Consider the following 71,340-nt stretch of genomic DNA (forward strand, 5'->3'; position numbering starts at 1 on the left):
AAGGCAGGCAGGACATCAAGGACACGGTGAATCTGGTGCGGGGGCCAAGTAGCAGAGGGCCAGGTTGTAAGACCCAGAGATGCAGAAGAGGCTGGGTCAGGAGGGAGGAAGAAGGACTTAGGAGGCAGAGGGAGGCCACGTGCCCCCTTCCTGTGCTCGCTGTCCTGAGTTCACGGCGACGTCGACAGGCTGACCCCCAGGTCGCCGCCTGCCTCACCCTGGCCCCGCTGATTCATCCCGGAAGGTTCTTTTCCCATATCTCTTTTTGGTCTCAGTGCTGGGCTTGTGGGGAAAGAAAGAGTCAGGGGCGTTCGCTCTGTCTGCGACCTCAGCATCTCAGAGAGGGGCTATCAGCTCCTGGCAGGGGGCGAGGCGGGGGGGCGGCGAGGACCCGTGGGGACAGTCTTGGGACTCCGGGTGGGACAGAATGAAAACGCAGGGGACACCGAGAAAGAGCGCACGATTCAACATTACGTCAGTTCCTTTAAGGACTCAGATTAAAACAAAATCTCCTGAACAGAACAGCTGTGGGTGGAAGGGTACGGTCCGCGGAGCAGAGACACGTGGATGCCGGTCTCGTCCTCTGATCCATGGGCACCGGAAGAGTCTCGGTGGAGATGCTTTTCCCCCAGAAATGCGGCGCCTGGCCTGGGCCACATTCCAGACCAGGTGCACAGACGCCCCAGCGTCCCATGCGGCGATGGCCTTTGGCAAAAGCCCCTCAGCGTGATGCTGGCATGTTCCCTGGTCCACGCCCATGTGCGGGGATCCCAGTGGTGATGAGTGATGCTCCGGGGATGTTTCCTCATTATTCTTGCTGAGATGCTAGCTTAAGGGGCAGGGCGCGTGGGCAAGCATTGCTGGAAACTTCCAGGTGAGTCCAGACCTTGGATACTTCCTGGAGTCATGGCTGCCCCCAGACTCCCAGCAAGACACACACAAGAGTAGCCTCCGCATGGGCCTCTCTACCACAGCTGCGCCCAGACCACGAGCTTTGGGGTGGACGTAGGGAGACACAGGGAGTGTGGATTCCCAGTGAGCGAGCTGAGAGCCCGTCCTGTTTACTCTCACGTAAGAAAGCATCAGGGGAGGCGAGAGTGATAGTATAGGGCCGCTGCAGAATCTGCATTCATGCCAGAGAAAGGCGGGGAGATGGTCTGTAAGCCCTGTCACTCGAGGCACTAGAACGACAGTTAAGGACAAAGCACTTGCAATGCACCCCAGACGGGACTTGACCGCCTTATGCAGGGGACAGTTCAGCTAGAGGACCTGGCTACGCTGTCCGAATGAGACACACGGTCGTTTTGGGTGAAGCCCCAAAGGCCACAGGCCCCCCCAAGTTCTGGCTTCTCAGGTGGGTGGGGCAGGGGTGGCCCCCTGGGACGGGTACCTGCCTCCGTGGAGTTTCCCATGTAGCAGAAGGAACTAGGTGAGGTTCTGACTCTGCATCTGGAACTACCACAGAGGATGGAAATACTGGAGGCTTGCTGGGGGGGGGGGGTTGCCACGGTGACAGGGGAGCAGGGCCCAGAAACCCCAGAGAGGCTGCCCTCCCTTCACACCTCGTTATCTGTGCTCTCCACTGGACCTCTGGCCCGGCCCAGGGCAGCCTCCTGGTCTGTCACCTAAGAGCCTCTGCTCGCCCTAAGCCCCAGATTTAGGGAGCGCTTACCTCGCGGTGCTCTCTGCTTGGTGGGCCCCCTGGAAACCCCCTTCCAGTCTGTGGCCTCATCGTGGCCCCTGGAGAGGCTGCACTAAGGCAGATGGGAAGCAGGTGGGAAGCAGGCCAAGAGGCAGGAAGTTGCCGTGCAGTTGCCTAATTTCATTAATCTCCCTCCCCTCCCCCTTCCCCCACCTGGACTTTTGCCCCCCAAATTGCCTCCCCTCCACCCCCTGCCCCCTTTGCTAGCTCTTATCTTTCCTGTTGTCCTCCATTCCAATGGCACAGTCCCGCAATCCCTCCGTCCTCTCCCCTGTCTGGGTGAGATGCCCCCTCTGTGTTCCTGCACCTGCCAAGTTTCCCCCATAGCGCGCCCAGCACGGGTGTTGCGGCTGCACCTCGGCCTGGCCATATGTCTCGCTTTGGAACGAAGTTGTCTGGCCGGTTCCCATCCCAGGGCCTGGCACCGGAGAAGGGCGCCCAGTAAATGTTCGCTCCTTCGGTGGCTATAGGCAGGGAGACCAGACATTGGGATTTTTCTAAAGCAAATCCTCTCTCTCTGGAAACCCACAGACCGTTCAGGTGCGGTGCATGGTCTTTGGTCCTTGATGGAGCTGAAGGACAGAACAATCTTACAGAATCCCTCTGCGGTCTCTGTCTTGCTGTTCTAGAATTGGGGGTGGGGCCGGGTAGACAGACAGGGGGAAAGGGGGAGTCAGGGCAACATGCACTTGTGCTTGGCCAATTGTCAAGTTCACAGGGGAGCTAGAAGGTCAAACTGTGGCACCCCCAGTCCAGCCCACACGGCCTCTGATGTAAAAACTCTATAACCCAGAGTTAAATTTCCTCAGCTGGCTGACTCCCAGCGCCTTTTCTGGGGTCGGGGGAGGGGGGACGCGCCTTCTTCCAAAGTGTTTCTCCCTGGCCACCCTTACTGTTCACTCTGCCGTGTTTTATACATGTGACTCGTCTCGTCTCTTGAAATGCCAATCAGTATCTTGCCCACAGAGAGAGCTGGGGCCGGTGAACACAGGGAGCCAGACCAGTCTTCTGGCTCTTCTGTGAGGGACCTCTACCAGTCAGTTCGGGTGCAAATGGGCGAATCCAGCTCAGGCACTCAGAGGGACCTCCACCGGTCAGTTTGGGTCCCAGAAGGGTGCAAATGGGCGAATCCAGCTCAGGCACTCAGATGCAGAAACAGGAGGCTCTCTTTGGGGCACGGCCTGGCCGGAGGAATTTCCCAACATGCATAGCGCTCTGCGGAGAGAGTTAGATGGCTGGTACCTGGATGCAGGAGCAGGGAGTGAGCCTTGAAAGGGGATGCCTGCGGCCAGCGTCTACGGGAGGCAGGGCAGTTACAGAGAGCCTAAACAGAGAGCCTAAATGAGACACAGCCAGCAGCCCCCTCCAGCTGCACCCGGAGCCCTGAGCTCTTCCCCGCAGGGCCAGGAAGAGGCTTCGCTGGTCTGCTTTATGGCTAGCCCCACCCCCAAGAAGATGGGGATGTTGATGTCCTTGTCAGATCTCCTCCCGGTGGAGGGGGCGGGGCGACAGGGAGAACAGAGCTGTTGGCCGCCATCAGCGATTCAGGAAGAAGGACTTGAGGCTCTGGAAGAAAACGGACTTCTGCCTCTGCTTCTGTTTCTTTTTGATGATGGGCACCCACACCAGCCCGCACACCAGCATCATGAGTCCCAGCGACAGGAAGGCGGGCCCTATCATCTTAAGGACCTTAAGGCTGTTGTTGCCCAGGTGCAGGGTGTAGGCCAGGCAGGTGATGACCACGCCGAAGAGCAGGATGGCGCCCCCCACCGACATGATGACGATGGGTTTACGGTAGATTTCCCAGTTACTCCTGGGGGTGGCGGTCCAGACAGACTCACTTCTGGAGCTGATGCACAGGGAGCTGGCGGTCTGGCTGGGCAGCAGGTCCTTGGATTCCGGAGACTTCTCCTCGACCTCCAGGGCCCTGGGGAGAGCCTCCATTGTCACGGCTCCTCAGGACTGGGCACCCGGTACCCGCAACAGTTAGACGCAGGGGTGAAGCCAAAGCGGTCCTCACACGCCCTTCCTGTTCTCAGCATCCGTCTGCAGCCTGGCTCTCAGCGGAGGGCGATGCCTGGCTTTGTGCTAAAGCCAAAAAGAAAGTCAGACGAGATCCACATAAATAAGAAACCACTCCCTGGCGTGCTTTTTGTCTTACTCTTTTTTTTCCCTTTTTTTTTTTTTTAAAGAATTTTTTAATGTTTATCTGTTTTTGAGAGAGAGAGAGAGAGACAAAGCACAAATGGTGGGTGGGGCAGAGAGAGGGAGACACAGAATCCGAAGTAGGCTCCAGGCTCTGAGCTGTCAGCACAGAGCCTGACGCGGGGCTCGAACCCACGAACTGCGAGATCGTGACCTGAGCCGAAGTCGGACGCTTAACCGACTGAGCCTCGCAGGCACCCCTCTCATGCTCTTAAAACACCAGACTGTGTATGGACTGGAGAACAGCACAGCCCAGGATTTTATGTGCTTTTTCAGCACTGGACAGTCATGCCCCGGGCTCAGAGCGTGACCTTTTTGATATCTAAATGCCCCCTTTCCCCACCCTCCTCATGAGTGACATCAAATCAGATTCCTACCTTCCCATTCTTTAGCGGGTAAAGGAGTGGAGTCGATCCCACCACCTGTTTGGATTTCGCATCCGGAACCCGTGTGTGTACCTCTCGGTCACCAGAGCCCTCTCCTCCCCTGGCTGGTCACCTGTGCAGAGCAGTTCTGGAGCTTCCGAGAGGCACCACTTACCTGGAAAGCCAAAGCTGGCTAAAGCTAAAGCTGGAGGAAAGCCAGAGCTGTGCTAGCTCAGGGGCCTTGAACGCAGCATTAAAACCTTTCGTTCAAAAAAAAAAAAAAAAAAAAAAGCCTTTATCAAGTTCGAGTGCCAATGCCTATGTATTTGCAATAAGGCACTAAGATATGAATGGCTGGATTTAGATGCTTTTCCTGGTATTTTAGGTACTTTTTGTGTGTGGGAGGAAGGGGAGGCTGGGAGAACCGGGGGGCGGGGAGGGGAGGTCTCCACCGAGTCACCGTCACCGCCCGGATTCCTGTCCTTGACTTGCCTCCAGAGGGTCTGGTGCAGGGTTCGTGCCCTAGAGATGCGACATCCCCACCGGGGAGCGAGCAAGTCAGAGGACAACTTCCTTTCTGCTTCCTCCCTCCCTCCCGATGATCCTGAGCATAAATCCACCACTTTTTTGTAATGTTTATTTATTTTGAGAGAGAGAGAGGGAGAGAGAGAGAGAATCCCAAGCAGGCTCTGCCCTGTCAGTGCAGGGGTGGGGCTGGATCTCATGACCCGTGAGATCATGACCTGAGCCAAAACCAAGAGTCAGATGCTTAACCGACTGAGCCACCCAGGCGCCCCTAAATCCGCGTTTCTTTATGACACTGCTCGTCTCCGTTCTTCCTGGCAGAGCCCGGAGCCTCCCCGCATGAAGTCCAGGCAGAGCTGAGCTCTAGGACCGTGCTGGCCACTCTGTCCTCCCGGGTCCCCAGAGCCACAGACTCTCCGTCTGTTCTCTGCAGGGCCCCTGCCCGCCTGGGGTGACTTTCTCCAAGCAGCGCTCTCTCCAGCCCCTGCTCTCCTCCCTCCTTGGATCCACTGTCTTTGGTCCTCAGCTCCCTCCCTTTCCCTCCTCCAGGTGGCCCGAGACTCTTCCTCCGACCTCTTCTTCTGTGTCCTGTTGGATCAGGCCCCACTCAAATCAGGTTTACTCTGTGTGAGTGGGGCACCAGAGAGCAATTTCCAACAGCAAAAGGTGTGTTGGCGAAGGTGGGCAGTTCATCCCAGTCACAGTGGGCTCCCCCCACCAAATAGGGTGAGTCAGACCCAAATACGGAGAGGGGTGCGTGTCTGGAAATCATGGTATTGGCCCCTGGGTGAAAGGTAGCTTGGGATAGGGGCCCCTGGTTGGCTCAGTCGGTTGGTTAAGCATCCGACTCTTGATTTTGGTTCGGGTCACGATCTCACGGTTCATGGGTTCAAGTCCTGCATCGGACTCTGTGCTGGCAGTGCAGAGCCTGCTTGGGATTCTCCCTCCCTCTCTCTCTCTCTCTCTCTCTCTGTCTCTCTGTCCTTCCCCCCGATTGCTCTCCATCTCTTTCTCAAAATAAATAAATATAAACTTAAAAAAAAAAGAGAGAAAGAAAAGGCAACTTGGGATAAAGGAGATGGTGTCCAGAGCTTGGAACACTCTGGAACTTCTGCTTCCTCTTTATCAAGGCTCTTCCACGAACAGCAGCGTCACTGAGCGAATGATTTCTCCTCCAACGCTTCCCTCCCGGTGCTCATCTCAAACTTAATCCCTCACCTCCCATCCTCCCTCACCCCCTGCAGCAGCTCAGGCCTGAACCACTGGACCTGGTGTTGTCCCCCACGTCCCCGTCCCCGAACCATAATGCTCCCCCTTCCTACCACAAGCAGTCATAGACCCCTCCCCTTTGCCACGGAGGAAATAAGAGCTGTAAAATTGCCTTGCCTTCAGAATATAGATATTCACGTTCATGTACGCTCATCTAGAGAGAGGCTATTTGGATCTCTGTGTCCAACGACTTTGAAGAATATGGCGGATGTGCTTTTGTAAGTAAAGGCGCCCAGGTGTTCCCTTCCCCTTGGGTCCTGTGGTCTCTTTGCATAAGCCACGCAGCTGTTTGTAAAGTGATCTTTTCCCCTACGGGCTGGGGGTAAGGAGGGGCATCACAGAGCGTGTTATGAGGTCCTAGCGAGGGGACTTTGTGCCGGTTAGTGCAGCCTGGTTTCTTATGTGGATGTATTGACGTCCCCAGTAGGATTTTCTCTCTGGGTAGTCATTTCCACCACTTGGCGGTGAAGATCCAGCCCAAAGGGTGCTGCCTTTGGATGCTGGGGGTCCCTTCCTCCCTGCAGTGGGTTGAATTGTCCACCCAGAACCTCAGAATGTGACCTTATTTGGATAAAAGGTCTTTGCAGGTGTAATTAAGGCAAGGGTCTGCAGAGGAGATCATTCTCAAAGAGACCAGTCCAATGACCACGTCCTTCTAAGAGGAAGGAGAGGAAAATTTGACATACAGAGGGAAGCCTTCTTGAAGACGGAGGGAGAGGTCGAAGTGATGCTTCCACAGGCCAAGGACAGCCAAGGATTGCAACAGTGGCCAGAAGCGAGGAGAGAGGCATGGCATGGCTTCTCCCTCAGAACCTCTGGAAGGAACCAGCTGCGACGTCACCTTGATTTTGTACTCTGACCTCCCGAACCATGAGAGAATAAACTTTCGTTGTTTTAAGTGACTGAGTCTGTGGTAATTTAGTACAGCAACCCCCCACCCAAAACGAACACACCCACCCTTAATGTCCTTGACATCTCAGAGGTGGACAAGGACTGAGGCCCCAAAGTTGGGCTGGCAGAGGAGACAGTGGAAGGAAGGCCGGAGATGCCGGGGCTTCTGGACTCACCAGAGATTTGAATGTGGGGCTCAGCCCTCAGAGCAGCCATCTGAGAAGGGAGGATGGGTCCCTCTAACCTGGAGACCATGTTTGGAGCATCAGGAGGCAGACTTAGTCACACAATTGGGGTTGGGCAGGCTGCAGGCTGGCCCAAGATGGCTCCCTGGATTGGGACCACACAGCCGCGAGAAGGAAAGAATCACGAGCTGACAAGCCCAAGCACGAACGAACATACACTTATCTCCAAACACAACACTGACCGAGAGAAGCCAGACACACCTCCGTTTACATAAAACCCCATTTACATAACATGAGATTTCATTTACATAAAATTCAAAATCTGTGCTATTTGCAGTTAGGGATAGTGTTTCCCTTTGGTGGGGGTAGCGGGTGGGGGACACAATGGAAACTTCTGGGGTGCTGTAATGTTCTGATTCTTGGCCTGGCTACCGCGGGTTACATGGGTGTGTCTGTGCTGTATATTCATGATGTGACTAGTTTTCTGTGTGCACATTAAATAGCAATAAAATGTTTAAACAGAGATAATTAAAAGGCGTAACTAAGGGCAACATGTTCCCCTTTTTGGATTCTGACTAGAACAGACCCATTATATAAAGACATTTGGGGATAATTTTAAGGAAGTTTGAATTTGGATTGGGTTAGATGACACTAAGAATTAAAAATTCGTATTTGCAGGGCGCCTGGGTGGCTCAGTTGCTTGAGTATCTGACTTCTGTTCAGGTCATGATCTTGCAGTTCGTGAGTTCGAGCCCCGCATCGGGCTTGCTGCTGTCAGTACAGAACCCGCTTCGGATCCTCTGTCCCCCTCTCTCTGTCCCTCCCCCACTTGCACTCTCTCTGTCGCAAAAATAATAAACATAAAAATGAAAACAATTAAAAAATAAAAATTTGTATTTGGTAACGCTATTGTGGACACAAAAGCAAATGTCTTAAATTTTTTTTTAATGTTTATTTCTGAGAAAAAGAGAGAGAGACAGCATGAGTGGGTGAGGGGCAGAGAGAGAGAGAGAGAGAGAGAGAGAGAGAGAATCCAAAGCAGTATCTAGGCTCCGAGTTGTCCTCACAGAGCCTGACACGGGGCTCGAACTTGTGAACTGCGAGAACATGACCTGAACCAAAGTTGGACACTCAACCCACTGAGCCACCCAGGGCGCCCCCAAAAGCAAATGTCTTAAAGATACGGAGATGCATCTTGAAACATCATACAGGGGAGAAATGCTATGATGCTGTAATTCACACAAAAACATTAAACTCTGGATGCAATATGACAAAATGCTTAATATTATTAAATCTGGGTGGTGGCTATCTAGAAGTTCATTATAATACTACCTCTCTACTTTTGTGTATGTTTGCAAAAGCTTATGATAATGGGAGTCTGAATATACATATAGACAATGACCAGACCACATATAAAGTCAGAACTCTGACCCACAGTCTGCAGAAAATCAGCCCAGGAAGCCAACCTGGTATCTGTAAGTCTGACTTTTAGGAAGTCAGGCCACGGTCTCTAGCAACTGACCCAGCAAGCTAGACGATAACCAAGGACAAATGCCTTTTGACAACAGGAGCAATTCGACTGGGAAAAGAAAGTCCTTTGGACAAACAGTGTGGACCAACTGATGTCCCAAAGGAAAAAAAATGAAACTCGACCCCACCCCACCGCATCAACAAAAAAATTAATCTGAGACAGATCACGGGCAGAACCTGAACATAAAAGCTAAAACTGTAAAGATTCTAGGAGGAAACAGAGGAGAATACCGTTGTGATCTGGAGGCAGGCGAGCGTCCTCAGGGCAGAGCAGGCCATAACCAAGAACGAAATCTTAACCAAGTAAGACCTCATCGTGACTGAAAACTCCTGTTCATTAAAAGCCACTGAGAAGAGGGGCCCCTGGGTGGCTCAGTCGGTTAAGCGTCCGAGTTCAGCTCTGGTCTTGACCTCATGGTTCGAGTTCGATCCCCGTGTCCGGCTCTGTGCTGACAGCTCAGAGCCTGGAGCCTGCTTCCGATTCTGTGTCTCCCTCGCTCTGCCCCTCCCCCGCTCAAGCTCTGTCTCTCTCTCAAAAATGAATAAACATTAAAAAATATTTTTGAAAAATAAATAAAATGGGCAAAATATTTAGACATACCATTACAAAGGGAGGTAAACAGATGGACAAGAACCCCATGAAAAAGTGCTCGATGCTGATACTCAACAGGGACATGCAAATTAAAACCACCAGGAGATACAGCCACATGCTCACTAGAATGGTTAGTATTTAAAACTGAACCGGGAAGCAATCAGAGCTCTCTCGTATGCTGATGGCGGGGACATAACATGGCAGGTGCACTTTGGAAAACAGGCTTGGGAGTTTCTTATGAAGTTAAACGCACACCTACCTTATTCCTCCTAGAAGTTCCACCCCCAGCTAATTATTTGTCCAAAAGACACGAAAGCCTATGCCTACAAATGACTTGTGTAAGAATATTCATACAGGACCTTCGCCCACAGCACCCCAACCAGAGACAACCCAACAGCAAAGTGCAGATCCATACAGAGGAATGCCAGGCAATAAAAAGGAACGAACAAGGAAAAGGAACAAAACTTTTGAGACACATGCGGCATGGATGAGTCTCATAGACATGCCGGGTGAAAGAAATCAGATTTATGAAAGAGGACATATGTTGTATATTTCCATTTATAGGACATTCTGGAAGCTTCTAAGAACGAATTGAAGGCGACAAACTCAAAACAGTCATTGTAGGGAAGGGAATTAATTGCAGGAAGGAACTAATAGATTTCCCTGGAGCGAACGGAAATGTTCTGTGCATGGTATTGGTGTGAGTTTCGTGGCGGGGGGAGCCCATTTGCCCATGTAGCACGCTAAGACCTGTGCGTTTCCGTGTGTGTAAATTGCACCCCACAGATAAAAGGACCATTAAAACCCTAAAAATAATTGATGGGTCATGGTAGGGAGTAGTTGGAAATACAGCTGAACCGAGAATGGCAGAATGTCGATAAGGGTTGAGGCCGAATGATGGAATGTGGGAATCCAGCAAATGGGGGTGAGCAAGAAAGAAGCGGGTGCCTGGTTGGCTCCGTTGGTTGAGCGGCCGACTCTTGATTTCGGCTCAGGTCATGATCTCGGAGTTGTGACTTGGAGCCCCATGTCTGGCTCTGTGCTGGGCTGGATGTGGAGCCTACTTGGGATTCTCTCTCTGTCTCTCTTTCTCTGTCTCTCTACCCCACCCCCACTCGTGTGCTCTCTAAATAGAAAGATGGATGGATGGATGGATAGATAGATAGATAGATAGATAAAATGGATGGATGGATGGATGGATAGATAAGGTGGATGGATGGATAGATGGATGGATGGATGGATAGATAGATAAGATGGATGGATGGATGGATAGATAGATAGATAGATAGATAGATAGATAGATAGATAAGGTGGATGGATGGATGGATGGATGGATGGATGGATAGATAAAGAGATAGATAGATAGGGTGAAACATGTTACCCAGGAAAATGAGAGGTGTGGGCAGAGGCAAAATGACCCCAGAATAGGGTGGAGATGTTATAGGGAGATCTGAAAGGTGAGGGAGTCACTTGGCTCTTACGGGAAAGACTGTATAATTGATATTGATGAAGAGGAAATCCAGAAAGGTAGAGAAGGTGCTTCTTGGAGAAATTAGGAATTGGGACAGAAAATGCAGATGAGAGAGAGAGAGAGCTAAGAGTTTGTCCACCTTGTTTCTGGAGAGACACCATCCCTTGAGGGGAAACAGAGACTTGCAGTGAGCCAGGGGGCCCTGGATGGAGCAAAGACTGGGTCCAGTGGCCTCAATGATCTTCTCCAGGAGGGAGGGACCCACAGGACCATCCCTTAATCTTGTTAGAGCTGGTCTACTCATCTACCATGTGCTCGTGATGGTGCACTTATTCGGAGATCCCGTCTACATGTGTCATTTCCGCGTGGGGCTGTTGACCTCGTATCCCCCAGGTTGCTATGCAGTGCTCCGCAAACAGTGCTCACCAACACCACAATGCTTTGCGACAACTCCCATGTGCTATCCTCTGCTAGATACTAGGAAGCCAGTCTCCCTCCCTGCAGAGGAGCTCAGGGTGTGCGCATTCCTTCACTCTTCTGCGCATAGTTGCTCGCTCAGTGGTGTCTCTGACAAATGAGGTGAAGAGATGTCTCCAGCGAGAGGGGAGAGAACTGGCTGGAAGATTTGGGCTTTTTCTCACGAGGTCACCTATTCATCCGCCAACGTGCAAATGGTCTGGTGCCGTGTGTGTGTGTGTGTGTGTGTGTGTGTGTGTGTGTGTGTATTATGCGAGCTGGTGAGCGGCAGCGAGTGTCCCGGATAATAAGGACCAAATACTTGTCCTCCAGCAGATTTCCTGAGCGTCTGAAATGTAGGGAATGGAGGTTGGAAGGGAAGTGAGTGAATTAGTGCCCTGGAGGTGAGCAGACAGTGTCTGTACCTTCTTTGGGACTGAGAGCGTTCTGTCCCCTCCCAGATCCCTTGAGGGGCTGGGGCTGGGGCTTTCTCAACTCCCTACGCTCTCTAGCAGGTTCGCTCAGTGCTCGGTGCTTTGCTGAGTCTGGGGACACAGCAGACGCTTGTTAAGTTAAATGATTCAAAAAGCAGGGGAGCTTTGGCAGGAGAAGGAGGAGAGGGTTTTGCGGGCAAGTGGAGCTCACCCTGCGAATTTGCTTGCTTTCCCGTCTCCGGTTGGGACCGTGGGGGCGGGGAAGGTGAGAACTGGCCAGCATCAAGTGCCCAGTCCTGTTTCTTCCACCGATTGTTGTCAACAACACCCCCTGACCTGAGCGGGGCTGGTAGGGTGGGATTGGCAAAGCTGGGCGGGGGGCGCTGAGGCAGCTGTGAGGGGCCAGGCGGGCATGCTGCCCACGCCCCCACCCCCGGCCTCTAATGGACTGGCATCTGTCAATGGTGAGGAAGCTAAGCATCAGAGAGGTTAAGTGGCTTGCCCGAAGTTACTCAGTGGTGAGTAGTGAGCCAGGGTCAGAAGGGGAGTTTGGGAGTCTGGGTGGCTCCAGAGCCTGAGTTCAAGCCTATCCTGCTCCGCCTGGGGACAGTTTCAATGTTCTTTCCAAACCGAGGGAACGGTGAGTGGGGAGGACACTGGGAATGGGGCCCAGGCAGCACACTGAAGTCCAGTGGTGGCTGCTCTGGGTGCCGGGTAAGGCCTGGCGGTGCTGGGTAGCGCCATCGAGGAGGCCAGGGGCTGGAGCCGGGGCCCCTGAGCAGGGGCCGGAGCGGCCGGAGAGGACACAGAGTCCCCACCACTGTCACTCAGATGGAGCTAAAACGCCTGGTCCCTTTGCCTCCTGGCTCTTGGGGGGGGGGGCAGCACTATCCCAATCCCTCCCATTTTACAGATAGGGAAACTAAGGTCCAGAACCGCCTGGCCCCACACCCTGGACCATGCTTTCTCAGAGATGGGAGCCCTGTCTTTCCCCGTCTCCCGTCTTCGCTGCCCCCATTCCTGGCTCCCCACCAGCGCCTTCCCGCACATCCTCGCCTCGGCCCTTCGCTGGCCGCGCCCTTCTCTGAATGTGCCAGAACTCGGTCCATAGTATCACGTTGCTAGATTTCGCCAATAAAATGACAGGGTGCCAGTAAATCTGAATTTCAGATAAAAAAAACAAGTGCTTTTTTTGGGGGGGGGTATAAGAATGTGCGCTATCCCACGTGAGACAGACACCAAAAGTTTCTTTTGTTGTTTATGAGAAATTGGATCTGGGCTGGGCATCCCGCTAAGCGGTCTCGGAACCCTCCTAAGGGACCCCGCTGTGCTTGGGCCTGGAGTTGTCTGTCCCTCCCCTGGTAGGAGCTGGGGCTATTCTGGGAAGCGTAAGGACGGAAAGCAGAGCTCGGAGAGAGGGCCCCCCCCCACCTTGATGGACGCTGGGGCCAGAGAGCAGGGTCACCTGGTGGGAGAAGAGGGGGAGAGCAGGCCACAAAATACAAGTGGCAGAAATAACACGATTGGTTATTCCTGAGAAAGACCCAAGCGTGGGTCTGTCTGTGACATTCCTGAGACACGGAGGGTCGTGCTCTCTCTCTCCGCCGGAGTCCCCACCAGTGACCCCCTTCTGATGAGATGAGTGGGGCCCGGCTCCTGGGCTGATAACGTAGAGGCTACAGCAAACGTTTCTGAACGCACTGCCGCTGTCCCCACGGCTCGGCCACCCATCTGTCACCTGCTCACAGCACTTCTGGGAAGGGAAGTTCCCCAAAGGCCATACTCCACCCAGACAGTGCCATTCACCTCCCTCTTCATGTCGCCGGGCCAGCGTCCAGACCCTGCCCAGTAACGAGGTGGAAAAAAATAGCTCAGGTGATAACGTCTCCTTTCACGGGGAGGATTGGTCCCCGTGGCACACGTTCACCCTGCACGTTCCTGTCCGGGTTTCGCCTTTTGAGACGAAGCCCGTCCCGGCCAGCTTGCTGCACCTTGTCTCCCTGGCACCCGCCCTCGGCGCCTGCCGCACCTGCGGCTGGGAGGGACGGGCAGACGCCGAGGTCTGATATCTGGGATGCACAGGAGGACATTCTGGGCCTGAGGTCCCGCCCGTGCACTCTGGGAGCTGAGGGCAGCCTGGCGCTTGGCCGTCTGGCGATTTTGTTCCCGCCTCTGCCCAGGTTTGAGACTGAGGTCCCTGCCCGGCCCTCCCCGCCCCTCCCAGCTGCCAGGGGTAAAGGCTGGATGCTGTACATCTAGCTGTCTGCACACAGCTTCTGCTCTCCCAGGTGCATAGCAGGGCGCCCCCTCCTCTCCTGCCACCACTCTCCCTGGGCGGTCCCCCCAGCCTGCCCGTGGCCGCTTCCCCCCCACCCCCGTCCCCAGGCACGGCCCCCATCTCCTTTACCCCTCATTCACATCGGCCTTCCCAATTCCAGTTCCAAGACTGAACACGCTCTAAAGCACAGTGAAAAATCATCTCGTTTCTCCGGGGAAACGGAAGGGCAGAGGGGACCAGTCCCCTCCTTACTTACTGTCCTCAGGGTCCCAGGAGGGGACGGTGAACCTGGGAATCAGAGGCAGCTTGCACGGTGGGGGAGGCACCCGGCAATGAGTTTCTGTTCAAGTTGTTCATCCCAGCCCTGGAGAAAGCCTCCCCGGCCCCCTCCAGGAGCTGGTGAGCAGTGAATCCCAGCCACTGAGCAGGCTCCAGTGGGGATGAGCTCACCAGGATATGGGCTAATGGGTTAACCCTTGGCGGGCTGCTGGCAGAGACAACGTCCGGTGGCTTTGTCTCCTCTCTGCTCAGCCACTATTAGACGAATCTTGTGCAAAATTAATGAAGCTTCTGTGCGGTCTGTCTTCAAGTTTTGGAGGAGATGTGCCTTCGGTTGGTCTCTGGGCAGGGCTGCTTCTCGGGAATCGGGAGAGCTGGAGTTTCTGGGTCGGTGGACTGCGTGATGGTGGTGGAGGAGATGGCAATGGGGCTACCAGAGGGTGGGCTCAGAGGCTCTGCACGCGCTCTACGGGGCAGGCCGTGACAATGAGATCTGGGAGCTCTGTTTGTTCTGGAAGTCAGAGAGGGCAGGTGTATGCTTATTTAACGTCCTCGGTTCCAAGGTGGCAGGGACGCCTCTGGGAACCAACCCACCCCCCCGCCCAGTGCCTGTGGGTGGGTGCCATATGTTGACGACATATGGGACCCACCCCAGGCCCAGGCATCTCTGAACTGGTTATGCCCCTGTGGCTTTTCGTGTTAGTGATGGAAAGAAGATGATGGCAGCCTTTGCAATGGTGGGGCGGTGTTCCTACCTTTGCAGTTGGGCTTATAGAAGCTGCTTACGAAGGGTTGGCTTGGCCACCCTCAAGGTGCTGAAGGGCACCCAGAAGTTGACAAAATTGCCCGAGACCCTGAGCGCCAGACTGGCCCTGCCCTTCTCCACTAACTGGAGGATGGGAGCAGCCATTGCTCTGCACTGGCTGTGCGGCTCAGGGTAGGGGAGGGTCCTTGCCACTGGCCCCAGTACACTGGGGGGCTTCCCCCATGCTCCCCCGTAGAGGCTCCCCCAGGAGTGAGCTGGCAAACGCAAGACCGAGGGAGGCGTGGGAATCTTCCATGACTGCCATGTTGATTTCTGTACACCTGACATGAACAGGAAATTTCCAGACTGGAAAGACCCCAGACAGATGGGCGGGTGGGCCGTGTAATACACGGCAAGAGACCGTGAGAGCCGCGTGGGGTCTTCTCAGGGGGTGAGTGTCCATGGGAACTTGACCGGAAGGCTTTGGGGGATGCCCTTCTGTCGCTGCCTCTCGCCTCTACGCTCAAATCTATGTAAGATCCGTTTCTCCTATGAAGACACACGGGGGTGAATTATTCCGCAACGCAAATAATCATTCATTTTCTTCCCCCGAGTCCAGACTCCTATGCTTCCTCCACTGTCCACAGGGTGTGGGAATGTGGTGTCACATGGTCATGGGCGAGATCGGCCCTTACTGAGCACTTTTGTCTACGTCAGATGCCAGGATACATGCTTTGTATGTGTAATAATTCACCGCTTGCCCCACAGAGCCCTCTGACGTAGGCATATGAGGTATGTTGCTGTCCTTATATTTGACTTTGGATGAGTCACTCAACTTCTCTGAGCCTTGATTCCTTCACTCATTGAGTAGATGTGCTCATGACTACCCCAGGGGGTTTATGTGAGGATTGAATAAGCAAATGCACATAGCAAGTGCTTAATGAACAAAGCTATGTAATGTCGTCTGTGCACGTATACGACATACACGTAGGTCTGTGCGCTCGTGTGTATGTATGTGCACATATAAGTACGTATGCAGGTTAAGGGGGGTTGGGGTCCAGGAGACAGTGTCCAGGGTTGAAGTCGTGCTGTCTGCAGCCTCATCGCCGGAGGGACAGTCGAGGAGGCGTGAGAAGCCGGCTTGGTCCCCGGGCAGTGGACTCCAGCCATCCCCGCAGAAAGGGATGCTGTAACTTTGTGCTACGCAAGGGGCAGAAAGCTGGCCTGGCGTTGCCTGGGTGATGGCCCTCAGCCCTCTTATCCTGCATCTCGAAGCTCCCAGCCACTCCAGCTCAGCTCTGCTCTCTCTTGCCCGGCTAGCCCAATGCTCCAGGGTGGGGTTGGTGGGGCGACCAGCCACCCAGGTCTCTGGGACACAGCACGGGGACTTCCAGTGCTAAACCAGGCCAGTTCCAAGCAAAGCAGGATCATCCAGTTACCTTAATAGAAGCATCCAGAGCCTCTGTGCCCATACACATGGGCTCTCCTTGCCTGGAATGTCCCTTCTGCCCACTTGGACCCGATCTGGTCTCACCTCTTCTCTAACTTCCCCAAGCCCCCCTCCTTGGGCCCACATCTCCTCCTCTGGGCATCCACAGCCTTTCTTCTGTTCTTGATGATCATCTGTCCTGCCACAGTCCTCCAAAACTTGTTGGCACACGTTTTTAAATAAAAAAACTGTGGAGGGGGGGCGCCTGGGTGGCTTGGTCAGTTAAGCGTCTGACTTCGGCTCAGGTCATGATCTCACGGTCCGTGAGTTCGAGCCCCGCATCGGGCTCTGTGCTGACAGCTCAGAGCCTGGAGCCTGTTTCAGATTCTGTGTCTCCCTCTCTCTCTGCTCCTCCCCTGTTCATGCTCTGTCTCTCTCTGTCTCAAAAATAAATAAACGTTAAAAAAAAACAACTGTGGAGGGGCGCCCGGGTGGCTCAGTCGGTTGAGTGTCTGACTCTTGGCTTCAGCTCAGGTCATGATCTCGTGGTTCGTACATTCAAGCCCTGTGTCGGGCTCTGGACGGATGGTGCGGAGCCTGCTTGAGATTCTCTGTCTCCCTGTCTCTCTGTCCCTCCCCTGCTCTCTCTCTCTCTCTCAAAATAAATAAATAAAGATTTTAAAAATAAGGAAGTTTAGCATACCCCAAAATGGAGAAAACAGTTCTCTAACGAGCCCTCATATATCCACTGTCCAGCCTCAATTATCAACGCTTTTTCCGTTCCGCTTAACTCCCTCCTACATTTTTTTTAGTGTTATAAGCAAATCCAGACCTTTGTCCTGTAGTTAATCCCTGCAAGGAGAGATGTGTATCTCTTAACAGATGAGGACTTCCTTCCTCCCTTCCTTGATCTTTTTACAGCTGACAGCTGCCATCATAATCACGTGTGAAACGTAAGCACTCTACTTAATGGTAACACTCAATCCACATTCACACGCCCCTGGTTGTCTCCAAACCACCTTTTGATGGTCAGGTGTCCAGAAAGCGGGATCCTGGCCAGTGCCAGCCCTTCTGGCGATGCCTCCCGAGTTTCGTTTCCTCTGTGGCAGCCACCCCCTGTTCTTGCCCACGCCGTTCGGTTCCCGAAGATGCCAGGCTGTCTGACTTAGCCAACTCCCCGCCTTCTGGATTCGGCTGGCTGCCTCCTCCGTGATGCCGCGACGCATTTCCCTGCATTCTGCAAGGGCTTTATCTCCAGTTCACTGTGGCCTGGGGTCTCAGGACGGTGCCTTGGCCTGGAAGAGGCACCCGGTCAGTGTGGGACAGATGGCCGAGGGAACACTGACAACGTATGGAGGCCTTTTGCCTACGTGCCACGGGGTCCTCATGGCAGCCCTGTGACACAGGCAGGTCCGCGTTGGGTATGTGCTTCTCAGTCCTCGGTCGTGCCGATAGGATGGGTCACTGCGACTGGCGACCCCGGGTGCAGCGATCATTTCCATCCTCCGCTCCCTGCGTCCCCCATTGTGTCATGGGGATTCCCTAAAAGGGACTCTCAGGCGGGCCGCAGGCCTCTGAGCCCTTAGGAGCTGCCGTGGGGCCCTGAGTGGCTCCTGCCAGGGCCCCTCCAGATGGGGAGCTGGATCCTCATGTGGGGAGGGAAGCAGGGAGGGGCGTATCATTGGCTGCGGGGCTGCAAGACTAATGAGGGGGTGTCTGTGTTGACACCCTGTCTTTTACACTATTTGCTTCCATGTCTTTTTTAAAAAATTTTTTTAATGTTTATTTATTTTTTGAGAGAGAGAGAGACAGAGTGTGAGCGGGGGAGGGGCAGGGAGAGAGGGAGACACAGAATCCGAAGCAGGATCCAGGCTCTGAGCGGTCAACACAGAGCCCGACGCGGGGCTCGAACCCGTGAACCGTGAGATCATGACCTGAGCGAAGTCGGATGCTTAACCGACTAAGCCACCAAGGCGCCCCGCTTCCATGTCTTTTTATTATGATTTCATAACCATCATGGCAGCTCGCTATCTTAAAAAAAAAAAAAAAAGAAAAAACCCAAACACCATCGCTTTTGGAGAATATGCTAGTAGGATATTAGCACCCCAGTGATGCTTCTGACCCAGACTGTACCCGAGGGAAGAGCAAAGAAGACAGATACGGACGTAGAGGACGTAAAAGGGAAGGCAGTTCCGTGGGTGTGGGAGAGAGGAACCCCCTGTGCTCCATGGGGGCACCATAGCCAACGAGATGGGGTTCCATGGCCCCACATCTCTCCCGGTCCGGCGCCTTGGTCCTCTTGAAGGCGTCTCCCTCCCGGTCCCTCCGGCTGGCTCAGGCATCTGCACAGAGCCTAGGGCTGTGACTAAGGCCTTTTCCTCCAGCCACTGTCATCTCAGCTCCTCTCTTTCTTCTTGTCTCTTCCGGCCCTCTTTTTCCTTGTCTATACCTATCCGTCTTTCTTCTTGTCTGTGACACTTCTCAAGATGTCCTCCTTTCCTTGGGTGGCGGCGGAGGGGGGGCAGCCAAGGAGCTATTACACCCCCTTTCTTGGTCCCTTACAAATTAATGGAGCAGCCAGGCCAGGTCCTGTGAGGGGGGGATTCAGGAGCGCCTGCTGCAAAGGGAATTTTATAATGTGGGGTGGGGGCTGGAGGGGTGGGGGCCTGAAGAGCCCCCTGAAGGGGCTTGTAGAGTTTACAGGAGCCAGGAGGAAGGGACATTTTCTGGGGGGTGACTCAGGGACATCGGACCCTCCAGGAAGCCTGAGTCCCTGGGGAGGAGCTGTGCAGGTGCTGGGAGGGGGACCACGGCCGCCGCAGGCCAAAGACCCGACCTCCTGGGTGAGGGCACGGTCAGAGGCCAGAAGCCGCCTGCTCCTGGGCTGCGGCTGCCATCTCGTGGCGCATGTGAGGTAGTGTTACCATTTGAAGTTCACTTCCATTGTTCCGTGGCCCTCCTTGGCCGGCAGCAATCTTCGGGTGGTGTGTAAATTACACTGGATCTGCAGGTGGAGAAGTCGACTTCACGAGGTTTGCTGATAAATGCAATGTCACAAAAAATAGTCACCACAATTGCAAAATGTCAAAGGATTAAGACTTGTTAGTTTTTGAATGATTAAAAAGATTCATGCATTCATCGCTTCATCAAATATTTATTGTGTGCCTGTTACACGCCGGGCATATTTCAAGTGAGGCACTATAAATAAAGAGATGACCTCAACGAACTGTACAATTTTTGTGGCAAAAGAAAAGCAAGTAAACTAACACTAGCAATCCAGAAGGAAAAACTCTTCGAGAATTCAAAGGACGATCGTCTTAAACACAGATTGGCCTAGAGTGGCAACTGAGATGGGAGGGAGAGGCTTCTCGAAGGAGGCGATGGCCAGGATGAGTCTTGAAGGACACGTAGGAATCAGGAAAAAGAATGATGGAGGGGAGGTAGGTTTTGGCAAAGAGGTGGAGGGGCTAGAGGGGGAGGTGGGGTGGGAGTGGGGGCGGTGGGGGAGGCTGGAGGGGATCCTGGTTCAAGAGGCAAAGTCTGCGATGGTGGCCTTGATCAGGAGACGGAAGGAAAAGACCGTAGGAAAGCATAAACCCTTCCCTTCCTCCTTTATGAAGCACTCAGTTGTGAATATAAGGAATCCGACAGAAATATTGTAGTATGTTATTTAACCAAGTCTTCTATTAATAATACTAGTATTATGGAATTTGGGAGCTAGCAGTGATCCCAAAGAAATTCTATTTAATATGTTTAAGCAATTCTTCTGTTAATATTTATACCGTGTCCCAGTGTCTCGCTAAAATAGCAGCACCTTCCTGTGCCTTGGGTGATTGGGATGGGGCCGTGATCAAGTCCGTGAGGGGTGCGTGTAAATGCTGCTCAAGGCTCTCCCTGCCTGAGCTGGAGCCTCTTCTGACCTCCTCACAGGAAGAATCGGATGTGTTTGTTCTTTTCCTTTCTTCCTTCCTCCCTTTTGTCTCTCCCTCCCTCCTTCCCTCCTCCCACTCTTCCCTCCTTCCTTCCTCCCTTCCTCCCTCCCCTCCCTGCCTCCCCTCCCTTCCTTCCTTCCTTTCTTTCCCCTTCCTTCTTTCCTTCCTTCCTTCCTTCCTTCCTCACACTGGACATTTTGGTGATTCAAAGATACATAACATTCCAGCCCTGCCCTCAGGGGAGGAGACAGACAGGTAAATAGGTGCCAACAACCATCAACAGGTCACCCTACCGAGGCTACAGAAGGATCTGTTCCGTGCCCTCCTCTTTTGGGAGTCACCCCGCTCTAGGATATTTGGAGAGAGGGTCTCCTGAGCTGGCCAGTCCTCTGTGTACCTTCCCCCTTGGCTGCTGTCTGGCTCCACCTACCTTTGTCCCCGTCCATCTCAGGCCTCCGGGTGCTGCCAGCCGCCCCCAAAGCTCCACCCCGACAGGACACATGCGTGTTACTGATACCTACCCCACATTCGAGAGAGAGCACAGGATTTCTAGGCAGGAACCACTTAATTGTTTTTTTTTTCTGATTTCGAACCCTTTTACTGAACACAGCTGGGCTGACGTAGAAGGTTAAACCCTTCCCAGGATACCTGCATTAAAGACGGATTATATGATGAAATTGAATTTCTTTCCTTCTGATGTAGTTCTATGACTTTTAACGGACGTATAGATTTGTGTAACCACTACGTAATCAGGATAAAGAACGATCCCTTCACCCCACGGTGTTCCCTCAAGCCATCCCTTTATAGAACCTCTCTGTCCTCTGGCCATCCCTGAAATGTTTCTCGTCTCTGTAGTTCTGTCTTTTCAAGAGTGTCATATAAGTGGCATCGCACGGTAGGGGAACTTCTGAGACCGGCGTCTTTCACCCAGCACGATGACCTCAGGATTCATCTGAGTTGTTGTAGGTAACAGTACTTTGTCCCTTTTAGTGCTGAGTAGTGTCACTTTCGATAGAGACATCAGTGTCTTCACCCATTCACCTGTTGAAGGGCATTTGAGTTGTGTCCAGTGTGTGACAGTTTCTGGTAGAGCTTCTAGAAACGTTAGCTTCTAGGATTTGGGGGTTCACATACGTTTTCCTTTCTCCAGGGGCCAGCCTTCTGGGTCATACGGTACATGTAAAATTAACATCATAAATGTTAAGCTGTTTTCCAGGGTAGTTATGCCATTTGGATTCCCAGTGTATGAGAGCTCCATTGCGTGCTCATTGGCCTTGGTATTAGGTGTTTGTTTTTTTTTCTTTTATTTTGGCCAAACAGGGGTGTAGTCTTATCTCTTCCCTGTTTCACACCCCCTCCTACCTCACGATGTTGAATGTCTTTTCACGGGTTTACTTGACATCCTTACGCCCTCTTGGGTGAAGTTGGCTGTGGCTGTCTTTGCCCAGTTTTACACTGGATAGTGTGGCTTCTCATTGTCGAGTTTGGAGATTTCTTTATACGTTCTGGATACAAGTCTTTGGTTGGATATGTGACTTGCTAAGATTTTTCTTCCAGTGTGTAGCAGGTCTTCTCCTTCTTTCGAGGAAGTGTGTGTTCTTAAGTGATGGACAACGGTCCCCCGTGATTTTCCACTGCCCCCCTGGCTAACGTGCACCTTCCCTGGCAGGGTATGGAGGGCTGTCTGTGCCCTGCACCTGACCCACTGGTGTGGGCTTAGATCTCAGTCCACTCACGGAAGCCAGAACTGTCATCATCCTTTCATTTATTTTTTTTTAATAACAATTTGACTTCTCTCTTGAGCCACCAGTGTGCTTGAGTGACAGAAACTTAATATCAGTCGATCCGGTTTTCCTCTCCACTTTTGGGGGAGGGTTGTTCTGAGTTTGGGGGATGCCGGAGCTTGGAGAAGGAGCATCTGATCTTCAAGCCATCCACAGATGCTTCTTCTAAGCAGGTCACTGCTAAGCGTCTACTGGTTTTACCTTCATGGCCTTCTACTTCTGTGTCACTCTTGGATCCTCAGAAACCCTCTTGCTTCCTCATTACCCAGGGGTGGGGGCAAAAAAATTGCCCAGCAGCCATACAAGGTGATATTTCTCTGGATATACAAACGGCCACCTCTCGTCACCATCTGGTCACCTCCTACCCCTTTTCTGGAGCTCCATGTGGAGAAAGGACTTCAGTCTCGCCTGCTGTATTTCCTCCCAAATATAGCTGAGGTTTTCATCAGTATGGTTCTCAGGCCAGGCAGTGGGGTGCAGGCTCCCTGTCTCTGGAAATCGTGTCTATGTTTTCTTCCCTTGTCCCATGTTACGGACTAAATTGCGTCTCCCCCCCCCCCCCCCCCCCCCGCCCAACCCCACCGCCAAACCCCAAGTTCTTATGTTGAAGCCCTAACCTCCGATGTGATTGTATTGGAGATAGGGATAAATGCAGTCATAAGCGTGGGGCCCTAACCCAGTAGAAGAAGAGGAGGAGACACCAGGAACACGTGTACACAGACGAAAGACCATGTGAGGACACAGACAGAAGGCAGTCATATGCAAGGCAGGGAGAGACGCTTCCAGAAGAAACCATTCCTGCCAACACCTTAACCTTAGACTTCCAGGCTCCAGAACTGTGAGAAAGTAAATTTCTGTTGTTCGAGCCCCCCAGTCATGGTACTTTGTTACAGTAGCCTGAGCAGACGAATACACTTTCTGCTTCTCTTCCTTCCTCTCAACTCAGAAAATCCTCTTCCACTGTTGGGTGTGGGACGGTGGGATAATGCTGTTGTTGGTGGGAGAAGCTTCTCTCTTCTTAAGGCTTGTTTTCTTGACTGTGTCATTCGTGTGGCATGCCCTTTTCTTCTCATCTGTGCACCAGTCCGGCCTGGCTTTTCCATAGGCAGGGCCCAAGAACCTCAGCCAAGATGGGTTCTAGCCAAGAACGACAGCGAACACATCACATGGAGAGTGGGCCACATCAGTAGAGGGGAATATTACAGTGACTCTCGATTCCTGCTACTCTGAGATTAACACAGCATTATATTTGCAAAAGGAACAGTGTTAAGCTCTTTCAAAAAAAAGCTGTGGACTGGGATCTTAGCCACGGAAAGATCTTAGACCTTGGTGAGTCTCCGAAGTGCCATGGGGGTAAGGCTCGGGCAGGGACCACAGAAGGAGTTTGGCCAAGGAAGAAGTGACACCTGGTGTTGGGCAGAGCCCAGAGACTTGCAGAGAAGTGGAGTGGAGGCCAGATCCTCCACTGAAATTGGCCTGAAGCCAATTTACCTCTGGACTTCTTGTGTGAGATTATCTATGTCCTTGTTTAATCCACTGAAAAGGGCATTTCTGTAATTTGCAGTGGAAAGAAATGAGTTCCGGAGTCCTGCAGTGCAGTGGCAGGGACAGGCTTCACCAAGCCACCAGACGACACAACCAAAACATTCTATTAACTCATTCCCTCAGGAAAATGATGTTCTTTCTAAATACCGTGTAGAGGTCTCTCTTTGCTGATTCTTTCCCCAAATAAGGATCTGCACCATGATTTCTTACGGATTCCACCACCAGGAACAAACAGGGCTGGTAAATTGTACAAGCAGGTTCTATCACTAAAAATTAATAAAGCACCTTCATTAGACCCCTGCGATTATCTCTAAGTATATTTTGGGATGGGGAAGGGGGAAATGTATAATTATAATGAACAAGGGCATTTCTCTTCCCTTTTAGTGGCATATGAGAAAGGCTTCCTGAAGACGGCATTGTTGAATTACTTTAGTTATAATACAATTTTCTTTTTAAGCCCAGTCTAGGGATGAAAAGTTCATCCAATGTCACACTTTATTGCACTAATTTGTCCACAAGTGTTCTTTTTCCCCTAGTCGGTTTAACTCCTCAAGGGCACAGGTGGTGAAAGATTCCACCCCCACTTCCCCTACCTGTAGCACATGAATTCATTCAAAGAGTGCTTCCTCACTACCTGCTCTTCTCCAGGCTCCAAGATGCTCTGTTCCATGGTAGACCAGAAACATGTGTAGCCCCTGCTCCCTGCAAGCATTTAGAAGAATGGCATTGAGTAGGTTACTTCATTGTAATAAAGACTAGAAAGGAGAAGTACAAGAGCCATGAGGCTATGCCATGGAGGAGGCTGACATATTAGGGGGGATCAAGGAAGCTCTCCTAATAATGAAACATTTCAGTACAGACCTGCAGGCTGAGAGGACACCATATGCCAAAATCCAGAGCCTGGAGGAGCCTGACTCCTTTGAGGGGTAGGTAGTAGGAGAGCAGAGGGTGTGGGGGGGGGGGGGGTGACTCAAGAGTGACTCATGATGAGACTGCAATTGCAAGCAGGGTCAGACCTGGCTGGACCTTGTAAGCTGGGATAAAGCCATAACAGAGTCTTAACAAATGCTAGCTTCCATGTATGAATGAAGGAACTATCAGAAAGATGGCCTTCCTTAGGCAGCCCTGTGTGGGTTTCAGGATAACAATACAGTGGTGGCAATGTTCTAGTGAGGGAAAGGCAGGATATATTCCTAGGTACGCTTGAGGAAGAGGTAAGTTCAGGCAAAGGCAGATCGTAGGATTCTTGGAAGGCCGGGGACACGCCGGGGTAGAGATAGGCTGAGTTAACTACAGTGTTTGGTGCCTCTGGGAGTGGTAATGAGGTAAGTGTGGTCCCCTAAAGCTCCAGTCCCCCCTCTTTCCTTTTCTGGGACATTGACCTCAAAGCCAGGGTTCCAACCCAGTGGAAACTCTCAAACTGGTGAGAGGGGACTCCAAGTCCAGTGAGGCCAAGAGTTGCCCCACAATATTTTTGACATGTCTGGTTCCAGATGGCTTGTTGAAGGACACAGGATGCCCTCTGTTTCCATCAAGGAGTTCCTAATAATGGGGGCGAGGGTGTAGGGACTCTGGGATCAGGCAATCATGCCGCCCCCCTCCCCCACCTCTGTGTAGCTTAAACGGCCTCAGAGACAGACCTCCTTCAGCACACAGGCCAGTGGACATTGCATATATTCATCCATTAGGGGAGCTGTTTATAGACTATTCCTGTGCCAAAGACTTCTAGGGTCTACCCACTAGCCCCTCTTCTTTTGTAACAATTGCAGTTGCGTTTGGGCAGAAATATTTCTGTATTTGGTAGAATACAGTCTCGACTTGGAAAAAAACAAGATTTTAAAATTTCAGTGGCTAAGCATAATAGAAGTTTATTTCATGCTCTGAAAATAATAATTGGCAGGTACTTAGCTTGTCGTGGCAGTTTTTTTCTCCATGGGTACTCGGGGCCCCAGGCTCCTCCCGTCTTGTGGCTGTGCTGTCTCTCAGGGCTGTGTCATTATTGTCTGCAATGAGCCGTTAGAAGGAAAATAGTTAGTTTGGAAGAAGAAAATGTAGGAAGAGCAAATGTAGGTTTGTTGGCCAACCTAAGAAGTGGTATATATCACCTCCTTTTATATTCCATTGGATGGCACTTATCACATGGCCACATTTAAGTGCAAGAAAGGATGAGACACGTAGTCTAGCCATGTGTTCAAAGAGGTGGTAAGTAGACTTTGGTGGAAAAATAGCAGCCTCTGCCAGGGCTGACCAAAGTCTATGTTTCATAGGCTCCCTCTGTATTAGTTATCTATTGCTGTGTAACAAAGCATCCCCAAACTTAGCAGAGTAGCACAATAAAAAGTTATTATCACCCAAGGTTTCTGTGAGTCAAGAATTTGGGAATAGCTTCGCTGGGCATTTATGGCTCAGGGCTACTCCTGAAGTTGTGGTCAACAGGTTGGCCAGGGCAAAGTTAAGTTGTGGCAAGGTGTCCACAAGTCATGTGCAGGCTTGCCTGAGGCTAGAGGGTATGCTTCCAAAGTGGCTCCACTCCTAGTTCCAAAGGACCAGTGGGGGTGAATGCTGGTGGTTGGCAGGGAGCCTCAGTTCCTCTCCATGTGAGCCTCTCCTTAGGGCCCCCTGCCTGTCCTCACAACATGGCAAGACCCAACACAACACCCAAGAATGAGTGATCCCAGAGAGAAGCCATGATACCACTTATGACCTACTCTCACAAATCGCACACCATCATTTCTGCCACTTTCTATTTATTAGAAACAAGTCCTTAAGTATAGCACACGTGCAAAGAGAGAGAAACTAGGCTTCGCTTCTCAAAAGGTGGTTTATTCAAGAAGTCATGGACATATTTTAAAATTACCACACGCTTAAAGCAAGGGGTCTCCCTGAGACATAGTTCGGGGTAATGGGATGTGGTAAAGACACAGCACAGGCCTTCCAGGAGATCTTCTTCAAGGATGGGCACGCTTGGTTCCTCTGCCCTTCACCTTCCTCTTTCCGACTGTCTGGACCATGAGCGAGACTGTCATTGCTGCAGTGGCCATCTGGGGGCAGCAAGGAAGTCTTGAGGATGGCAAGAAAGAGCTCTTGGAACAGCGAAGGGATTGGAACAGGTACAAAAGGAGCTTAGACATTGATGTCATTGTGGAATCTCTACGACAGCCTGGCACTTCCTACTTGTGGACTAAATTATGGGAAAAAAAAGAATCATCATCTGATCTAAACCAGGGTGTTGGGGAGTGGAGGGGAGAGGTCCTTGTTACTTATACTCCGCTTCACTTCCTGACTGATGCAACTTCTATGCACCGGTTATTGTCCTGGGCATCAGAAAAATAAATTTGAATGAGAAAAAGGTCCCTGTCCTCAGGCTCACTGGGCAGCATATGACAGAAAAGGGACCCCTTTCTCATACAAACAAACAACACTCAATCAAGATTGTAGAAGAAACTCACCAAATGCAATATAAGCCCCACGGGGCCATGATCTTGGACTGTTCTGTTTACTGCTTCATCTCTTGTGCTTTCAACAGAATCAAAGGTATTGAAATAATATGTGCTCCATGAATAAAATGGAAACAGAGCATGTCTTCAAGTTAGAAGAAAATGTCTTCTGTAGGGAGAAAATGATGATGAAGGGATTTCTTGGCTTTCTGGCTGGGCTGGAAGACAAAGCCAGTTGGGTGGGGCCCTTAGGAATTGGGTTCCCACACGGACCCTTAGGAGGTGGGGGCACGCGCATCCTACAGTTACCTTGGTAATGGCTTGCAAAGCATACAGGGCTTATTGTGATGACATTGGCTCCAGGGGACTGTGGGTGCTCAATTTGCCTTGAAAATGCTTCTCCTGAAAGTCAGAATAGCAATTAAGGAAAGCATGGGGAGAGTATTAACCCATTTAATTAATGAGGTCATTTGTTTTGCTGAGAATCCTCTCACCAAGGTCTTTGAGGGGACTGTTGCAATGGATTACGCCCCCAAAGGATGGACGTTTCCTGTTTAGTCCATAAAGCCCCCATCCTGTCCTGCAAAAGCCAGTTGCTGGCTTTCATTGACATTCAGGTGTCCTTTTGCACTAATTTCTCGGTGGGCCTGTTGGACTCAAGCTGTCCTCCCTGGTGAGATTCTCAAAACGGATGACACAGTTTCAGCCAGTGTTTGTAGCATCCCGGACCCCTGTCCTAAGAATAAGGATGAAATCACACAGCTATGATGTGCTATTTTCCCCGACCCTAACATTACAGAGGATGCAACCTTGGCGTCTGACCCCTGCATTTACCAAGCTGTCAACTTTTGCACACTGTCTCTTCCCATCCAGGTGGACGGGTGGATTCAGCATTTTAGACACATGTCTGGGGCCTCCCCCCTCCCACCGCCCCGACCCCGTGTCAGGACCCCGCGAGGTTCACAGAAATTGTTGGGGTTTAAAACAGCGTCTCCCAAACATAGAAAGAAAAGATTAATTAAGTCTTTGCCAAGGTAGCATTAAATCATTGAGTGTACTAAAACACAACTCGACACTTACATCATTATATATGAATTATGTTCCATATGGGCATAGTTTAATACGATGTAAGATCAGAAGTGTCCAAACATCAAGATGGCTAGTGCCTTTCAAAGTCCTAACATGTCCTTGGGTCTCCTTGCTTCTTGAAATCCAGGTAAGCTTATTCTAGAATGCTGTGGAAATTCAAAGCCCTCCTTACGATTTCTGCTATTAGCTGTGTTTCTGCTGTAGGTGTGATTTATAATCTCGTGGTCCAAACTCTCAAAGCTGCCCCCCTCCCCGCCCCTCCCCTGCCCCACCTGCCCCAGGCTCCAGGAGATGCTTCAGCAGAATTAATGCAGCTTAGTGATCGGCTTGTAGGTGCTTTGTCTTATCCTCCCTGTACCAACTCGGCTGTGAAATTCAGCTCACCCGTCAGTTTCCACAAATTCCCCCACCTAAAGAATAACCTTAGAGAAGCAGAAGAAAGATATTACATAACAACACTGCCGACAACTTCAGCCCATGCTAGCAAGTTCCTTAGCTATCACTATAGTGCCTGGTAACTTAGCTCAAAATACTTCTGAATTAACCGTGGGATTCAGGGCAAGTGTATAAATTACCCCTGGGATCGTGCAGATTAAACTTAACTTTTGAACTACCCCTGAGCTGATTTCCAACACCAATAACCAATCTACCCAACTGGGTGTCTAGCAATTCAATTCAATCCTGACCCTGAGGACTAACCTGAAGTTAGTGTCAGATTCCATAGATTTAAGAGTTGGGTCCCACTAGACGGTCCCCACTTTAGATGCCAGTCGTAGGCATCTGAGCCTCTCATACCTCTGCCCAACCAATTATAAATGGTGGGTTCTCATGGCACCCTCCTTGGGTTCAAAATTTGTTAAAACAGGTCACAGAGCTCACAGAAACACTTTACTTTCATTTACCAGTTTATTATAAAGGATGCGGTTGGGGTGCCTGGGAAGCTCAGTCGGTTAAGCGTCTGACCTCAGCTCAAGTCATGATCTCGCAGTTCATGGGTTCGAGCCCCGCGTCAGCCTCTGTGCTGACAGCTCAGAGCCTGGAGCCTGCTTCGGCTTCTGTGTCACCCTCTCTCTCCGCCTCTCCCCTACTCACACTCTGTCTGTCTGTCTCTCTCTCTCAAAAATAAATAAACACTAAAAAAATAAAAAAGGATGCAATTTAGGGAGAGCTGGATGGAAGAGATACACAGGACGAGATGTGGGCATGTGGGTCGGGGGCGCACAGAACTTCCACGCCCTCTCCGGGTGCACTCCTCTCCCCAAACCTCAGTGTGTTCACCAACCCAGAAGCTCTTTGAACCTCTTTGTGTCAGGGATTCTAGGAGGTTCCATTACGTGGGTATGATTGGTTAAATCATCAGGCATCAGTGATTGAACTCACCCGCCAGGCCCTCTTCCATCCTGAAGCTTCCTGGGGGCTCTTAAGCATCGTCCGTCCCACTGGCAAACAAAAGTCACTCTTACCACACCAGACTTTTCAAGAGCTTTAGGAGCTGTGTGCCAGAAACAGTGAACAAAGACCAAATATATATTCACACACCCTAATTAGGAATCTACGAGGTGGTAAGTAACATGCTTCATATAGTGCTGTATAAATCTGCACGGCATTTTATATGTATATTTAGATGCACAGATATATATACACACATATAATGTTTGTATTTATACATGCACACATCTGCATGTGCATACATGTGCATGTGTGTGCATCTGTGAAATGCACAGAAGATGTCAAGCTATATTACTGGGTCCTGTCCTCGTCGATTCTGATGCGGGTCTGTAGCGGGGCCCAGAATTTGCATTTCTAACAGCTTCCCGGGGATGTTGGTGATGCTGGTCCTGAGACCCCACTTTGAGTAATGATTCTTTGGAGGACCCTCCCCTGACTCTTCCAGTCGTGCCTCTCCCCAAAGAGGAAGACATCTGTGGGGTCAAGCGTCCATGCCCCCTGCTCCTAGATCATACTCTCGGTACTTGGCATCCCAATTCCCTATCCAAGCAGCCTTGAGCTGGCTTCTAGAGCTTCTGTGGAGTCTTTTATGGGGAATAGGAGAGGCAGTTGGAGGTGGGGGTATCCACACAGTGGGTGAGGCCCGTGCAGTTTAGGACGGGGACAAGTGTGGGAAACATGGGGGTGGGGGGTCGGACCAGAGCTCAAACACTCTCTCCACAAAGGAACAAAAGAAATTCCTCCCTCCGTCTGGGGCCATCCTGATCGGGGACAGGGAACACGGGCACTTAGGAGCATGGGCTCTGGGGTCAGGCATACTTAAGTTCTACCTTTGACTCTGATACTTGTTTATTAAGTGACCTCAGGCAAATGATTTAACCTCTCTGAGCCTAGTCTCACCTCTGTAAAATCGGAATGAGCCGAATATGCATTGCGTTGGTATTTTGGGCAAGAGGAAGGTATATAAAGCATTTAGTATGAGCCTTGGTGTTGTTATTTTCAGCTGCTGCTTTAAGTCCTTGGGGGCTGAGTGTTATTCATGACCGACCTTGCCTTGTATTGCACCAGAGTCTGCCAGGCACCCCCGAGCGGGGTTCCAGCCGTAGCAGATGTCCTGTGGCAGATCCCCACTCTCCGCTGCTCATACTTTTGAGTCCTAGTCTCGCAGAACACGAGCAAAGGATATTAGAATCCAGAAGATAACACGCCTTTTTTTTATAAAATGGCTGATCTCGACTCATAATTCTATGGGAAAACAATACTCTCTCTCTCTCTTTTTTGTTTTTCTTTTGGCCACTGTAATTAGAAGGTTCAGGAAGCTACCTATCTGTGGTCCAGACAGTGACGTTTGCTGAAGGCAGGGCACCTATGATTATTTGACCCTTGGTCCTATTTTTGCAAATTCTGTGTTCGTCGCTCTCGTGACTGCCTTCGACGCGGTGGCGGAATACGAGCGCCGAGGCGGTCCCATACCCCAGATGCTTGGCGGCGTGTGGCTGGGGCAATGAGTGCCTCCCTCATGTGTGTATGAAAATTCCACCATCCAGTAATGGTGATCTTAATATAACTTGTTATTATTCGCACCAGACTTTATCACCGAGAACGGAGCTGTTATAAAACTTCCGACAGTGAGGACGAGATGTCCTCTGTATGTGCTGGCCAGTGCAACGGCCACCAGCAGCGTGTGGTCATGAGTCGTTTGACTAACGGGACCAAAGAACTAACTCTTTCAATTTTGTTTAATTTTAATTAATTTGTATTTAAAGAGCGACTGGACACACGTGGCCACCTCACTGGCAAATGAGGTTAAGGCAGTATTTGCTTGTTTGATCTTCGAAACCCCTCTGAGAGAGGAATAGAGAAATATACCATTTTATGGACAATGAAACAGCAGGCCAGATGTTCACCTGTGTCGGGGAAGCAGGTGGCCATCACATCGTGTGATTTAAAGTATGTATCACATTTTCCTGAAATAGTTGTGTAATCGGGCTACCGCAGGGGATGTAGTTCTCAGGAATTTGAATAAAGACAATAGCAAGAATTTGTCTCTTCCTGTTAGAGGTCACTGGTCTACTTCTCATTCCCAAATAGCTGATCGTTCCGTAGGTAGAAAGTAACCTTATTAAATAAAGGTTTTATTCTTGCCTTTGGAAGGAAATACCCTTTTTTGTTGCTGTTTATTTATTTATTTATTGTGTGTGTGTGTGTGTGTGTGTGTGTGTGAGAGAGAGAGAGAGAGAGAGAGAGAGAGAGAGAGAGGCAGAGAGAGAGAGGGAGAGAGAGAAAATCCAAAGCAGGTTCCTCTCTGTCAGTGCAGAGCCCGAAGCCAGGCTCCATCCAACGAACTGTGAGATCATGACCTGAGCCAGAATCAAGGGTCAGATGCTTAACTGACTGAGCCACCCAGGGGCCCCATCGACAGGGACACTTCTGATTAAACAAAAGCACTTAGCTCTCTCTCTCTCTCTCTCTCTCTCTCTCTCTCTGAGAGTATGGATCCAAAACACATAGAAAAACTTAGTGGTTGATAGTGAGGGCAGGAGAAAAAAACACAGGGCAGAGCTAGCTCTGCGTTAGCAAATGCCCAAGGCAGAGAAAAGCTGGTCACATCAGAGAGAGACTGAATCACAATAGCGGTGTGTGGGACTGCAATGATCAGAACCTACGGCTGGGGGAAGGACACTTGGAGTGTTGAAATGACGCAAAGTCATTTGAGTGACCTTGAAGTTAGAATTCTGGGTCAATTTCTTTCCGTCCCCTACGATCTAACTCTTTGGCTGTTCCTGTGTTTCCAACCTACTTACCTCATCGCCAACGGTGACTATCTCTTTGAAACCTGAGAAAGCTTAATTAATAATTGAACCAATAAAAAAAGGACAAACCCTCCAGTAAAAAAACCAAAAAACAAACAAACAAAAAACAGGACCAAAGAGCAGCATTCAAAAATTCAAAAGTGCTGTTATATACTAGGAGTGGCTGATTAGAAAATGTCAGACTTTCGATATGAAGAAAAGTTCTATAGTTGTCTAGAAGGACAAAAAGGAAGACGTGTATATACAGAGGCATATTGTAAAGGCTCATTGTGTTCCTGGTGGGAAATCTCATACCGTTAATAGGTTGATTCGACACAAATAAATCTATAAATACAGAGTGATTTCAATATGAACTCACAGGATCTTTTAAACTGAGGGGGAAAAAATCCATCTGGAATAGAAATTGCACAAGATCAGCCCAGAAATTTTACAATAACAATCAAAAGGTGGCACCCAGGCGGCTCAGTCAGTTAAGCATCCACCTCTTGATAATGGGCTCAGGTCACAATCTCCCCGTTCGTGAGTCTGAGCCCCACATCGGGCTCTGAGCTGACAGCGTGGAGCCTGCTTGGGCTTCTCTCTCTCTCTCTCTCTCTCTCTCTCTCTGCCCCTCCCCTGCTCATTCTCTCTCTCTCACTCTCAAAATAAATAAATAAACTTAAAAAAATAAAATAAAAATCATGGATAACAAAGTTATAATAAGTAAAACAATACGGGATTGATGTACAGATAGCTTGAGAGATGGAGACAACAGAACAGAATGTACAATAAACCCTTGTATCTATGGGAATGTTAGTATGTGGTCGCAACCGCGTCGCGGGTCAGTGGCAGAAGACAGATGTTCAGCCCATAGCGACAATTTGGAACAAATGTCCCACGATAGAAAATTAATGAAATGCGTTTCAAGACCATGCATCACAGAGTGACAAAACACCAAACAAACACTGGTACAGAGGGGTTCATGATATACTGTTAAATGAAAGAAAACACGGCTACAAAACGGTGTAAAAAAAAAAAAAAAAAAAGTACGGAACGATTAGCATTTTCTAAACACGCGTTGGTCACCTATGCGTATATTTATATTTACAAGGTCACAAACGCAAGGGTCTAATCCCATCCCATTTCTTATTTTTATTATTATTATTTTTTAAGTTTATTTATTTATTTTGAGAGAGAGAGTGCACGTGCAAGCAGGGGAGGGGGAGAGAGAGGGAGAGACAGAGGATCCCAAGCAGGCTCCATACTGTCAACTCAGAGCCCCATTTCAACTCACAAACCGGGAGATCACGACCTGAGCCGAAGCCCCCCATGATCCATGCAGATTATTCACCCTTTCCATCCTCGCTCCCAAAATTTCTGGAGCTGAGGATCAGTTAACCATCCATCGGGTGAACACTGTGCTTGGCACACCAGCCTTACCGCCGTAGCCCGTCCCCGTCTGGACCAATTCTGTGCCATCCCACTACACCCAAATCATGATGGTTTCCCAGGACTCACTGCTTCATTCCTGACCACCCCTCCAACACATTCCTGCCTCAACATTTCAGGGACACAAGGTCAGAAACACAGGGAATTGGGATCATGTTGTAGCTGGGTATAGTCTAGAACAAATTCCTTAAATTGCTCCTCAAGTGTTCCCCAAGCCTGGTGGCTGAGGGAGCAATAATTAAATGGCAGTGTAGAAGCTGAATTGCCACCCACTGCTTCACTATTATAGTTGGGTTATTAATTAAAACATAACTGGCAGGGGCCTCCTCCGCACAGGGAATCATTATGTGCTTCTTTTTCAGGGCATTGTCACCAAATATGAAAACTACATCTTACAAGGTAAGCGTTCTCAGAACTGCTTGGTGACGTCAGCTTGAATTGTTGCCCAGGCTGTATGGACACTCAGGTAATGATCGCGTCTCATAGCTAGAATATCAGGCGCGTGGAGGAGTCACTGAGGTGGGTCCTCCTTTTCATGAAACAGATCACACGCGGTGGGGTTCACCCTGGGAGGACATTTCAGAATATCCCAAGGATCCCAACGGTCTCTGTTGGGAGATCCTTAAAATGGTCTTCATGAGGATGCATAATTCTATAACAAAAAGATTCCAGTTGGGTTTTCCATGATGGAAAACACCTCTTTCTAGCCATATGGACGTTGTTATAATGGTACAGTCGCTGAACAGGTTCCGGTCCGGTATACCCACCAGTGACAAGTATTTGGGGTCTCGTGACAGTTGTGGGGGAAATTTAGGGGTGGTGACAGAGTATCCATGTTGGGTCTGAGAATAAAGGGACTAGAGTTCTAATGCCAGTTCTCTTGCCACTGGCTTATGAGCCTTTGTCCACGCTTTCCCTCATTAAGCCTCAGTTTCTCCATCTGTGAAGTAGGTGGGATTCCGAAAGGCTGAGCTCCTGCCCAGAGCTGGTGGTGTAGACATCGCCGTTAGTAAAACACAGAAACGCTTCTGTAAGACTGGGGGTTATCTACCACCCAAAGCCCTCCAGCCCATGGCCTGCCCATTGCTCTGCTGTGGGTTCCTTCACCTGGATCTCCCCATCATGCGTCCAGTAAGGTTTAATATCCGGTCCAGTGGGGCCTCCTGACATGGCACATCATTGTCAGGGTCTTGTCTTTTCTTTTTTCTTTTCTTTTCTTTTTTCTTTTCTTTTCTTTTCTTTTTCTTTTCTTTTCTTTTCTTTTCTTTTCTTTTCTTTTCTTTTCTTTTCTTTTCTCTTTTCTCTTCTCCTTTCCTTTCCTTTCCTTTCCTTTCCTTTCCTTTCCTTTCCTTTCCTCTTTTCTTTTTTCTTTTGAGCCCTCTGTACCTCTGATGTGCCCATGGCTAAATAACTCAGGTATTCTTTCTGATGATAGCCATCTACTCAGGGAAGGGCATTACCCATGTTATGCATTAGTGGCTGTTTGCATTTCCAACGAACAAAAAGAAAAGTGATTTTCAGAGTTTCCCATCTGTCTCCTTGGTTTGAGCCAGCTTGGGTCGAGCATCGATTTCTGGCTGTGTCTATTGATACATGTGGCTCTACTTGAACTTCATAAATAGAAGAACATCCCATTAATGGCAGAGTCTGGATGATTCAAGCAAGGATTACACTGGAGATGACCTTGGCTTTGGAGATAATTAGGTTTAATTATGCAAATACAATTTGAATGCTAAAAGCAGATAGATTAAATTGTTTTCAAGCATCCAAGCTGCTCTTGAGACAGTGGCCATCGAAGTGATTATTATTATAGCTGGACAGTCCCTTCAGGCCATCCTTCATCCATGGAAAGGGCGGCAATAACACTGTATTTCTTTTCGAATATCCTGTTGGCAACCCTGTCTGTTAATTGCAAATTACTGAAGACTCACGATATGTTTTCTCTCTAATCCAGAAGCGATTTTAAATATCTTTGAATGCCTAAGACATATTTTCTTTCTTTCATTCATTCATTCATTCAAAAAATAGTTACTAAGGCTTTACTCTTGTGCCACGCATCTGGCTTAACTTCTGGACTAAAGGCATAAAACCCTCTTGGGGCGTCTGGGTGGCTCAGTCGGTTAAGCGTCCGACTTCGGCTCAGGTCATGATCTCGCAGTCTGTGGGTTCGAGCCCCGCGTCGGGCTCTGTGCTGACAGCTCAGAGCCTGGAGCCTGCTTCGGATTCTGTGTCTCCCCCTCTCTCTGCCCCTCCCCAACTTGCACTTGCTCTCTCTCTTTCTGTCAAAAAGAAAAAAACTTAAAAAATTTCTAAGCCCTCTTTACTAAGGGAGCTTCCATCTAGCAGGGAAAGAGACACACTAACCAGAAATATGATGCACGAAACAAGCTCTTTTAATGGACACTTTTGGGTCATTTCTCCTGGTCTCTTACGTTTCCATTCTTCCGGAAACACCCACTTAGCATGATCTCACTGGTTCCCCTCGTGTCTCTTGGCTGCTCCTTCTCAGTCTGCTCTGTGCGTTTCTTTTCCTCCCCCCCAGACAATTAGAAGCTGGAGACCCCGGCACCTGCTCTAAGCACCTCTCCCTCCCTCCTCCCTCCTCTAAGCGCCAGACCATCGCTTTTGCTTCTGTTGTTCTAATTACCGCCTCTCTGCCAGTTGCTTAAGGACAGCCGTCTCTTCTGAACCCATTCATGCAACAGCTGGTGGCCATCCCCAGTTGGGTATCTCAAACTCAACATGTCCCAAACAGAATTCAGTCTTCTCTGAGCTGCGCCCACCCCAACCTGCGTCTGTCCCGATGTCTGCCGTGTTTTATAAATGGCATTACTGTCCACCGTGAACCTGACAATCACCTGGCATGCCTCTCCCTTGAACCTCATGTCCTGTAAGTCAAGTTTTGTTACTCCCACTCTTTCGTTACCTCCCAAGCATTTCCCCAGTCCCACAGTCACCAGCCTCAATCAGTCCTCACCTTCTCTTACGTGGATGGGGTAACTTTTTGGTGTCTCTCGCATCACGGTCACACCTCTGCAGGGCAGACGTGGCGATCTGTGATGATAAAAGTTTGGGATCCAATTAGGTCTATAATAGCTGCCATTCGAGGTCTGCTGAGCCCAGGAGTCACCCGCCCCATCTCCTGGAACCCTCATTTGTATCATGAGACCCTGCACTTTGCGTACCTGGCCCCCAGCTGGGGTTAGGGGTGAACGCTCTGACCCTAGCTGGCTCTGTTGAATTCTTTTCTCCAGGGACTGGAACTAACCAGGAGCCCTTGGTGACTCTCTGTAGGGATAGGACTCTAATCTATACCCTGAGGGCTGTAAGGTGGCTGTCGTCTGGCCTGATTTTGGAGAAACAGAGAAAGCAAACCATGGGCTGTTAACTGCAGGGTCACTCCTTTTAGGGGACAGTCGGGGCCTACCGGGCACATCACCGCAGTCTTGCGGACCTGGTGACTGCTGATTGACTGCTTTGAGGTTCCATTTCTGGGAGAGCTGAGATTGTAATTAAGTCAAGTCTCGGTTTGGCGACGTGGCCTTAGCCTAAGCGATGCCATTTTGGGCCTGTTGTCTGGAGACTGTATCACCCTCTCAAGCTGCCTTGAACCTATTTCTGTTCCTCCAGCCAAATGGTTTTAGGTCACGCCGTGACATTGTCATGTTAATGCTCCCCACCCCCAAACTCCCCTTGACTTTAGGACACAGCCCCAACTCCTGGGCCAGCCCAAAGGCTCGCAGCCTTCTTCTGGCCTCATTCCCCTTTGCTCCCCCTGCTACAGTCACTCCAGAAAACTTCCAGTTCTTGGGTGTGTGCCTTCCTGTCTTGTGTCCCCACCCCGCCACGCTCCTTCCTGGAATGCCCCCTGGTCGCCTCCCCACCTGCTAGTGCTGTGTCCTTGCTTCAGGCCTCACGGCGACTGCTGGCTTCTCAGGAAGCCAGCTGTCTGACCTTCTGGGCTCAGCCTCTGCCCCCCTGCAGGTGCATGAACCACTTCCTACAGCCTCTTTCCCCTACCGCACGTCAGCTCTGAGGCAGGGGCCACGTCCACTGCATCCAGTCAGTCATCCAGCTGTATTTTCCATCACCAGTGCGAGGTCCGGCACGTGGACGGGACCAGTAAATATCTGTGAATGAACTGGTGGCTGGTGGGACTCTGGAGAAGGAAGAGCTAAGTCTGCAGGGATAGCCGGGAAAGGTTTTGCACAGGAGCTGGTGTCTCAGGTGAGCTTTGAAGGATGCCCCCGGGAGGATCTCATCTAATGCACTCACTCCTTAAGAATTTAGGAACAGACCAGGCACCTGGGTGGCTTAGTCGGTTGAGCTTCCGACTTTGGCTCAGGTCATGATCTCTTAGGCCGTGAGTTCAAGCCCCGTATCTGGCTCTGTGCTGACAGCTCAGAGCCTGGAGCCTGCTTCCAATTCTGTCTCCCTCTCTCTCTCTCCCTCCCCCACTTGGGCTCTGTCTCTCTCTCTCTCTCTCTCTCAAAAATAAATAAACATTTAAAAAAAGAATTTAGGGACAAAGGGGCACCTGCATAGCTCAGTACGTTAAGCATCTAACTCGGTTTCAGCTCAGGTCATAATCTCATGGTTCATGGAATCAAGCCCCGCGTTGGGCTCTGTGCTGACAGAGCACTCTCTCTGTCTCTCTTCTCTCTCAAAATAAATAAATAAACATTAAAAAAAGGATTTAAGGGCATGGGTGGGACTCTTGGGGACAGGCCTGGACTTTCAAGTCAGATGCTCCTAAAACTGAGGGACTCTCCCTAGAAGGGCTAGCACGAAGATTTGAAATAGCAAATATAGAGTGACTGGCATTACTTTGCAATAAGTGAAAATAACTGTTGGGTTTATTTTCTTCTTTTTAGATCAAAGCATTCTGCAACGCTAGGGGGGTCTTGCATAAATCATCTTAACTCTCTAAACCTCATTTTCCTGATCTGCAAGTGATTCATACTTAATGATTGATTATTGTAATCATCAGAACTTGGGGGCCACAGTGAGGTGGCCCCTTCCGTCAAGAAACAGGGCAGCCGTTGTTTGCCTTTGAGAGTTAAACTGTGCTGGATGCAAAGTCACCAGAAATATACAGAACGGTTCCCAGACCAGCAACATCTGAATGTAACTTGGCTGAATACATTAACATGTTTAAAAAGAGAACGTCAATCACCGAATGGAGGAACGGAAAATGTTGTCACACAGGCAAATGGGGGTTCAGCCAGCAGAAGTGCCACATTTCTGCTTCTAAAGATAAGGCCATCCCTAGAGTTCGTAAATGTCCTGAAGATGCCAATCATCTCCTCCCCGATCCCCGATGCCTTCTTAAAGAGCTGCCCAACCCGCAGCCCCAGATGTGGCAGGCCTTTGTAGTGAATGCACTTACTCCCAGCCCCCTCCACGCCGACCATGACTGATAGAGTCAGGAGTAAACACCAGATTAGAGCTGAGCTTATCATTTTCCCTGCTGCCCTGACCATATGGAGCAGGGATGGGGACACTGAATCACTTGGCCTTGGGGGGCACCACGCTGGAAGTTTGGAAGGTCACTGGGACAGAGGCCACACTCTTGGGATGGCCATGCTGAAGCCTCCCGCAAACAGAGGATGAAGCAAAGATATGCCTGCCAAAAGAGAATAAATATGATGCATGGAAAAGTGGAGAGGGCTGGGGCAGAGACAGAGACAGAGACAGAGACAGAGACAGAGAGAGATCTACTGATTTTTCTGGTTCTGCGAGCCTACCTCTGCTTCTAAATAGCATTCCTTTTTAACCTAGCCTCCGTGGGCAGGGATAGGTCCATGCAACTAAACCATCCTAACTAAGGTGGAATTTTAGCCAGAAGACTTGGCCATTTTCATTTGCTTTGGCAAGGTCATCCTGCTGTGGGTGAGATGAAAGAATCAGGCTATCTCAGGTGGACATGGTCAGGCAGGGATTTGAGCCTCTTTCTGCTTGTAAGATGCATGGCCTTCCCCTGCTCTCCTGCACCACGAAAGCTAGCACCTTGTTGCATAATGCGCCATATTGATTTTCTGTTGCTGCTGGGAAAAAAATTAACACAGACTTAGTGGCCTAAAACAGTATACATTTTTTCCTTGCAGTTCTGTAGGTGGGAAGTCCGACCTTGGTCTCACTGCCGTGAAATCAAGAGGTCAGCTGGATTGCATTCCTTCTGGTGGTTCCAGAGGGAAATGCACTTCCTTGTCCTTTTCCATTATCTCTCCCTGTCCACATTCTTTGTCACATGGCCCCCTCCTCCATCTTCAGACCAGCAGCACAGTCGCCTTCTGCTCCCCCTCTGCTCTCACACCTCTTTTTCTGACTCTGTCCAGCTGTCACTCTTAGTCCTCTGCTGATTACATTGGGCCACCTGGATAAGTCGGGCTACTGTCCTCATCTTAAGGCCGGCTGGCTAGCAATCTCAATTCCATCTGTCACCTTAACTCCCCTTTTCCATGTAACCCTAACAATTCACAGGTTCTAGGGATTAGGGCACGGACATCACTGGGGGGCCCATCATTCTGCCCACCTCATGTAGCTTGACCGAAGAGAGGGAGAGTGGACGAAATATTGACGTACAGCATTCTTTCAACATTCATGTGGCTTAGGAAAATTCAGGGTTAAATCAGTAAACTTGGAAGTTTCCCTTCTCTGTTTGGTACCTTAAGACCTAAATGCATACCTCAGTGGAAGGAAATGGACTTTCCAGTCATCTGGGGCTGAGCCCCATCTTTCGATGTCTAGGACTTGGGTACATATTTCACTCCTGTTCCCCGCAGTCTCCAGAGAATTCAGATGATAATGGTATTGTTTGGGGGATTAAATGAAATCAAATGTTTTTTTCAAAAACTTGATCAACACCTGTTTTCTTCTCTTTCCCTTCTTCTTTCCTTCCCTATCATGGCCCGGAAACACAAACTGAATATCCTAGGAATTCTTCTAAGTGAGGGAGCTCTCAGTGAGTCTTGGCTGCAGAAGTGACCTGGTGCCAGGCATCTGAAAGAAGCATTGTGCCGTGACGGCAACCCATAAGCTTCTCTTGCTTCTCCCCCCTGCCCCTCTCACCACCATTTATTGGGTCTTTTTATCTCTGGGAGTGTCAACTCCCCCAGCGTTTCTTTCTGTCTTTCTTTTCTTGCAACCTAAAATGACAAGGGTCAGAGAGCCAAGTATGGGATATGTTTGGGGCCACCACGCCAGAGCTGTCAGGACAGATCTTCAGGGCCTGAGGGATGGGGGGTATTGGAGAATTCCCAATGGACTGCTTCCTGGCCCTGACCTAGAACAAGCTTTGTCCCTGTCCCTTTGAGCAGCTTATTATTTCTTTGAAGGATTTGCTGTCTACAAGTGTGGGTAACCTCTGTGCCTGGCTATAACTATAGTCATGGGCTTCTCATGGGGACAGTTTTTTCTTTCACGTTTGGAGGAACTTGGAAGCTTTTGACCTCATCACCCTAGTCATTCAGGATGGAGTTAAGCGAAGGAGCTGCTATGCCGGTTTATGGTAGGAAGACTCAACCTGGCTGGATTTAAAGGATACCCTTATGGAAATGCCACCAGTTCAGATATCAGAGACTCTGGCCAAAAACATTCTAGAAAGTTACTCTTGTTTTAGCTGAAAAAGCAGTCTGCTAATTGGGAAGTATGGTCCCTTTTAAACCTTCCTTTCCTTTTCCAGTTTTAGACACAGTTACCCATGTAGCCTCAATGGCAGCTCACAAAACATCACCACACACATTTGCACTTTTTTTTTGGACTCTTGAGTTCTGGTTGGAATCTCAGATTCAGACAGGCCGGTGTGGAAATCCCAGCTTTCCTGAAACTAGGAAAAGTTGTGTCAGTTTCCATTCTCTCATCTGTAACACGGGAGCACTAAATGCTACTTCATGGGATTGCCATGCCAATCGGAAGCCCCTCGCATAGACCGAAACCCTTATGAAGCATTTGGGAGTTCAGACTCATCCTTCCTTTGTGGGTCCTTTGCACCCAATGGTTATATGTGCTTTAATTCAAACGAGCTCTGTGTCTTAAGAGCCTAACATTCCGGAATGGAAAATCCTTCATGGACAGAGACGGTCCCCACCTGTCCCTCCGTGATCCTTCCTTGAGTAGCGCAGACACCTGCCTTTCCAGATTTGGAAATGAAGGAAGCAAGACTGCCCTTTGGGAGTGAAGCTGTGGGCTAACACAGTGGATCCCAGAAAAGATATGCAAAGTCAGCTGAAGGAGAGGCACAGTTCCCAGGTGGGCAAGCCTCCATGGTCGCCAGATGAATGCATTACCATAAAGAAAGGATGTATCCATCAATGGAAGGACTGGTTCTCACTGAAAGTGAAAAGAAATGAAAGCACCAGATGATGGCAGGGTCCAGCCTACGAAGAGGGAGTCTGGAAGAGTGCTGGTTCCATGCGGGCAGACCGTGGAGCCCACACACTTTAAATATCCCTGGTCCCATTGGCGGGGCCAGCCCTCTTGTGAAACGGAAGCGTCCGGCTATCTCAGCTGGATGCCTTAAGCAGCGGATTATTAAATTCCCCTTGTTCTGATTCCAGGCTCTCCAGAAACTTTCAGGTTGTGATTTGGCTCCTTTGGGAGTTTACCTGTGAGGTGAGGATGAACTAAGTCCACGGAATTGAAGTTTTTGGGTCTTCAATGTCAATAATTTCTTACCAGGAATGAAGGAATTGGCATTTGGGTTTTATACATCAGTGTTCTGTGCTAGGTTTGAGTGTCTCTACTGAGTGATGAATCCCTCTTCAGATTGTTGTATCCCAGGATCAGAGATCAGACTCAGGTTGGTGGTAAATTCCCCAAGGTAAGTAACACCTGTTTATGAGACATCGTGGAAGACAGGCTGCTGGCCTTTCCTCTGGGTGACGACCATCTGGCATTTCAGAAGAGACAGCATTTCAAAATTTGACACTAACCACACTCCCCATCTCACTCCATGACAGCTCGCGGTGGCAAGTGTTATATGGTGGAAAGATTCTGGGATTTGGAGTCAGACACTCCTGGGTTTGATTCCGTCCCTGTTGGTTTCTGTCTGTGGGACCTCGGGCACATAATTTAACATTTCTGAGCACCAGCTTCCCCATCTGTAAAATGGGACACCTCACAGGGCTGTTGCAAAGATTGTTGACAAGACTCAACAAATGTAGGGGCGCCTGGGTGTCTCAGTCGGCTGAGCGTCCGACTTCAGCTCAGGTCACGATCTCACAGTTCGTGGGTTCAAGCCCCATGTTGGGCTCTGTGCCGACAGCTCAGAACCTGGAGCCTGCTTTGGATTCTGTGTCTCCCTCTCTCTCTGCCCCTCCCCTGCTCATACTCTCTCTCTGTCTCAAAAATAAACATTAAAAAAATTAAAAAAAAAAAAAAAAAAAAAGCTCCACAAATGTAGTTCTGATTGTCATGTGCATCAACAGGGACTCACCAGATGGGGAAGATGATCAAGTATGGATCTTCCATTCTACCATAGACCAAGGGTCTATTTTGTGCATAACCGAGTCCAGTCTAAGACTGTTCCTTGCATCCCCTTGGCCCATTCCAGCTTTGGAAGTCAGCAGTGCGGGATGACCTGAACCCTTTGCCACGTTCTGCACAGTCTTGAACTTCCACAGAATGCGCAGTCATAAGAGTAGATTCAAAGAAGCTTTGCCAATGGCCTTTTGTTGAGTCCCTGAGGGTCTCAAGAGATGGCTTCCAGCAAAGCGAGTTTGCCTTTAAGGGTCTGAGCATGTGTGTGTATGCCCACGTGTTGATCATCCTGGAAGAAATTGTGGCCTCCTGGTGCCGTTCAGTCAGAATTTGGCAACTGGTTTATTGAATGAGCTAGACTCAAGCAGAAAACAGCTTCCCTCTTTCTCATGTCTTTCCATTTTTACCTGCTCTCTGCCCCTGGATAACACTTCGGGTCAGTGCCATAGCTTTCTGGTCACTTTTAAACAGCAGTAAGGACAAAAAAAAAGTTATTTGGTTAGTTTCAGGTCATAGAAAACCCAGTCTAGGCTAATACATAAACGCCAGACTTTCCTTCCATCACTTTGACCTATTTCGGGTCCAGAAATCAGCACTGGGGGAAAGCCTTGTGATCGCTCCATCTCTCATTCCCACCTCCCCTCCCCCAACCCCCAAGCAGGCAATGTAGGAGCTTCCAGTATGGGAGCCAGAGGCGGGGAGGAGAGGAAGAACAGAATAGGTCTCTCGGGACTGTTGCAACAGGATGTTTTAAGCGTGCACAGATGGTGTTCTCCCCATGGCACTTTGTAGAGTTCCTCAGCAATCCCCCCCTCACTGCAGCCCCCTAAAGCTGGTGAAGCCACCACAGCCGGCTGCTTATGAATCACTTCTGTCTACACGTTTCTGTGCCTGATGGCACTCCCCCCAACCCAACCCATCTGCCGAGATCACCACCCCAGCCAGAAAGCCCTCATGGCTGAGCTTCTTTTCTTTCTTTTCATTTAAAAACATGGGGCGCCTGGGTGGCTCAGTCGGTTAAGCGTCCGACTTCGGCTCAGGTCATGATCTCACAGTCCGTGGGTTCGAGCCCCGCGTCGGGCTCTGTGCTGACAGCTCAGAGCCTGGAGCCTGTTTCAGATTCTGTGTCTCCCTCTCTCTGTGACCCTCCCCCATTCATGCTCTGTCTCTCTCGGTCTCAAAAATAATAAAACGTTAAAAAAAAAAAAAAAATTTGCTTATACCCTGATTATAAAAGCCATACACCTGACAACAGGATATTTCTAAAAATAATGGAGCAGAAGATAGTTAGATTTCTGCAACCTACAACCTAAATAGATGAACGAAGACACAGATTGTGGGCCATTCATACACCGGAGGACACTCCACCGTAAAAAGGAGTGAGCAATTGATATACACAAGCAACAAGCCACATGGATGAATCTAAAAATAATTATGCTGAGGGAAAGAAGGCAGACAAAATAAAGAGAGTGCATACTGTATGATTCCGTTTATATAAAATACTTGAAAAGACAAACCAATTCATAATGACAGAAAGCAGATCAGTGATTGCCTTTCCTTCTGTAGGGAAGTCGGGAGGGTGGGAGGGATGGCTTCCAAAGGAGCAGAAGGGGGTGATGGACACGTTCATTATCTTGAGTGTGGAGGCGATGGGGTGCCTGGGTGGCTCAGTCGGTTGGGCGTCCGACTTCAGCTCAGGTCACGATCCTGTGGTTTGTGGGTTCTGGCCCTGCGTGGGGCTCTGGGCTGACAGCTCGGAGCCTGGAGCCTGCTTCAGATTCTGTGTCTCCTTCTTTCTCTGCCCCTCCCCTGCGCGCTCTCTCTCTCTCTCTCTCTCAGAAATAAACATTTAAATTTTTTTGTTTTTAAAGAGAAGGTTCATAGCTATCTCCCTCCTCCAGGCTTCCATTTGGACCACTCACTGGTCACAGGCTCTCTATCTCACCCTCAATGGATGGGCCCTCTTTATATTGGGCCATAGCCTCTTTTTTTTTAATTTTTTAAAATTTTGTACGTATTTTTTATTTTTTGGAGGGAGAAGTGCATGCAAGAGGGAGAGAGAGAATCCCAAGCATCCCCGATATGGGGTCCGATCTCATGAACCTCAAGATCGTGACCTGAGCAGAAGTCAAGAATCAGATGCTCAACCCACTGAGCCACCCAGGGTGCCCCACTAGCCTCTTGACTGTAGACTCTTTCAGCCAAGAGCCCCGCTCTTGGCCAGCCTTCAGGACCAGCTTGTATCCGGTGTCCTGAGTAGTTCTTCCAAAGCCTGTGCCCTTTGTCTGTCTTAAGGTGGTGGCTGCTGTGAAGGCTCTTCCTCCTTGGTCTGGCCCATGTGTGGAGAGCAGCTCACCCAGAATACCAACGCCTCTCTTCAGAGACCCCATCACTTCTTATCCCCTCACCCTCGACAAGTGAACCTTGACTTCGTCCTGCAGAGCTTGGAGAAGACTGATGGGCTGACGGAAGCACAAGTAGATCTGAGCAGTGCCTTTGCTGGGGCCGCACGTGTGGCCCAGCACCTCAGCGTGGGTCTACTTGGCACCCACTGTTTGCGTCTTTGGGGCCTCAGCTGGAACTCTGAGACAGGAAAAGTCTCGTGTTAATAACCCCCCATAGTTTGCTTTGCTTCATTAAGGTACAAAGAGATGAATTCCCCCCCCCCCCCCAACATACTTTTCGAGGCCTATTTATCAAGAGAGCCGGCAAGGAGCCTCTCCGAGCACCAAGGCCTTAAGCAGGGATGTGTACCTCCTCCCCCTGGAAGACGCTTGACATGCCTTTTGGAAGACGCATGCGTCCCCTTCATTGCTTTGTTTAAGGACGCCTGACAGTGGTCACAGATACGAACGCCATCTGTTTCCTGTTCTGGAGAAGGGAAAAATACGAAAATACCACGAAGACCCACATGTGCCAGGCACTGTATCCGGGACGGATACTGCAGGGGTGATAGATGAGTGACCTCTGCCAGAGCGGATCCCATGGTCTCAGGCCGCGGGGCAGGAAGTAACCTGGAGAAGGAGGTGGGATGTGAACCAAGGCCAAAGGACCGCACAGCTCGCTTTCAGAGACATTCCATGGGAAGGAATCGGGAGGGGACGGGGTGAGCCTTTCCAGGGTAGCTGGGAACGCTCCTGTGCCAAGATCCTCCCATCACAGAGGCCACAGCATGAGGAAGATTCGGGCACATTCCCTTTCCTTCTGCCAAACCACATCCAGGGTTAAAAGTCAGTGACACGAGTGGAATCTTCTTTCCTTCTGTTCTTGCAGCCAGGCCACTGGCCAGCGAGAGCCCTCTTTAGGATTTAGAATTACACAGGAAGATGGAGGAGAAAATTCAAGGAGGGAAGAAAGAAGGAGTTGACCAGATACTCCTCTTTCCCCCGCCCAGTTCCTAGTTATTTAGTTATTTATTTTGAAAGAGAGAAAGAGAGGGAGATGGAGAGAGAGAGAGAGAGAGAGAGAGAGAGAGAGAGAATCCTGAGCAAGCCCTGTGCTGCCAGCTCAGAGCCCAACACAGGGCTTGATCTCAAGAACCATGAGATCATGACCTGCGCTGAAATCAACAGTCAGACGCTTAACCACCTGAGCCACCCAGGCGCCTCATGAGTAAAGTTTTAAATGGGGTTGGGCCAAACGTTAACAATGAAAAGTGCCCCAAAGCCCACAGAATTGGACCCAGATCTCGTGAGGAGTAAAAGAGGAAAACCACGGAGAGTTTTAAGTGCCCTGTATAAACTCATTCAATCGTCACAACAGCCCCGCTAGGCGGGTGTTGTTATTAACAGCCTCCTTTGCTCCCACGAGGGCAGTAAGACACAGAGAGGTTGAGTAACTTGCCCAGCGCCACGCAGCTTGAACCTTGACTCCAGAGAAAGTGCTCCCGTCCCTCGCCGACCTGTCTATTCTGCAACTGCACGGAGTGACCCGTCACCCATTCGAGGTCAGAGGCTCTCCCAGGTTCTGGAGAGAATCCCGGGAGCCCTGGACAGAGGCAGCCGGGGCCAGACCGTGCAGGATCACGCTGTGGACCGCGGTTTTATTCCGAGTTAAGGCAAGCCACCGGTGTCTAAATGAATCATTGCTACTTGCACGCTTCCGTAGCCAGCACCCTGGCTGTGCCTGCGTTTAGCACGCGAGAGCTGCCTGTTTGCACGCCCGTCTCTCCTGCAGACTGGGAATGCGTTACAGCCTGGACCACATCTCAGCCATTTTTATGTCTTCTTCACGCTGTCCCAGTGACGCGGCACAGCGCGGGCACATATTAAACATGTAGTACGTGTTTATTGCATGAAATTAAAGGGGGAATGGATTCTTAATTATCTTCAAAAATTTCATTTTCCCACGGCCCAATTAATTTTAAAGAGACGCAACTATTTCTACGGTATTCATGGCGATGATAATGATGGTGTTAATAATGGCAGTTCCTATGCGCCGAGCATTTCATGCGCCAGGCTCTGGGCCAGGTGCTTTATGTTGACTCTAATAGATCTATCATATAGCAACTGTAAATTCTGTCTGTCCCTAGCATTTGTTTCCACAAGCGAAGACCCCCTCCCCCCCGCCCCGCCCACGCACACCCCCACCCCCATCCCCACCGAGGGCTCGCAAATCCCAGGAGTGAAGAATATGGCTTCTCAGGAGTGGCCACAAGGTGGCGGTGCGACCCCATCATCATACCTCCATACCTCGCGGTGCGAGAGTGAGCCAGGTGGGCCAACTCTGAGGGCCTGGCCAGATGGCTGGGAGCCTCTTGGTGACCGAGATGGCCCAGCTGGGGGCCCAGGCACTAAGCCCTGAAGTTGGGGGTTCCAGTTTATGCCCACGAGGGGGCCTTTTGAAAAGACCCTCGCGGAGCTGGAGAGCATCTTCTTGGTGACATCTGAAGGGCAGTGGCTCCTCTCTCGATATTTGAAGAACTTTAGCTGACCTGTTCGTAGTCCCACCCAAACGACTGACTGGTCGTGTCTTCTCTGATCCCACGGCTTTTTGTCCTCACTCACTCACTCTCCTGGAACCCTTGGGTGGTCCTGAAACAGCCAGGTTCACCCCGCCGTAGTGCTTAAGACTCCAGGCTGTTATTCCTGTGTCCTACACTGTGTCCCCTAAGAGACTAAGGGTCCTCCATCTGGGATCTATAGACGCTTGGGCCATCCACAGAGCCCCTCACATTTGCAGTTATTTACCAACTGCCACAAAACAATAGTAGACCCACACGTCCACGACACCTCCGTGGCGTCCCACCGTAAGTGACTATTACTTGTGCGTCTGGACTCAGGTGGGTTTCTTCCAAGGGTTCTGCTTATCTTGAACAGGCTTGTTTAAATCTCCGAATACCTGGCTGTTGGCTAATCTAGGTTGGCCTTTTTCCTGGGGCAGCTGGGCTCTGTGGCCCACGTTTCTTGTTTCCCTTCTGGACCAGACAGCCAGCCCGGGCCTGTCTTCCTCACGGAAGCAGTGGAAACACCAGATCTGAAGCCCCCCAAGTGCAAGCCCATTTCAAGCGTCAGCCTGCGCCACTCCCACTAATGTCCCACTGGCTAGTTAGCTCAGAGCGAGATGGCGCGGGCAGGTCTTGGCAGGCCACACGGCCAAGGGCATGATGCAGAAACAAGTCAAAAACTGGGGCCATTGCTGCGGTCTACCGAGGACTGTATGCTAGAGTTGTGTGTAGTTTCTGGAAAGATGCTCTAAGGCTCTCACCGTATTTTTCAGTGTGACCCATATCCCCCAGGTTTCAAGAACCTCCAATACCCATTCATTCTTGAATGCAGGATCTACATCTGCTAAATTCTTACATCTTGAAAAAAAAACTTTTTTTTTTTTTTTAATTTTAGAAAGAGAGAGAGTGTGTGTGAGTGGGGGAGAGAGGCATAGTGACACAGAAAGAGAGACAGACAGAGAGAGAATTCTAAGTAGGTTCCATGCTGAGTGTGGAGCCTGACACGGGGCTCAATCCCACGACCCTGGGACCATGACCTGAGCTGAAATCAAGAGTCGCACGCTCAACCGAATGAGCCACCCAGGAGCCCCTAATTCTTACGTCTTTAAAGCCACGAAAGAAATCTGGAGCATAGTAGGTACTGAACAAATGTTTGTTGAAGGAATGAGTGAGTGGGTGCATGAATGAATAAGTGCCTTCTGTATGCTGACCCTAAGCTAGATTCAGGGGATACGGAATTGAACCAAACGAGGCTTCTACCCACAAGGAGATTTTACTGTGTGCACCGTCTGAGAGAGTCTTGGCACAGGGCTTGAAGTCAGGTGGACGGACAGCCCTCAGCCTCAGCCAGAATAAGGTGTGCGTCATTACGAGACCTTAGGGGTGGAGGCCAAGGAAGGATAAGCTTGGGAGGACACAGAATACATGAATACGCTTGACCCCCCTGGGTCCCAGTGTGACTTATCATATAGAAGCCATACGCTACACGAATAAACATATTTGTGGGCTTAAAAAATGCAAGCGGAGACCTCATCTTTATGGGTGTCACCAAGTGAATAATGAATTTTCTTAGCAGCTAGCTCTAGAATCCCTCTCAGAGGAGGAAATTGCCTCTGTCCAGGAAAATATCTTGATATGCTGCTCAGGGCAAGAGGTGAGACCCCAAAGGCATGGCTGTCCAATGCAATGAATTGTTTGTTTTCTCCTCACATGGAAGGAGAGAGAAAAAGAGTAGAAGAGCGTGGGGTAAGGGAGGAGATAAAATCTCGGGCGGTAAATCACAGCTGAGACCCACATAGGAGAAAAGAGTAAGAAAGCCATTTAAAAAAAGTCTCCGGGCCGTTGCAGAAAATGTCAAGTAAGTGTTTGTCGGGATATTGCTGGGACGTGCTCTCTGTTTTGTGACCCCAGCGTTTACGACGGGGTAACAAATGCATCCTGCATTTGGTTTGGCCTGGCCTTGTTGGTTGGCTTTGTCAGCGCTTTTGTAGGAACTGAGAAAAAAGATTGGGTTCGTCGTTGGGATCGATGTGGTCCCAGATACAGCAGGTTTGGAAGCAGGGACCCAGGGAAGGCTTCGGCCACCCAGAGACTGTGGAGCCCGGGACTGGCCCACCACCCTCAGCTGGATGGCGCGTGTGGGCGTTTTTAGTGGTTTTGTTATTTAGCCCTCTGGGCATTTGACAAGGTACTCTCCAAGGGTTGATTCTTCCTTCCAACCTGCAGGAGGCGCCACGGCCCCACAGCTCAGCCCCTGGCCTCCCCACCCCACAAAGCCCAACTTGACATTGGAGGAAGGAACCCTGGGTTGCAGTCCACTCACAAATCCATTTTCCCCACTCAGCACAACAGCGAAATGAGACTGACTTGGTGTGTTTGTTTACACCCCTTGGGAACTTATTTCCCTTTCACTTAATTACCTGAGACTCAGACATTGCTGTGCAAAATTCGCCTCAGATACATTTTGTAAAGTCATCGAGACGCGCTCATTTGGTGCTTTGATTAAAATGTGCAATCTTCCCCAGGCTTCTGCACCTCGTTAAATAATTGCACCTCCAGTGAGAAAGTAAACAGCACACTCTGGGGCACAGAGAACAAGATAAATGAGGTGAACGCCCAGCAGATATTTTACACTCCATCCCCCAGGCCAACAGATGACAGCTGGGTCAAGTGCTGTGCAGATGGATGCTGCCTTTACGTTGCTTCCGTCTTGCAACCTTGTTGGGGGGAGGCATAATCCAGAAGCAGAACAGAATCCCCTCTGCCTGCCCTTTTCTGCCTCCATGTCTGCGTGGCTTGCACCCAGTCTTGGGGAGAGAACGATCAAAGGGTTGGTTGCACACTGGGAAGCTGGCTCAGCCTCAGCTGTTCTGTACCTGCTACGCACTCAAGGTGCAGGGGTGAGGGGACTGGACACAGAACACACTGCTTAGAGGGCATATGGCGCCCTTGAGAAGTTGCCAACTTTGAGTCAAGCCCCGCCTATCTCAGTCATTAGTTATATTGACCTTCGCCATTTCACTTTGTGGGGTTTTTTTTCTTCTTTTTCTTTCATAAAATGAGGAACTTTGACATTGCAGATAGCCCTGGGTGAGGTCCACCTGTGCTATTCGCTTGTACGATGACCTTGAGCAGGTGATTTATAAATACCTCCCCAAGACTCAGTTTTTTCATCTGGAAAAAGTGGCTGAGAGTTGACAAGAGAACGGAATCACTTGAGATAATGTGTTTAATGCATGGCACACATTATCAGGCACAGAGATGGTGCTTGTTGGGACGATAATATGGTGGTTTGGAGTGAGTAAAGGTCAGATTTTGGGTTGAATCTTGGTTCTGTCAATTTTTAGCTGTGACCTTGGGCACGTTGCTTTTTTCTGTGGGTCTCTGTTTCCTAATCTGTAAACAGAGGTAACAAATACTTATAAGGCAGGAGGAAGGTGACACTGAATTAAATGAAATGATCTGTATTACATACACATCCACCTGTCTGCATAGAGTAAATGCGTCATAAGCACTATGTCATCAAGGTGTTGGTGATGACCAGTGGCATAATGAGCCAGTTCCGAGCTCAGACTTCCAAGGGAAGTCGATCCAAGATGATGTCCCAACCACTGTGGTCTAAGAAGCTGAATGAAACTGGTTCATGAGGGTGTTTGTGAAAAATTCTTTTCCCTAGTGTTCTAACTCCAAGGTATGGGAATAGGAATAGCCTAATCCCCAGGCTAACATGGGTCCTTCCTGAATTTTCCTTCTGGTTCCACAGGGCAAGGCAAGGAACTTCAGGAAGTAGAGAAAGAAAGAGGCAGACCATCTGACATTTTCCCAATTTGCTATCCATTTACTCATTCATCTATTTATCCATCCCATCCATCCATCCATCCATCCATCCATCCATTCATCCATCCATCTATCCATTCATCCATCCATCCATCCTTGATCAAGCTCTCACTATGTGCTGTACTGTACAAGGTACATACTTTCTACTCTTGAAATTTGATACTCTCAAATGGCATGGGACCATTTCTCCTTTCCCATGTGTCTACTTGCATCTTCAAGCTGACAGGGAAGATTAGACAGGATGCTGGAAACTTTCCTGTCTAATCCTTCCTCAGTCTGGGGGAGACATTGTTGTACTGGGGCAAATGAAAAGTGCTGTTCCACTAAAGGGTTGGACACACAAGATCTCCCCAGCCCTTCACCATCTACCCTGAGGTTGCCTCACATGTAGATAAAAGCAGAGGCAAAGCTATTTGAGAAAGTGAATACTTGAGAATATGAAAATTCCTAGGACAAATTAATTTGGGCATGACTACATCATATGCCCACCCCCACCCCGAGCTACGTAAAGCATAAATCTGACCCTTAAGCAGTTCACATAACTTAGGGTCTAGTAGCCATGTTCCTTCCTACCTCAGAACCTTAAACATACTAGTTGTACAACCTTAATTCATTCTGTCCTTACCCTTCACAACACGTATCAACGATGTAATGGATTATATATCATCAGTTGCTCAATGTTTGTCTCCCCAGTGGAGTGTAAGCTCCTGGAGGGCAGGGATCAATCATACCACAAATAACTACAGCACACCTACACATGTTCCAGGCACTGTTCTTAGCTCTGTGGATGCATTCTGCCTCATAGAACTTCCATTGTCATTCCAGGGGAGGGAATAAATGGTATTACTACTGCCTAATATGGTGGTTGGGTGTCATTCAAGAAGGTATCTGAAGGAAGTGAGGGACCGTGTCATCAGGATACCTGGAAGAATGGGGTTTGGGGGAGAGAGAATGGCAACCACAAAGGCCTTGAGGCTGGAGAGTGCTTGGGTTGTTCAAGAAATAGCAGGGGGACCGATGGGGCTGATGCAGAATGGTCCAGTTCTGGAGTGGTGGAAGACGAAATCATAAAAGTAGCAGGTGGCCCTGGCCGTTACTCTGAGTGAGTTGAGAAGCTGTTTTTGAGCAGAATGGTAACACGGCCTGATGAACACTTCAAGGATTCCCCTGGCCGCCATGGGTACAGACTGCCATGGGGGCAAAAATGGAGGCAGAGAGTCATTTCCTGTTGCACAATCCAGGTAAGAGTGCCTTAGATTAGGATGGTGAGAAGTAGATGGTCTACATGTTCCACAGGCAGAATGTTGAGCAGAGTACCATGCGCTAGTTATCAGTCCTGGGGGAGGACCGCAAACACTTCGGCCCTTTGCATCTTAGTTTTGAAGTCACCAAGGAAAACAGCACAGTCTAGTGCTGGGTAGGATGATGCTTTACTTATGTAGAGAAGAGACAGAGCAAGATCAGCTCCAATAGTGTGGATCAGTCTCTCATGGCAAGCAGGTTCCCCCCGACGGCCGTCACAGGGCAACTGACCCCCACACACCCCTCTAGTGCTGCAGCGGAAGGACCTCAACCTTTCCCCTGTGGAGTCTGAAATACTACCAGCTGAGGGTATGTGTGAGGGCCATTGACACCCATGCTTAGGCAGAAAATGGAACACTCATTGTGCCTGAAACAGGGAAAGATCTTCCCACATGAGATGATAAGCTGTGTAGACTCTTTAATGTCTTGGTAAGGAAGTGTTCCTGGCCCCAAACGCATTCTTATGCAGCCAAATGGGGGTGGAAAGATGGTGTGCATGAAACTGCCATTCCCAATAGTCTACAGGGTTTGTTGTTTGAGTGTTGGGAATGAGGGGGAGGAGGCAAGAATGACTCCAAGGCTTTTAGGTGGGAGATTTGAGGTACCAGTTACTGAAGGTTGTGGAGGGATGTGTGCATGTGCGTGCGTGTGTGTGTGTGGGGGGGGGGGGGCATGCACTCATGGGCATGCATGCATGTGTGCTGGACAGTGAATCAGGAATTGGATTTTGTTCACGTACTAGATTTTGAAATGTCTATTAGAAACCTCACTGAGATGCAAAGTGGAGTTCTGCAAAGTTGAGTTTTCTGGAAGCTCGGGGAGAGGTCTAGCTGGAAATAGAAAATTGGAAGCCATCACTGTAAATGAGTTTTAGTCCCAGGAGACTGGATGAGGTCTCTAAATAGGATGACAGATAGATAGAAGAAAGCTGAGAGCTGAGTCTGGGTCCTGAGTCTGGGTCCCTCCAAAGTTTAGAAGTCTAGGATATGAGTTGGGACCAGGAAAGAAGACCAAGAAGCAGTCGTCAGTCATGTAGAAGGGAATCTAGAGAATAAAGAAAGCATTCTGGAGGCAAATCAGGGGAGAGTTTCAGAAAGAAGGGAGGGGCAAAGTTTGTTAAATGTTTCTGGGATTAAGTAAGATGTGGACTGAGAATTGACCATGGGATTCGGCAGCCCAGAAGGTACTGATGATCTGGGTAAGAACTGTTTTGGTGGAGCGATGGGGAAATCACTCTGGGAAGATTTGGTTCAAAAGAAAAGGAGCAGAGAAACAGGGTTGGAGCAGGAGGGGAATGAAGGGTCAGGAAGGCTCTTTTTTTCCCTTATCTGATGGGAATGATCAAGGAGAGAGAGAAAATGTGATGATGTGTGGAAGAGAGTGATTGGCCAATGACTTTGGTGTTGAAAAAGAGAATGAAGATACAGGTTCAAACAGAGGCATTGGGTGTAGACAGGTGCCTTTTGGTTATTCTATGGTAGTGGGTGGAAAGGCAGAGTATATGGGCCAGATGTTCCGAGGCTGGTAGATGTGTTGGTGGGAGCCTGTGGGATTCTCTTCTGATTGCTTCCATCTTCTCAGCTGAGAGTGAGGAACAGGAAAGAGAAGTTATAAAACAATTGTTTGGTTCTCTGATCAAATTTCCTCAGAATTACACCGGGCAGGAGAGTCGATGAATGAATGAGTCAGGAAATGTGGTAGGATCGCAGATAACATTTGGGACTGTTGAGGTTGGTCGTCATGCATTTGAAGAAAGCCAGTCAGAACGCTTGTGTATTTTTCTCCCCCCAAGTTGAATTGCTTGGATGAAGGCTCAGAATGGTTAAGGAAGTGAGATTTAATGGGGGTTGTGTTTTTCCCAGGTGTGTGTTAGGGATAGAGGAAGAAATATTCGGAGCCTATGCTGGGGAGTAGTAGTGATAATAATACATATCGCATATAAGCATGGTCAAAAGAAAAGCAAGGCTATAAAGGAATTGAGGGACAGTAAAAAGGTGGTAACCATCGCTGTACTTAGGTTATAGAGGGGTCCATAACTTTTGGAACTGGCAAACTAAAGATGAACGGTAGTAATTAGAACGTAGGATCCTCAGAGTTAATGTAATGGCAGAGTAAGTTACCTGTAGGAAGAGGTCTAGGGCATGGCCGCGGGAGGGACTGGGCTGAGTTAGGATGAGTTAGAAAGGGACTGGAGGTGGTCCTGGACCTGTGAGTGCACAGCACTGCAGGGTTTTCTGTATGAAAAGTGAAATCACTGAGAACCCGAACTAAAATAGTATTGGAGAAGGTGACGAGTCAGGTGCTCAGCTCTTGTAGGAGTGAGGGAATGACTCAAGGCTCTAGACATGGTTCCCTAACCAGGGGGTTCAGTCGGCAGCATGACCTTCTGAACCAGGAGTGTTACAACATCAGGGGCAGAGGTGTGGGAGGTTAATAAAGAGCCAGGAGGATTCCTACCCTACCACCAGACCCAGTGGAACCAGGGGTATGGGAATGAAAAAAAAAAAAAAAGCTACTTCTTCAGAGGACAGCGGAGGAAGCTATGTCCATAGGTAGAGTTTTGAGATTTTTTTTCTTTTTTAAGGGCAGGTTCTAGACCCATACAGATCTGGCCTCCCCCCTGATGTGGTCCATGTTGCCCCTTCCTGGAGTTGTCTTCTCTTTGGCCAGAGAACCTTCTGTGATGCAATTTATTACAGTGGTGACACACACAACCTTTGAAGTCCGACTGCCTCGATTCCAATCTGGCATTCCTGCACCACTGCTCATTAACTCCATGAACTTAGGCTAATTGACGAAACTTTCCGGGCTTCAGTTTCGTCATCAGAAAACGGGGGTAATAATGGGCTTAATTATGGGGTTCTTGTGAAGATTAATGGAATCAATATAGGCACAGTCCTTGGAGCCATGCCTAGAACATGGCAAGTGTGCATATTGGTTTCTGCTATTAATATTATTTTTGAAATTAATATTCTACTCCTGCTGGGTTCCTTGTTCTGCGAGGACCGAAAGGCGAATGGAGATGCGACCGGAGATATAGGGATTTTGCTGATGACGGGCCATGGGTTCCAGAGGGCCCAACGGGAGGATTTGGATAGTTAGGGGTAACCAGGTTAGATGGTGGACAGAGCCTGAGGGATGATGAGAGACGAGTTGAGGGGGTCTTAAGACTTCTTACGCAGCAGTAAGCAGAGGTAAAGAGCCACATGGAATCAGTCCTGTTGAGTCTCGGGCTGGAGGGAAGGAGGGGCAGTGTTGCTAGGGGGCAGGGAGCCCTGTGATTTCCTTCAGGTCTGCGGCTGGGTGGGCAAGGCTGGGCGAAGGGCCATCTTGCTTCCTCGTCGCTTCTGCCAATGGACGTGGTGGGTGTGATTCGCAGCTATATGCCTACTGTCTAGCCTGGTGCCTGGGACCAGGAGAGCCTCCCCTCCATCCTTGCTAAAGAAATGAGAGACGCTTCTTTTTTTTTAATGTTTATTTATTTTTGAGAGAGAGAGAGAGAGAGAGAGAGAGCGCGCACAAGCAGAGGAGGGACAGAGAGAGGGAGACACAGAATGGGAAGCAGGCTCCAGGCTCCGAGCTGTCAGCACAGAGCCCGACGCGGGGCTCAAACTCACGAACTGCGAGATCGCGACCTGAGCCGAAGTCAGATGCTTAACCGACTGAGCCTCCTGGGGGCCCCTGAAAGAAGCTTCTGGAGATGAACACATTGTCATGAGCTTTCCCATCCATCAGCCGGGCCTCTTCTGACACCTCACGCCGCCCTTTCGGAAATCTGTCTAATCCCTTGGTCAGATTCCTTGTGAATTGTACCAGGCACATCCTGGTACCCCTCTGTACCTGTGATGGTCTTGCTCGTAAATAGTTGTCCTTGTCGCTCACCTCACCCAGAGCTGAGATAAAAGGTGTCATGCGATGTTCCCAAAGCTGGGTCTCACGTTGCCTGGGCAGACGGGAGCTACTGCTGCAGAAACACCAACAGTGTTAAAATCGAAACCAGAAGGACTTGTTGAGCCTTGTAGTTTTCTGATGGGACAGACAGTGTCTTTTCTCTTTGGCTCAGTGCTCAAGATTTTGTGAGACTCGAAGCCGTCTGCTGCCGTTCCCCCGTGGCTGCCCATCCTTACCTGCTGTGGCCGTCTGCTCTTGGGTTATGCGCTGTGCTGATGAGCTCTGATGAGCTCATCGAGGAGGACCTGGGTCCTGGGAGACAACGCTATTGCACACAGTAATCCAGGGGTCGTGGACTGGATGGAAAATTACCCACAGGCATATGCTGTTTGGCTCCCGTACTGTCTTAATAAGTCAGGAAATTTTATGTAAAATTCCAGACTTATGGCTTTTGGGGGGAGATCAGAAGGCTCAGCCACACTGACTCCGGGATCCTACATGGCAACTGTTAGTGGGGAGGTGAGTTATGACGCCCCCTGCAGACAGAACACAAGCTCTCTGAGTCACCAGAGACCCCTCCATGTATGCTTCTTGTGACTCTAACATTTGTATTATGGGTCTGTGCTTTTTTTATGGGCATTGGCATTTAAAAGTTAAGCCACCCAACCTAAGTAGAGGGGCATTTGAGGGCATGCGCAGAGTGTAAAGTAATTTGTGAACGATTAATGACTACATGGAATATTGATGTTCCGGCCACCAAACAGCTCTTGGACTCCTTCTGGCTATTTGTGAGAGTAAACAACTTACATAATCTCTAAAAAAAAAAAAAAAAAAAGGAAAGAAAGAAAGAAAGAGCGAAGTCCTAACTAATTGACACATTCTGCTCTTCCTGGAAATTTTAAACTTAAATGAGAAGCATGGGAAAGTATTGCTTAATACGTTTGAGAAGACCGTGGTTATCAAAGTCGAAGAATGCCCTATTCCTTCCCAGGATAGTGGAGAATTTCACAGTTCCCTTTACTCTTTCATGTTGTAGCAACACCAATTATCACCTACTGGACTGTTCATGGTGTGTGTGTGTGTGTGTGTTTTGTCACTTCGGAAACAGGTAGTGGAATATTGCTTTTTTTTTTTTTTTTTTTGGCGACAGCCGGGCAAAAAAAACTGAACAGTCTCATGACAGAGGTTATTTTTTTTTTCCCCTCCAAGAACGACTCAGGCCCTGACTAGCTGTGATCTTGGGTGAGTTATTTAACCTCCCCAAACCTCAGTTTTCACCTCCATAAATCTGAAGGTAACAGTTTTCTCCTACAGTGTTTTTGTGAGGATGAAATCAATGCTCTATGTAGAGGTGCTTGGCACAGAGCTTCTCACTGAGGAGTTTGCGCTGAGCCTTTCTGTTCGGGGCATTCATAAGGAAAGACCCTGGGGATGCCCTGAGCAGAATGGGAATCCCTGGGGACGTCTGGCAGTCTCCAAAAGCCCAGACTCGGAACAGTGGTCGTGGGGAGGGGGAGGCCGACGTTCTGCCTCATGGAACCAGCGTGCAGACAATCTTGAGAGAGGGTGGCCGTTCATCGGCTTAGCTGAGCTACCGGCCCTGGGAGATTTCTCTTCCTTCAAGAACCAGGTTTACACCATTACTGCTCAAAACAATGATTTCCCCCAGGGAACACGCAAGGAAAAATTCTTTGGCCACAACTCTCTGACTCTGATGTCTATTTCTTTAAAGCCATTTCCCCAGGGGAGGCAGGCCAGTCAGCCTGGATTTTCTAAAGTAGTCCAAATCTAAGCTATTCCTTCCTCATTCGTCATTAACCGTGTTGAGGTAGCAAGTATTCACTGAGCACCTTTTAACTGCAAGGCATTGCATTACGTTCTGGAGATACAATGATCAAAGAAAAGCCTCTGCCCTCAAGTAGCTGACAGTCTAGGGGAGGGCATAGATAAGTAAACAGACATTAAATATAGGGTTTTTTTAATTTTTTTTTAACGTTTTATTTATTTTTGAGACAGAGACAGAGCATGAATCGGGGAGGGGCAGAGAGAGAGGGAGACACAGAATCGGAAGCAGGCTCCAGGCTCTGAGCCATCAGCCCAGAGCCCGACGCGGGGCTCGAACTCACGGACCGCGAGATCGTGACCTGAGTTGAAGTCGGCCGCTTAACCGACTGAGCCACCCAGGCGCCCCAAATATAGTTTGATAAGCACTACAACTGGGGTATACTCAGGATGCCGTGGGAGCTCGTGGAAAGGGCAACAGAACCACTTTAGGGAGATACAGGAAGTCTTTCTGGAAGAGGCAAGTTCAAATTGAGACATGAAGAACAAATAGGGGTTCTCAGGCCAATAAGGAGGGGGAAGACAATTCAGGCAGAGGGAGCAGCTTGTGCAAAGGCCCAGAGGCAAGACAATATAGCATGTTTAGAAGCCTGCCGGTGTTCATCGAGACCAGACTGCTGCTGGGAAGTCCCAACGGGACTGGTCACAGAAGCAGAGTCCCTCTCAGGGCTTTGTTTGCCGTACGAAGGAGTTTGAACTTGATCCTTGAATTGTTCCAGACACCCCAACATTTTGGGGCCCAGTCTGCATCTCTGAGACAACTTTGCATACCTGGAAGTGGCCCACATAGCCCCCCCTTTTGAGATGCACGGTCACCAGAGTTGTTACCTGGTCAGGATGACATAGTCCACGTTTCTGATGTAGAAAGAAAATGGCCTGAGCACACACCCTTCACATTTTCAGGGGCAAGTTCCTTTTACATGTGTCCCCTGGTCAGAACAAGGAAGCCCCAGCTCTGAGTTTTGACAACCTAGAATTCCTGTACACAGCATAAAAATGGCCCACCGCTTCTGCTCCTAGTGCTGTTGCCACTGACATACCCGTCCTCACATCTCTGAGCTTTCAGGAATTTCAAATGCGGCGAGTGCCCGTTTCAAAGACTTCCAACTCAGGTTTGCAAAATCATGGGTCAGGCTCTCTGTTTCGCCAAAACTGGATTTGATTTCTATCTCCAGCTCCATGCCACTGGCAGGGGAAGCTTAATCTTAGTCAAGTCAGAAAAAGCTCGACCAACTCAAGGGTTTCTCAGTCGGTTCCTCCCTCCTCTCTTCTCCACAATTGTGTCTAACTTTCAGATGCTCAAGCGCCGTCTGTCAAGGCTTTGAGAGTTGCATCTGGTTCTTGGTCATCACATATGCTCTTTGCCTCTATCACGACTGCCTGTTTGTCACTGCTTGCACTTGCTGGCCTCCTTTGGGATGTCTGAGCCCTCATCTTTTCCTGGGTAGTTGGTCCATAGAGGACACTCTTATCTCCACAAGCTTACCTGGAAACACTGGGGCCCACCAGCCTTAAAGACTGAGTGCAGAGCATTTGCCCTCTTACCACACCATGTGGTAAGATCCTTGAGTCAATGTCTCTATCACTATGGCTCCATGTTGGCGTGGAAATGGAGAACCCTAAGGCCTTGTTCACTTTCCTAGGCTCCGCTCAGCAGGTGAGCTATGATTCCTTCTCCTCTTGGCCTTGGGATTTTCCCCTAGCCCTACCGACTTGACCCCAAAGGGATAGGACACAGAGATGTCTCACAGGGCCACTCATTATTTCTGCCTTTTTCCACTTTAGGAGATTTTAATCTAATTGGAGTGGCCATAAAAACTGGCTCTAATTGGGGCGCCTGGGTGGCTCAGTCGGTTGAGTGTCCGACTTCGGCTCAGGTCATGATCTCGCAGTCTGTGAGTTCGAGCCCCGCGTCGGGCTCTGGGCTGACAGCTCAGAGCCTGGAGCCTGTTTCAGATTCTGTGTCTCCCTCTCTCTGACCCTCGTCTGCTCGTGCTCTGTCTCTCTCTGTCTCAGGAATAAATAAATGTTAAAAAAAAAAAAAAAAAAAAATTAAAAAAAAAAAAAAAAACTGGCTCTAATTGATCATGGATTCTTCTCTGGGAAGTAAACTTTATGCTCGGGGTCTTTATGGGCTGTGCTTTGGAACACTCCAGTGTCGCTTTCTCTCAAACTTTGCCTCAGCCACGGGTTCAAACATTCATTTTGAAATGTGAAAGCTGAGCACGACTATATTTATTTATCTTTTCCTTTTTTATTGCTGCAGCAGTAAACAACCTTCCCCAGGAGCAGTTGGAACAGAACAGTCTCACTGTTGGTTGACGGGAGGTGGGAATGAAGGAGTAACCAGGCAAAAACTCTCATGGATTACCTCCATAATAGACTATTCTTACCCCCAAAATTACTCATTGCAGTTAATAAATAGGAAGCACTGGTGGGTCTTAGAGTGGGCTGTAGAAGGAAGAGAAGTAGAATCCATAAAGTCATGTGACCATGACATATGTCCATAGATACAGTCCATGCTGTCCAGGGTCTAGAGGACTGAGTATAAAGGGCCCATTCACTTTCTTCCCTACTCAGAAGGTATATCAGAAGGCAAACAAGTGATAGAAATGCTATGCTAACAAAACCATCTGCTGTAATCTCCCTCTGCCTCTTCCCTCCCCTCTGTGTGTGTGTGTGTGTTTCAACTCTTTACAAGCCTGTGCACCCAGGAGAAAGCAATGGCTGTTGCTTATTGTGCCCTCCAAGTGCAAAAGGGTGGTGGTAATCTCAGTTCTGTCCAGTGAACTCACTGCAGAGTTAGACCAAAGCACACCAGCAGCTTCCTGGCTGTTTGGATGTGGGAGGGTTCAAGCCATGGAACTCCCAGGAACATGATTCCAACGCATGATGTAGAGAGGAAGTCTTCCGGTCCTTACTGTGCTGTGGCCGAATGGGTATCAGAGATGTCTTCCAAACTCTCTTTCCAAAGTTGGGCATTAGAGTTGTCTGTTTATTCGTTTGCTTTCCTTCTTATAATGTGACCTGGGAGAGTTGAACTGCCTTGAGCAGAGACAGCATAGACTGTCCACAGTGTGTAAATCCTTGGATTAGCCTCAGAGACTCATTATAAGGCCCAAACTCAAAGAATGACATCCTAGTTTTGAATGAAAAGTTTACCTTCAAGTGACTAAGACATCTTTGGTCCTTGGAGGTCTCTGTGGTATTCAGGGTCAGAATGTGTCTCAGGCATTACAAGTCTGTTTTTTTTTGTTGTCGTTGGTGTGTGTGTGTGTGTGTGTGTGTGTGTGTGTGTTTTGAGAGAGAGAGAGAGAGAGAGAGAGAGCAGGGGAAGGGCAGAGAGAGAGAGAGAGAGAGAGAGAGAACCTTAAGCAGGCTCCACACTGTCAGTGCAGAGCCCGATGTGGGGCTTGAACTCATGAACCGTGAGATCGTGACCTGAGCTGAAACCAAGACCTGGATGTTTAACTGAGCTGAGCCACCCAGCCATCCCACAAGTCTGTTTAATTCAGGTCTCTGGCATGGGGTTCTATAAAGGGTTAGCTCAGAGGTCTTGGGACACTCAAACCCTGCACATTAGAAAGAAAGGACTGGCCCTCTGATCATGGGAACCTTCTAATCCCTCAGAGACTTCTGCCTGATAAGAGCATCTTTGTGTATTTGGGGCCTTGGGTCACCCCAAATAGTTTATGGCCATAATGTAATTTATGGTGAATGCCTGCTTTTGCTCACCTGGAGCCCTGGGCCATGCTGTATCCATTGCACCTCTAGAGGGTCCCGAGAATGAGCAGCTAAGGTTAGTCTTGTGGAGGCTCTGTGCCCACGTGACTGACCTCCGATTAAAAACCCTGGACACGAAGGCTCAGGTAAGCTTCCCTGGAAAACCACACTTCCTATGCATTATTAAGCATCATTGCTGGGAGAATTTTGTCTTGTCTGTGCTACTCTATGGAGAGAGGGCAGCTGGAAACCCACACCTGGTCTCCCCTTGACTCTGCCCTATGCACCATTTTCCTTTGCCAACTTGAATCTGTATCCTTTCACTGCTATAAACCATAACCATGCGCATGAAGCCTTCTCTGAGTTTTATGAGTCCTTCTGCCGAATCACTGGGTCTTGGGGGCCCCTGACCCAACTGGAAACAGTACAAAGTGCCGCCTCTTGCCATGTTTTGGAGTTCTCATGGCCCTTACAATCCCTGCCCACCCCCTGCCTCCAATTGGCTTAGGGCTGGTTCTTCTTCACATAAACTCTCCTGGAAAGTTAAGGCTTCCTTGTGATCTCTGAGGTCTCTGAGTCCTGGCCCCCTGGCACAACATCAGCACCCTTGTTGTGGGACGATCCAATGCTCCAGTCACAGATCGCTCTGACCTCCTCAGTGCCAATGACTCTATTTCTATTGACTTCAGCAGTCTGCACCCACTGCTGCCTCCTGTACCTTGTCCCTCACTTGGGAGAGCTCAACATACAAAACCATCTGCTCGGAAATCGAGCCCTACAACCCCATTGGGCCAGATTTTAGGAGCATGAGCCTTGGAGTCAGAGAAGGTCCAAAGTGCAGTTACTTTTCAGTAAAGTGAGGGAGGACTGAAGGAAATCCTGTGTGTAGAGCTCTCAGCATAATGGCCAGGGCAGTAACGGCTACCATTATCAAGCTTGTAATGGTTAATTTTATGTGCCAACTTGACTGGGCCATGGGATGCCCAGATATCTGGTTAAACATCATCTCTGTCTGTGAGGGTGTTTCCAGAAGAGATTAGCATTTGAATTGGTGGCCTGGGTAAGGCAGATGGCCGTCCCAGTGTGGGTGGGCATCATCCAACCCACTGAGGACCTGGACAGAATGCAAAAGGCAATGGAATGCTCCAGTAGCTTTCTCTGCCTGACTGCTTAAGCTGAGACATTGGTCTTCTCTTGCCCTTGGACTGGGGCTTACCACATTGGCTCTCCTGGTTCTCGGGCTTTCAGACTTGGACCAGTACCACTAGTTTTCTTAGCTCTCCAGTTTGAAGACAGCAGATCATGGGACTCCTCTCACTGTCCACAGTTGCAATCACGAGTCAATTCCTTAAAGTGAGATTTACAAAGGATTGGTTCTGTTTCTCTGGAGCACCTTGACAACGACAAAGCCTTATTGCTTAAATGTGCACTCTCTAAACTTGGTGCCTGATTTTGCAGACTGTCAGACATCTCTTGGTCTTGCCCATCTCCCTTCCAGGCTAGGTTTAATCACTCATCCCTGTAAGGGAATACACATCCCAGCCCTTATCTCCATCATCTTCTTGTTGTCCTTCCAAGGCTGTGCCTCTCTTCCATCCCCAGTGCTGTGTCGGCCCACCTGCTTGTCTCCTCTCTCCCTACTCTGAGTCTGCTGGACAGCGTTAGAGAAAAATCATAGAACCATGCCGAATTGGTTCCATTACACATTTATGAGCTTCCCAGCCTCTGCTGGGGATAATAAGCCAACTAATTATCTCTGGTTGACCTTCTCTTACTTTTCCTTCAGTAGCTGCCCCGACCTCCACTCACCCCATCCAACCCACCATCACCCTCCCCTAACCGACAGCCTATGGCCAGCTGAAGCTCCACAGAGAAAACACAGACCATCAGAGGTGACCTACCTCACATACACTCCCTGTCCTCCTAAAGCTAGCTATGTGTTTACCTATAGTTACTTCCTCCCTGATTCTGCCTGAAGAAGTTGTTACTCGTTGCCAGAGTCAACCTTCCCACCAGTAACGGCTGGCCCTTTTGTTTCCTATTTTCTTCTCCAGGAAAAATTTAACTCCTTCCCTCATTTCTCTCTCTTTCTCTCTCTTCCTCCCTCCACCCTCCAGGCTTTTCTTGCCTATATACAAGTAAATCTATACTCCCTCTCCTCCATTCTTTTCCCTCTTCTTTCTACTTTGCTTCCCTTTCAAGACCTGCCCACCGGGTCCCCAGCTTCTTCACTGCCTAAGGAGTACCTGCTTGCTCTTATCAAGTTGCCCTTCCCTTTGCTGCCCAGTGACATCATGTCAGGGGGAGCTTTGCAAACTCCCCACACTCATTCCCCATCCTAGACCATGGCTGACGACTACTCTGTTCCCTCATGTCCAATTCAAGTCCGTGTGCATGATGATCAAGTGTCTGTACTGAAACTGAACCAAAGTCACCAAAGACTCCCTCATTCCCCAGTTCTGTCTCCACCTCTCAGACCTCAGGCTGTACAACATCTATGGAGCATGCGACTCTTAATACACGCTTTCCCATCTGGGCTTCCATGACATGGTTCTCTCCTAGCTCTGCTGGTGTACCCCTACCTCTGCCCTTACCCATCTGATTCCACTGTCTACATTATTTAGTGGTAATATCATTCACTTCCATCTCTCTCTCTCTCTCTCTCTCTCTCTCTCTCTCTCTCTCTCTCTCTCTGTATTTTTTGTCTTCTCTGTTTCTTCTCCACCAATGTGGCCAACATCTCTCCTGTCCCCACTAAATCAGCCAAGCTACAAAAACTCAGAGGTGTCATTGACATACCGCCTGTCATACCTTCATCTAACTGCTGGGTCTCAGCTGGTAACAAAATAAAGTCTCAATACCTTAGCCTGCATTTGAAGCCCCATTGCAATTTGGTTCTAGTTGCTTTTCAGCCTCCTTTCCAGCCACATCTTGCACTCCAAATTCACCGCAGAGATGCTCACTGTTCCCTGAACGTATTTTTATCCCTCTGGGCCTCTATACTTGCTCTTTCCTGGACTCCCATCTATCTATCTCGTGACCTTCTAACTCACCTTCATGGCCCAGATAAAACATCACGTCTCCCTGGCGCTCTGAACTCGTTTGTATTCTCACAGAACTTTATAATAAACTCTAATTAAGCGCTCACCAATGTGTTTTGTGGTTGCTGATTTATTTTCTGCCTCCCCTACATGATGGTAAACTACTTGAGGCCAGGGGGCCACGGCTCACATATCTTCTGCTTCTCTACCACCCGCCATAGGGAACACTGTAGGAGGCCAGTGGGCATCTGCTGAGTAGAAGCAGTAACGATGGTGTGCATGTGGCCCAGAGAGACCAGAAGAGCAGGAAGCTGGACTGCAATGAGATTTTGGAGAGAGAGTGAGGGAGGGAGCTCAGGACTTGGCATTGCATCATGTCACATGGAACAAGTACTGGAATTACTCACAGAATATTCCTTGCTCTCGGTGTCGGGGACAGAAGGCTGAGCCGGCTAGAGCCTGCGTTGGACATAATATGTTATATATTATGTTTTTATGCCTGTGTGCTGGGAAGGAGCTGAATTGGATTATCTCCCTGCCCCAGGAAACAGCCATGTAGCGAGCGTAATGGGATCAACGTACAGTGACTAAAATTCTCCACAACCTCCCGGGAGGAGATCGATGAGAGTCTCTCAGGGGGAGGGTGTGTGGGCTTCCACCTCAAGGATAAGCAGAGACCTGTCAAATCAGGTGACAGTTTTGGGAGCTGCTGGGCAGCAGGTAAAGCCAGAGTCCCCAGGTTAGATGCCTTTTCCACATGCCTCCCTAGCTAATTATGCTAATTAAGTTTCCGCCTTGGGTAAGAAGGGCATTTGCAGCTCTTTCTTCAAGGCACAAAGCTACCAGAAGCTTCTTTCCTTTTCCCTTCTTCCCCCTTCTTTGTACTCACTGACATTTCTGTGTCCTGAATTTTTTTTTTCCCCACATCACCATTATAGCAAGTTTCAACCATATGATGTTGCCGATTTCTGGCGCTGAGGGTTTAACATTAATGCTTTCGACTCTATGTGTCGTATCCCAAAGACCCGTAGCAGGCAGGGAATGTGTCATCTTGCTAAGGTACGAATGCACCTGACTTGTTCTGTGGTGGAACAGGGCTTAGTTAACAAGTCAACCAGTGTGGTCACCAGCCTGGCCTCTGTCTTTCACCGTTGCTTTCTCTGTTCATTCCTTCTACAAATATATTCTGAGTATCTACTGCATGTTAGGCTCTATGTAAGGATGCCAGGTTGGTGAAAACGTGGTGAAGGAAAAGGTTCTCTGTTCCTGTGGACTGTGATTTGGGAGGAAGATGGGGGGGCTGGAATATAAGTAAGTGAAAAAATTAATTGTATGTGCCGATGTGTTTTATGAAAACAATAAAACAGGGTGATGTGATGGAAAGGGAGAGGGAGGTCGGCGTTAGAAGGGGGCCCCGTGTCACTGCAGCGTGGCTCAAGGTAGCCAAAAGGTGAAGGTAACCCAAGTGTCCATCAACAGACTGCTAAACAAAATGTAGTGCGTTCATAAAGTAGAATATTACTCTGCCATAAAAAAGAACAAAATTAGGGGCGCCTGGGTGGCTCAGTCAGTTAAGCATCGGACGTCGTCTCAGGTTGTGATCTTGAGGTTTGTGAGTTCAAGCCCCATGACAGCTTGGAGCCTGGAGCCCTACTTCAGATTCTGTGTCTCCCTCTCTCTCTGCACTTCCCCCCACCCCCCTGCACTCACCCTCTGCCTCTCTCCCTCTCAAAAATAAATAAATATTAAAAAACATTTTTTTTAAAAAGGAATGAAATTCTGGTACCTGTTAGAACGTGAGTGAATCTTGAACACGTTATGCCAAATGGAATAAGCCAACACAAGAGGGTAAACACCATACGATGCCACTGACATGAAACATCTAGAACGGGCAAATCCGTGGAGACAGAAAGGATTAGAGGTTACCAGGGGCTGGAGGAGGGGGACATGGGGAGCCGTTGCTGTTAGTGGGGACAGAGTTTCCCTTTGGGGTGACGAAAACTTTTTGGAAAGAGAGCGCGGTGAGAATTGCACAACACTGTGAAAGCAGTTAATGCCGCTGAACCGTGTGAACTACCATGAAGTGTTAAAGATACGTTTCTTTGTTCAAAAAAAAAAAAAAAAGCTTCAGTGCTGGTGGAGTAGTGGAAAGGTGTAAGGTCTAAAAATCTTCCCATGCCCTCCTCAGGAGAGCCAAGAGTCCTCTGCCATTGTTGGTTTGCCTGGCCTGCTTCCCACCAGGCTAGGGGTGTCTAGATGCTTCCTGAGACTGTACCGTTTTTGTTTTTTTCCTAATTTTAAATATGTTTAATATTTTTGAGAGAGAGAGACAGAGTGTGATTGGGGGAAGGTCAGACAGAGAGAGAAGAAGACACAGAATCCAAAGCAGGCTCCAGGCTCCGAGCCATCAGCACAGAGCCCGATGCGGGGCTCGAACTCACAAACTGTGGGATCATGACCTGAGCTGACATCAAGAGGCAGACGACTAACCGACTGAGCCACCTGGGCGCCCCGAGACTGTGCTGTTTTAATTCTGTGCCTCCCACACCTAGATTTGATGAGAGACGCAGTGATGGAGTGGATGGCCATGGTTGTATTCTCATGTGACAAGGAGCTATTGGGTTAGTAATGCCAAACCAATAAAGCAGGAGGGATGGATGGTACTTCTCCTTCCACAAGAACTAGTTGTAACAGAGAAATGGCTCCACCTCACTGGGCTTCAGTTTCCTCCTCCATAAAATGTACGCTTTGGACAAGTATGATATGCATATTTCCTTTTGCACGGCTGGCAGCTGAGCCAGATGGTCACGGGTGGGCAACCCAGGCCTAATTGGCTCTCATCTGAACCAATATTCTTTACACTTTTTTTTTTTCCAGTATGTGTTCATCTGGGGAGGAGGGAGAAGTCAAAAGCAAATGATTTCTCTTTTTATTAATGAAAGTTGTGTTTGCTAATTTACTTCAACAAGGCAAAGCGGAATCACTGAAAACTTCCCTAAAATACACCCTTATTTTTGCGTGTGTTCTTGTCTTCTCTTTGGTTCTCTTTAGGTTTCTTTAGCCCATTTACCAAGGTATGTAATAAACAAAATTTCCCCTTCTGAGAAAACAGCACTACATCTTAGGATATTTAGATGGAGAAACCTTGCTCCCTGGGACCCCCTGAGAAAGTTGTAAAAAGCCTCAGCAGAGATGGATGGGCTTTAAAATTTTTCATTTCAGGGTAGTGCCCACTTTGGGTCGGAGTAGGACAAATGACCTTTAATTGGCTCATCCCAGTGATGTTTTCGTGTTCCTGTTGGGTCAGCGTCTCCTAGCAACCGCCCCAAAGGCCTGGGGTTCCCCCAGGAGCCCAGGGAAGACATTGCTAATGGATCACAGCGCTCCTTCCTGCAGGGTCCAGATGGGACCCCAGCATCCCCGTCACCTTGCACGAGGCAGCCACTTCCAGTTATGGATGGTACTGTCATCCTTGATGTTGGAAGCCAGAAAAATTCCTCCTAGACATTCTTCCTGGTTTTACGGCATTTCAAAGGAGAAACAATTGAAGAACATCTTATGAGAACATTCTGGGCCACTGTCAAGCAGTATGGAGAGCAATCCAAGACCCAGAATTGAGAGGGAAGCCCCTACAACCTGAGTGGAAAGGGAGCTCTCGCGTTTTAGAGACGAAACCAGGTTTTTAGGGCTGGATTCAGGTGGAGGATAAGCCAAGAAGGTCTGCAGACGGCTGCAGAGGCTTTGTTTATGTGAATCGTGGCAAGAACCCATCTGGATTTCGTTGAACCTTGACATAGGCAACGCTGTACGAGACTGGATTCTGCTTCTAAAATCTGACAAGGAGAATATTTAAGGGGGATGAGCATAGGCTTTAGAAATCAACAGGCACTGAGGTGCCTGTGTGGCTCAGTTGGTTAAGCGTCCGACTTCAGCTCAGGTCACGATCTCGCGGTCCGTGAGTTCGAGCCCCTCGTTGGGCTCTGTGCTGATGGCTCAGAGCCTGGAGCCTGCTTCCGATTCTGTGTCTCCCTCTCTCTCTGCCCCTCCCCAACACACGCTCTGTCTCTCTCTGCCTCTCAAAAATAAAGAAAACTAATAATAAAAAAAAAAAGGAATCAACAGGCATGGCTTTGAATCCTGGCTCCCGCGATTATGTGCTGTGGGAACTTGAAATAAGTAATTTATCATCTTTGAGTCTGTTTGCTTATCTGTGCAGCAAGGCTACTCACCGCTTACCTTTCAGCGTGTGGTGAGCTTGAATAAGATGCTGGTGGCGAAACCACCCAATTGAGCCCAGAGCAGGAATTAAATACAAACAGGGCAATTGAACCAAACTCGAGGAGTGAATCACGTCCTCTTTCCAGGAAGGACTCTGTGGGAAGAACACCACGGGGACGCTGACAGTCCTGGAGCCAGAAACCAGGCCTGTCATGGAGAACTATGAATCAGTTGGACAACTCAATAGAAGACCGACACCAAGAGGCAAATCGCAAATTAAGGAAATGAAAATCGATATAATATTTTTCGTACCCATCCACCGCGGGCAGGGGGAGACAATCTTACTGTTGGTGGGATTATGAATCGGTATGGCCACCTGGAAAGGCCGTTTGGAATCCCACTCAGAAGCGTACCTCTCCCCCCACATATAGTGGTTCTGTCTTATGCAAACCACCAAAAGCTTAGCCATAACCCAGGGAAGAGGAGGGGGGGGGGGTCCTCCTTTGCTATGATTTGTTTATTCTTTCTAAGTCATAAACTCCTGTCATGTTACATATCTATTCATTTATTTGTCCTTTTCTACCCATTGGAATGTAAGCTCAGTGAGGTCAGGATCTTTGTCTCTCAGGTTCATCGACAAGTGTCATCAGGAAATTCAGAACATGAGTATATAGAAAAGGTCCTACGAGGTTCTAAGGAGAGAAAAAAAACACACAAAAAACCTTTCATCTGAGGAACAGAGAATCAGAAAATAGGTTGCATTTAAATATACATAACTAGGGTGCTGGGTGGCTCAGTCAGTTAAGCGACTGACTTCGGCTTGGGTCATGATCTCGCAGTTGGTGAGTTCGGGTCCCATGTCGGGCTCTGTGCTGACAGCTCAGAGCCTGGAGGCTGCTTCGGATTCTGTGCCTCCTTCTTTCTCTCTGCCCCTCCCCGACTCATGCTCCCTCTCTTTCTCTCGAAAGAAATAAATAAACTTTAATTTTTTCAAAAAATATATGCATAGCTAATGTCCTAGGTATGTATTATTCTGCACCTTGCTTGTTCAGTCCACAGTGAGCCACGTTGGTACTCACAGATCTGCAGCATTCTATTTAAATTCAGATTCTGTAATCATTGCTTTCTTGCAGGCATAGCAGACTCGAATTCTATAGAAGTTATGCAGAGCATGAGGCAGCCCCTGAGGGGGACATGTTATTAGCAGATATTATGCCTGTCCAATTAC

At 49.3% G+C, this 71,340-nt stretch overlaps 1 protein-coding gene across 1 annotated transcript; it reads right to left on the bottom strand.

The window, feature by feature from the left end:
- Window positions 1–1,902: 1,902 nt before the first annotated feature.
- On the bottom strand, window positions 1,903–14,325 carry PIRT (phosphoinositide interacting regulator of transient receptor potential channels). The gene is made up of 2 exons (XM_060647279.3): window positions 14,160–14,325; window positions 1,903–3,790 (listed from the first exon to the last, which is right to left on the bottom strand). Exon 2 carries the CDS (start codon window positions 3,644–3,646, stop codon window positions 3,239–3,241), a length of 408 nt encoding a protein of 135 aa, XP_060503262.1. The 5' UTR covers window positions 3,647–3,790; window positions 14,160–14,325; the 3' UTR covers window positions 1,903–3,238.
- Between the last annotated feature and the right edge of the window lie 57,015 nt (window positions 14,326–71,340).

The sequence above is a fragment of the Panthera onca genome, chromosome E1, assembly GCF_046562875.1.
Source record: "Panthera onca isolate mPanOnc1 chromosome E1, mPanOnc1 haplotype 2, whole genome shotgun sequence".
NCBI classification, from domain to species: domain Eukaryota; kingdom Metazoa; phylum Chordata; class Mammalia; order Carnivora; family Felidae; genus Panthera; species Panthera onca.

Bases quoted from the DNA above. Each gene is read 5' to 3' on its own strand.
- PIRT (XM_060647279.3), bottom strand. From the start codon at position 3,646: ATGGAGGCTCTCCCCAGGGCCCTGGAGGTCGAGGAGAAGTCTCCGGAA.